The sequence below is a fragment of the Molossus molossus genome, unplaced genomic scaffold (assembly GCF_014108415.1).
Source record: "Molossus molossus isolate mMolMol1 unplaced genomic scaffold, mMolMol1.p scaffold_m16_p_11, whole genome shotgun sequence".
Lineage (NCBI taxonomy): Eukaryota > Metazoa > Chordata > Mammalia > Chiroptera > Molossidae > Molossus > Molossus molossus.
In genome coordinates this window covers 16118512-16189270 of record NW_023425346.1, presented here as the reverse complement: position 1 = coordinate 16189270, position 70759 = coordinate 16118512, and the positions used below count along the sequence as shown (strand labels likewise).

General features: G+C 38.6%; 1 pseudogene; it reads left to right on the top strand.

The window, feature by feature from the left end:
• The first annotated feature begins 29802 nt into the window (after positions 1 to 29802).
• Positions 29803 to 30064, top strand: LOC118624965 (annotated as a pseudogene).
• The last annotated feature ends 40695 nt before the right edge of the window (positions 30065 to 70759 follow it).

The following is a 70759-nucleotide window of genomic DNA, read 5'->3' as shown; positions in this document are numbered from 1 at the left end:
AGGACCTAAAGAGATACCTCTCCAAATAGAACATACAAATGGCCAAAAGACATATGAAAAAATGCTCAGTGTCACTAATCATCAGAGAGATACAAATTAAAACAACAATGAGGTATCACTTCACACCTGCCAGAATGGCTACTATCAACAAATCATCAAACAAGTGCTGGTGAGGGTGTGGAGAAAATGGGGATTGTAGTACACTGCTGGTGGGAATGCAGGCTGGTGCAGCCACTATGGAAAACACTATGGTGTTATCTCAAAAAATTAAAAATTGAACTGCCATTTGACCCAGTGATCTCACTTCTTGGAATATATTCTAAGAAACCTGAAACACCAATCAGAAAGAATATATGTACACCTATGTTCATAGCATCACTATTTACAATAGCTAAGATCTGGAAACAGCCCAAGTATCCATCAATAGATGAGTGGATAAAAAAGTTGTGATACATATACACAATGGAGTACTCTGCAGCTGCAAGAAAGAAAGATCTCTTATCCTTTGGGACAACATTGAGGGTCCTGGAAAGTATTATCCTAAGTGAAACAAGCCAAGCGGAGAAAGACAAATGTCACATGATCTCACTTATTTCTGGAATATAATGAACTAAAGAAACTGATGAACAAAATAGACCCAGAGTCATAGAAGTAGGGTACAGACTGACAATCCTCAGGAGAGGGGTTGGCAGGGAGGGAAGAGATAAACCACAGAATTTATATGCTGCATAACCAATGGACATAGACAACAAAGCTGGGGATGGTGTGGGTGGGGTTGGGGAGGAGGGTGTCAATGGGGAAAAAGGAGAAACATTTATAACAAAATAAATTAATGAAAATAATTCTCCTGAAATATAGAGAACATAATTTTCCCAGTAAAGTACATATGCCATTACATGAATATAAAAGCAATGTTGTATGTGTGTACAGAGCAGTCACAAGCTAACAAATCTGTACACCAATGTCAAAAAATACATTTCAAATTCAAGCCTTAGTAAAATTACAAATGACTATGTCATGAGTTTTTGGGGCCTCTAGTTAATAGCTGAAACTGTTATGGTCATAATTACCTAGTCAATATTAATAACAGGAAAAGAGCAAAGGCAAAGACATTATAAGCATGGTGATCTGGGCAGCTTCACCAGGAAGATACAGCTTCATGCTCCACAGGGAACCACCAGTCCATTCTCTACAGATTACTGGGGGAGGGAAACAAACAAAGGGGGAGATGGGCACTTGCACAATGAAGTCAGGGTAATGTAGGCAAAGTGTTTACCTGTCAGTCTAGCCTGGGGAACAATGGATTGGCTAGGGGTAGACCCCATCACAAACATGCAAAATCTTGGAAGATTAAAATCCCAAAAGAGTTCCTTCTCCCTCCCTCTTGCTCCATGACCCACACTGGCCCCTGTGCTCCTGGGCTTTCTCCCATGGCCACGTGGCCTGAAGCAGCTGCATGGCCCATGGCTCTACAGACCCCACATGCAATAGATTGCAGCATAGAACACAAGCTAAGCTCGCCAGATGCTGAACTGGATTGGATTTTAATATGGAACAGAAATTCTGGGAAGTGGCCTAAATTCTGACCCTGCTAAAGACAAGATTGGACTTTTTCCATGATGAGGTGGAGAGAGATGGGAACTTGGAGGGGAAACTTCTTAATTTTACATAATTTGTAATAGGGCTTTTCATGAAAGCCCATCCTCCCATGGGAGCCTCAGGAACTTATTTTCCTCATAGCACCCCAAGAATTCCACTTCAACCGATAAAAAAACCACCTATAAAAATCCTGTAAGTTTCAAGTGTAGAAATAATAGCCAAATGAGAACAAGCAACATATATTTATTCAGCCCAGCCGGTGTGGCTCAGTGAATTGAGCATCTTCCCTTGGACTGAGAGCTCCCAGTTCAATTCCTGGTCCGGGCACACACCCAGGTTGCGGGCTCCATCCCCAGTAGAGAGCATGCAGGAGGCAACCTATTGATGTTTCTCTCTCACATAAATGTTTCTATCTCTCCTTTCCTCTCTCTTTAAAAAACCGATAAAGCCCTGGCTGGTTTGGCTCAGCGGTTGGAGCATCGGCCCAGGAACCAGAGAGTCCCAGGTTTGGTTCCCGCTAAGGGCACGTAGCTCAGTTGTGGTTAGTCTGCAGCCCTGGTTGGGGTTGTGCAGGTGGCAGACAGTCAATGTGTCTTTCTCACATCAGTGTTTCTCTCTTTCTCTATTCCTCCTTCTCTCCCTCCCACTCTATCTGAAGGTAAATGCAAAAATGTCTTCGGGTGCGGATAAATAAAAAATTAAAATTAAAAATCAATAAATTATTTTTTCTTTATTGATTTTTAGAGAGAAAGGAAGGGAGAGGGAGAGAAAGATAGAAACACTGATGAGTGAGAACATTGGCCACGTCCTGCGTGCCCCACACTGGAAGTCTGGCCCACAACCTGGGCATGTGCCCCGACCAGGAATCAAACTAGTGACCTCTTGGTGCATGGGTCAATGATCAACCACTGAGCTACACTGGCTGGGCAAAAACATATTTTTTAAAAGAGATATTTATTTAGAGATTAATGTAGCAAGGCAATCAGCCACCATCACTTGCATTTGATGACTCATAGTCAGACAGAAGACTGGAAAAACTTCAGAGCAGAAAAAGGGGAAGTCCTCAGGTATGCCCTAATGGAGGTTGTTGGTATGGAGAATGCTAACCAGAGCAAGGCAGTCTGTGTAATTGGTTAGGGGTGCATATTTGCCTTTGTTTGGTTCTAAGTTGTATATAGAAGAAATACTAAGAAAGTTTGCAATTATTGTTAAGTCCTAGTCATTTTGGGTCAGTTGTCACACAAGTTGAGGTTGTCTTTCTGGAATGATTGCTGCAAAGGTTGTGGGTCAGAGTTTTATTTTTACATATGCTCTGGCCATTGTCCTTTTGTATATTCAGTTTTTCACAAGAGTCTACTGTGTATCTACTCCGTAGTACCTACTGGACACATAGTTCAATAAATATTTGATTTGATTTGCATTGTTTCGAAGACAGGATTTAATGAACTGAGAGTCTTTTTGTTTTCCAATTTTTATTAATTTATTTTTGTTACAAATGTTTCTCTTTTTTTTACCCTTAAAACTCCTCATCCCCTTCCTGCCCACCTACCCCCCTAGCATTGTTGTCTATGTCCAATGGTTATGTATACATGCATTTAAGTTCTTTGGTTCATCTCATTAATCCCCCCCCTCACCCCCCTCTAAGGTTTGTCAGTCTGAACCATGCTCCTTTCTATGTCTCTCAGTCTATTTTTTTCATCAGCCCACCTTGTTTATTATATTCCACAGACAAGTGAGATCACATGGTATTTGTCTTTCTCTGATTGGCTTATTTCACTTAGCATAATACTCTCAAGGTCTCTCCACGATGTTTCAAAGGATAAGAAATCTTTCTACCTTATAGCTGCATAGTATTCCATTGTATATATATATATATACCACAGCTTTTTTATCTACTCATCTACTGATGAACACTTGGGCTATTTCCAGATCTTGGTGACTGTAAATAGTGCTGCTATGAACATGGGGGTACATATATTCTTTTTGACTGGTGTTTCAGGCTTCTTAGGATATATTCCTAAAACTGGGATCACTGGGTCAAATGTCAGATCAATTTTTAATTTTTTGAGGAAACACCATACTATTTTCCATAGTGGCTGCACCAGGGGTGTACTAGAGTCTCCTTTTCCCCACATTCTCGCCAGCACTTATTGTTTGATGATTTATTGATGGCAGCCATTCTGGCTGGTGTGAGGTAAGACCTCATTGTTGTTTTAATTTGCATCTCTCTGGTGATTAGTGATGTTGAGCATTTCTTCATATGTCTTTTGGCCATTTGTATGTCCTGTTTAGAGAGGTGTTTATTTAGCTCCTTTGCCCATTTTTTATTTGGGTTCTTTGTTTTCCTTTTGTTGAGTTGTGTGAGCACTATATATTTTGGAAATTAACCACTTATCTGATATATCATTGGCATGCTCTCCCATACAGTGGGTTGCCTTTCTATTTTGATGGTTATTTCTTTTGCTGTGCAGAAGCTTTTGAGTTTGATGTAGTCCCATGTGTTCATTTTTTCCTTTGTTTCTGTTGTCTTAGGTGATGTATCAGGGAAAATTCTGCTGTGTATGATGTCCAAAATATTGTTGCCTACATTTTCTTCTAGGCTTTTTATGGATTCACAAGTCACATTTAAGTCTTTTATCCATTTTGAGTTTCTTTTTATGTATGGTGTAAGTTGATGGTCTAGTTTTATTTTTTTACATGTAGCTGTCCAATTTTTTCAACACCATTTATTAAAAATGCTATCTTTACTCCATTGTATGCTCTTACCTCCCTTGTCAAATATTAATTGAGCATAATATCTTGGGTCCATTTCTGGGTTCTCTGTTCTATTCCACTAGTCTATATGCCTGTTCTTGTGCCAGTACCAGGCTGTTTTGATTACAGTCACTTTATAGTATAACCTGATATCTGGTATTGTGATCCCACCTACTTTGTCCTTTTTTTTTTTTCAAGACTGCTGTAGCTATTCGGGGTCTTTTTTGATTCCATATGAACTTTTGAGGTATTTGTTCTAGTTCTGTGAAATATGTTGTTGGTATTTTGATGGGAATTGCATTGAATCTATAGATTGCTTTGGGCAATATGGACATTTTAATGATGTTATTCCAATCCATGAACAAGGTATGCACTTCCACGTTTTTATATCTTCCTCTATTTCTTTTTTTCAAAGTCCTGTAGTTTTCTGCAAATAGGTCCTTTACTTCTTTGGTTAAGTTTATTCCCAGGTATCTTAATTTTTTTGCCATGATGATAAATGGTATTGTTTTTTTGGTTTCTCTTTTTGTGAGTTCATCATTGGTGTATTAAAATGCCATCAATTTTTGACATTAATTTTGTATTCTGCTACTTTGCCAAATTTATTTATTAAGTCTAGTAGGTTTTTGATGGAGTTTTTCAGGTTTTCTATGTATAATATCATGGCATCTGCAAATAATGACAGTTTCACTTCCTCCTTTCCAATTTGGGTCCCTTTTATTTTTTCTTCATGTCTAATTACTGTGGCTAAGACTTCTAAAACTGTTAAATAAAAGTGGTGAAAGTGGGAGGACCCATGTTAAAAACCACTGTCAAGTCTTACTTTTCTGGGTAGAGTTGCAAGCCCAAGAAAAGTTCAGTTATCCTCTAGCTTTTTGCTTGGAAGCTATCGGTTTCAGGTACTTGAAGAGCCTTGGGTTCTCAGTTGAATGAAAAACTCCCTCAGGTGCTCAGCATAAGGGAATTTCCTGAGGGTGGGGCAGATACTGGTTGTTAATATGCCTCAATTTGCATTTCAATGGCCCACAGGTGGGGTTGAATCTCTGAGGGAGGGGCTGGCGCCTCTCTCTAGAGCCCTAGAAAGGAATAAGATGGCCACCGTCCTGTGTGGCTGCTACTCAGCAAAAGCTCTGAGTGCCCTCCAAATACCCAGTGTACCCACATAGTTCCAGTCCAGTCTGCCCTCCCTCTGCCAGAGCCCAAGGTGAGTGGCTGTGGCTATTTTAGCGTCTGTCTCAGCTCTGCACTGTGGAGCTGCTTGGGAGTGTAAACTCGATGGCACTGCTCACAACTAAGACCGCTGCTGTCTGTGGGCTCCCAGCCCCCCTTTTGTGCCTCCACAATCCTACCAGGATCAAGTCAGTATTTTTAGTTATATGGTCCTCGCAAGCTCCTTTTCTGTTGCTTTTTCCCAACAATTTGTCTTTATGCAAGTTATAATTTCAGTTTGGTCCTGGGAGATGGTCTGTGTAGCTTCCATTCACTCTGCTGCCATTTTGGAATCTTCTCAAGAATGCTGTTGATTTCTTGACATTAATTTTGTATCCTGCTACTTTGCCAAATTTATTAAGTCTAGTAGATTTTTGATGGAGTTTTTTTAGGGTTTTCTATGTGTAATATCATGTCATATGTGAATAATGACAATTTCACTTCTCCTTTCCAATTTGAACCTTTTATATTTTTTCTTCATATCTGATTGCTGTGGCTAAGACTTTCAGTACTATTTTATTTATTTAATATTTTTATCCTCACCCGAGGATATTTTGCATTTATCTTCAGATAGAGCAGGAGGGAGAGAGGGGGGAAAAGAGAGAAAGAAACATTGATGTGACAGAGACACATCAAGTGGCTGCCACCCACAAAACCCCAACCAGGGCTGGAGACAAACTGCAACTGAGATACGTGCCCTTAGCGGAAACCAAACTCAAGCCTCTCTGGTCTGGAGCTGACGCTTTAATTGCTGAGCCAAACTGGCCAGGGCTCCAGTACTATTTTAAATGAAAGGGGCAAAAGTGGGTATCCCTGTCTTGTTCATCTTTTAAGGGCAATGCTTTTAGTTTTTGCCCATTGAGTGTGATGTTGGCTGTAGGTCTTTCATATATGGCCTTTATTATGTCATGATATGATCCCTCTATTTCCACATTGCTGAGCATTTTTATCAGAAATGAGTGCTGGATTTTGTCAAATGCTTTTACAGCATCTATTGATATGATCATATGGTTTTTATCTATCATTTTGTTTTTGTGGTGTATCACATTTATTGATTTGCGAATATTGTACCAGCCTTGCATTCCATCCCTAGGATGAATTCCACTTGGTCATGGTGCATAATTTTTTAATGTATTGCTGGATCCAATTTGTTCAGGGTTTTGGCATCTATGTTCCTCAGGGATATTTTTGGTTTTGTTTTTATTTTGTTTTGTAGTGTCTTTTTCTGATTTTGGAATTTGAATTATGCTGGCCTCATACAACAAGTTTGGAAGTCATCCTTCTTGAATTTTTTGAAATAGTTTGAAGAGAATGGGTGTTAATTCTTCTGTGAATGTTCCGTAAAACTCCCCTGTGAAGCTGTCTGGGCTTAGGCTTTTCTTTCCTGGAAGAGTCTTGATTACATCTTCAATGTCCTTAGTTGTTATTGGTCTGTTCAAGTTTTCTATGTTTTTCTGGTTCAGTTTTGGGAGACTATGTGTTTCTAGAAAATTGTCCATTTTGCTTACATTGTCTAATTTGTTAATGATCATTTGTAATTCTGTGGTGGCAGTTGTTACTTCTTTTCTTTTATTTCTGATTTTGTGTATTTGGATTCTCTTTGTTTTTGGGTAAGTCTAGCTAAGGGTCCATCAACCTTGTTTATCTTTTTAAAGAACCAGCTCTTTGTTTCATCAATCCTATAAATTGTTTTTTTTTGGTCTCTATGTCATTTATTTCTGCTCTAAACTTCACTATTTTCTTCCTTCTACTTGCTCTGGAGTTTCATTTTTGTTTGCTTTTTAGTTCTTTAAGTCGTGAGGTCAGATAGTCAATTAGGAATTTTTCTTATTTCTTGAAGTAGGCCTGTAGTGCTATAAACTTCCCTCTCAAAACTGCTTTCACTGCATCCCATAGATTTTGTGTTATTGTGTGTTCATTCTTATTGGTTTCCAGGAAATTTTTAATTTCTTCCTTGATCTCCTTGGTAACCAATTGTTTAATAACATGTCATTTATCCTCTATGTGTTCAAATGTTTTTGCATATTCTTGTTACAATAAATTTCCAGTTTCATGAAATTATGATCTGAGAAGATGCCTGATATGATTTCATTCTTCTTGAACCTGTAGAGACTGAGTTTGTGCACTAATATATGGTCTATCTTTGAGAATGTCCCATGTGACTTCCAGTCAAGATGGTGGCATAGGTAAATGCGGTATTGCATCCTCCCACAACCACATTAAAGTTACAACTAAACTATAGAACAACCATTATTCAAAACCACCTGAAATCGAGCTGAATGGAAGTCCTACAACTACGGAATTAAAGCAGCAGCCACATCGAGACTGGTAGGAGGGGCGGAGGTGCAATAGGTTGGTCCACACCAACATGTGGCAGATAAAAAACAAGAGGATACCTCGGCTGGGAAGGTCCTCCCTGAAGACTGAGGGGTCCCTGTTCCACACCAGGCTCCCTGCTCAGGGTTCCAGTGCCAGGAAGAGAAGTATCCATAACTTCTGGCTGGAAAAACCAGCGGGAACTGAGGCTCAGGGAAGCTGACGGGCCTAGATCCCTAGCCAACTCCTCTTAAGGGCCTGCATACGTACTTATCAGACTCACTCCCTCAAAGCTTGGAGGGGAGCCTGCTCAAGGGGTGCCAGAGACATACAAGAAAAAACTGAGCTGTTTGGCATTGGAGCAAGGGCTGGAGAGGGACTTTCTCAGGGACAAACGTGCTGTCAGAGGCCTTTGTTCCTCTGGTGAGCTCTTCCCTGGGGCAGCAGACAGTCGCCATATCTGAGACTCCAGCAACCTGGCTCACACTGGTAGCTCCACCCTGGTGATTCCCTGAGGCCCTGCCCCACCCAACTTTCAGGCCCACCCAAGCTGTTGCCAGTTGCTTCACCATAGGATTGGCCTGTCTTGGATCCTGCTTCAGGTGTTCCTAAATTCTTTCAAACAAGCAGCATCTGGTCTCAGATAGCCCCATACATCTTATTAAGTAATACACAGAAACAAACACAGAGAAGCAGCCAAAATGAGGAGAGGAAGAAACAGGTCCCAAATGAAAGAACAGAACAAAACCCCAAGAAAAGAACTAAGCGAAATGGAGATAAGCAACCTAACAGATGCTGAGTTCAAAATATGCTTATAAGGATGCTCACTGAACTTAGTGAGGGCCGCAAGAGCATAAAAAAGGACCAGGCAGAAATGATGGATGCTTAGATAGAAACAAAGGAGGCTTTAACTGAAATAAAGAATAATTTACACAGATTCAATAGTAGAGTACGTAAATCCAAGGAACAAATCATTGATTTGGAATATAAGGAAGTAAAAAACGCCCAATCAGAACAGCAAAAAGAAAAATGAACCCAAATATATGAGGATAGTGTAAAGAGCCTCTGGGACAACTTCAAGCATGCCAACATTCACATCTTGGGGGTGCCGGAAGGATAAAAGAGAGAACAAGAAATTGAAAACCTGTTTGAAACAATAATGGCAGAAAACTTCCCTAACTTGGTGAAGGAAACAGACATACAAGTCCAGGAAACACAGAGAGTCCCAAACAAGATGAATCCAGAGACCCACACCAAGACACCTCATCATCAAAATGCAAAAGGTTCAAGACAACGAGAGAATCTTAAAAGCAGCAAGAGAAAGGCAGCTAGTTACCTACAAGGGCGTTCCCATAAGGCTGTCAGCTGATTTCTCAAAAGAAACTTTGCAGGCCAGAAGGGAGTGGCAAGAAATATTCAGAGTAATGAAAAGCAAGGACCTACAACCAAGATTACTCTATACTGCAAAGCTGTCATTTAGAATCGATGGCCATATAAAGAGTTTCCCAGACAAGAAAAAGTTAAAGGAGTTCATCACCACCAAACCGTTATTAGATAAAATGTTGAAGGGTCTTTTTGAAGAAAAAGATAAAATATATGAACAAACAAAATGGCAATGAATACATATCTATCGACAATGGAATCTACAAACAAAATGAACAGGCAGAACAGAAACATTCTCATAGATACAGAGAGCATTTTGTTGGTTGCCAGATGGGAGGGGGGTTAGGGGAATGGATGAAAAAGGTGAAAGGAATTAGAAGTACAAATTTGCCCAGGCCGGTTTGGGTCAGCGGTTGGAGCGTCGGCCTGCGGTACAGAGAGACCCGGGTTCGGTTCCCGCTAAGGGCATGTACCTCGGTTGCAGTTTGTCCCGGGTGCTGGTTGGTCATGAAGGTGGCAGCCACTCGATGTGTCCCTTCACATCGATGTTTCTCTCTTCCTCTCTCTCCCTCCCGCTCTATCTGAACAAAAAATGGAAAAATGTCCTCGGGTGAGGATAAAAAAAAAAAAAAGAAGTACAAATTCATTGCTAGACTGACAAACCTCAAAGGGAAAGGGGCTGGCGGGGGGGTGGTTGGAAAGAAATAAACCAAAGAACTTATATGCATAACCAGTGGACACAGATAATAGTATGGGAAAAGGTAGGAGGGGGGCAGAACAGGGGAGAAGGGGGTTAATGGGGGAATAGTGAGGAACATCTGTAATACGTACAACAATAAAGATTTAATATTAAAAAAGGGGGGGGGGATTCCAAAATGGCGGCAGAGTGAACGGAAGCTACACAGCCCGTCTCCCAGAACCAAACTGGAATTACAACTATAACACAGACAAATCGACGGGAAAAACCAACAGAAAAGCAGCTTGCGAGGACATATAACGAGGGACACTGACTCGATCCTGGTAGGATTTCGAAGGGGCGAGACGGGGGCTGGGAGCCCACCGTCGGCACCTCGGCAGCGGCCTTAGCTGGGAGCAGCGCCCTCGGGTCACACTCCCAGGCGGCTCCACAGCGCAGAGCCGGGACAGAGGCTGAAACAGCCACAGCCACTCACCTTGGGCTTCGGCAGAGGGAGGGCAGACTGGACTGGAACTGTGTGGGGACACTCGGGATTTGGAGGGCACTCAGAGCTTTGGCTGAGTTGCTACCATGCAGGACGGTGGCCATATTGCTTCTTCCCAGGGCTCAGGAAGGCAGCAACCCCTCCGTTGGAGATACAACCCCACCCTGTGGGCCATTACGGTGCTAATTGAAGCTCATTAACAACCAGCATCTGCCCCACCCTCTTGAAATTGCCTTACGCTGAGCACCTGAAGCAGTTTTTCAATCAACTGACAACCCAAAACCCATCAAGTAAACTCAACTGCTAGCCTCCAGGAAAAAAACTAGAGGATAACAGTACCTTTCCTGGGCTAGTAACTTTAACCAGGAAAGTAAGACTTGACAGTGATGTTTAACGTGGGTCCTCCCTCGCTCATCTAAACCCAGGAGAGGGAGCCACAAACAGCAGAACACCAACACCCACAGGGAAAACTTGACAGGCTCCAAAGCCCACTGTGATAGCCAAAATGGTGAAACACAGAAACAGAAGCTAAATGAAAGAGCAAGAGACCTCCACTGAAGATGAGATCAATGTGGAGCAGTTAGGCATGTTAACAGAGCTAGAATTCAGAGCCATGATCTTGAGGAAGCTGAACAGCATGAGTAAGGACACAGAGACACTGAAAATAAGCCAATTGGAAATTAAAAACTATCAAGAAGAGATAAAAAATGACATATCAGAAATGAAAAACACATTGGAAGGTGTAAAAAGCAGAGTAGAGGAAACTGAGGACCGGATCAGTGAATTAAAAGATAGGGTAGAAAAAAATCAACGAATCAGAAAACCAAAAGGAGAAAACGATTAAAAAACAGGAAGACAGCTTACGAGAACAGTGGGGCAACTGGAAACATAATAATATTCGCATCATAGGAGTCCCTGAAAAAGAAGAAAACGAGCAAGGGATAGAGAATATATTCAAAAAAATAGTGACAGAAAACTTCCCTAATTTGGTGAAGGAAGAAGGCATTCAAGTTCAAGAAGCACAGAGAGTCCCAAGTAAGAAGAACCAAACAGGCCCACACCAAGACACATAGTAATTAAAATGCCAAAAATTAAAGACAAAGAGAGAATCCTAAAAGCAGCAAGAGATAACCAACAGGTTACCTACAAAGGAAACCCCATAAGGCTCTCAGCTGACTTCTCACAAGAAACACTACAGGCCAGAAGGGAATGGCATGAACTAATCAAGGTCATGAAAAACAACAATCTGAATCCAAGACTACTCTACCTAGTAACGCTATCATTCAAAATAGAAGGTCAAATAAAGAGCTTCCCAGACAAAAACGGCTAAGGGAATACATTAGCACTAAAGCAGTACTACAAGAAATGTTAAAAGGACTGCTGTAATTAGCAGGAGAAATGGGAAGAAAAACAGAAACACACTAAACAAAAATGGCAATAAATAAGTACATATCAATAATCACTTTAAATGTAAATGGATTGAATGCTCCCATAAAGACACAATACCTGATTGGATAAGAAAGCATGACTCATCTATATATTGTTTACAAGAGATCCACCTCACAACAAAAGACTCACATATGTTGAAAGTGAAGGGATGAAAAAAAATTTTCCAAGCAAATGGATAGCAAAGAAAAGCTGCGGTAGCAATACTCATATCTGATAAAATAGATTTCAAAATCAAGGCCATAACTAGAAGCAAAGAAGTCCACTACATAATATTGAAAGGATCTATCCAATAGGAAGCTACAACCTTGATAAACATATATGCACCCAATATAGGAGCACCAAAATATATTTAAAATTTTCTGGAGGACTTCCAAGGAGAAATCGACAACAATACAATCATAGCAGGGGACTTCAACACCCCGTTGACAGCACTGGATAGATCCTCTAGACAAAAAATTAGCAAGGAAACAGAGACTCTAAATGAAGCACTAGACCAAATGGATTTAATAGATATCTACAGAGAATTACACCCCAAATATAGAGAATTCACATTCTTCTCAAGTGCACATGGGACATTCTCAAAGATAGACCACATGATAGGACACAAACTAATTCTCTACAAGTTCAAGAAGATTGAAATCATATCAAGCATCTTCTCAGATCACAATGACATGAAACTAGAAATCAATGGCAACAAGAACATGCAAAAACATTTCAACACATGGAGGATAAATAGCATGTTATTAAACAATGAGTGGGTTACTGAGGAGATCAAGGAAGACATTAAAAACTTCCTGAAAACCAATGAAAATGAAGACACAACAACACAAAATCTATGGGATGCAGCGAAAGCAGTTCTAAGAGGGAAGTTCATAGCACTACAGGCCTACCTCAGGATACAAGCAAAATTTCTAATTGACTGTCTAACCTCACAACTTAAAGAATTAGAAACCAAACAAAAAGAAAACCCCAGAGCAAGTAGAAGAAAGGAAATAGTAAAGATCAGAGCAGAAATAAATGACATAGAGACCAAAAAAAAACAATTCAAAGGATCAATGAAACAAAGAGCTGGTTTTCAAAAAGATAAACAAGATTGATGGACCCTTAGCTAGACTCACCAAGAAACAAAGAGAGAGAACCCAAATACATAAAATCAGAAATGAAAGAGGAGAAGTAACAACCGTCACCAGAGAAACACAAAAGATTGTTAAGTGCTAATATGAACAACTATATGGCAACAAATTCGACAATCTAAGCGAAATGGACAAATTTCTAGAAACACACAGTCTCCCGAAACTGGACCAGGAAGAGATAGAAAACTTGAACAGACCAATAACAACTAAGGAAATTGAAGAGGTAATCAAGACTCTCCCAGCAAACAAAAGCCCAGGCTCAGATGGTTTCACGGAGGAGTTTTACCAAACATTCAAAAAAGAACTATAACCCATTCTCCACAAACTATTTCAAAAAATTCAAGAAGAAGGAAGACTTCCAAACACGGTCTATGAGGCCAGCATAATTCTAATTCCAAAACCAGAAAAAGACACTACAAAGAAAGAAAACTATAGGCCAATATCCCTGATGAACATAGACGCCAAAATCCTGAACAAAATACTAGCAAATCGGATCCAGCAATACATCAAAAATATTATTCACCATGACCAAGTGGGATTCATCCCAGGGATGCAAGGCTGGTACAATATTCGTAAATCAATAAATGTGATACACCACATAAACAAAATGAAGAATAAAAACCACATGATCACATCAATAGATGCTGAAAAATCATTCAACAAAATCCAGCATCCATTTCTGATAAAAACGCTCAGCAATGTGGGAATAGAGGGATCATGTCTAGACATAATAAAGGCCATATATGAAAGACCTACAGCCAATATCATACTCAATGGGTAGAAACTAAAAACATTTCCATTAAGAACAGGAACAAGACAGGGATGTCCACTTTTGCCACTCCTATTTAACATAGTACTGGTAGTCTTAGCCACAGCAATCAGACATGAGGAAAAAATAAAAGGGATCCAAATTGGAAAGGAGGAAGTGAAACTGTCATTATTTGCAATGACATGATATTATACATAGAAAACCCTAAAGACTCCATCAAATATCTACTAGACTTAATAAATTAATTTGGAAAAGTAGCAGGATACAAAATTAACATGAAGAAATCGATAGCATTCTTATATACCAATGATGAACTCACAAAAAGAGAAACCAAAAAAACAATCTCATTTACCATCGAGGCAAAAAAATTAAGATACCTAGGAATAAACTTAACCAAAGAAGTAAAGGACCTATTTGCAGAAACCTACAAGACTTTGAAAAAAGAAATAAAGAAAGATATAAAAAAGTGGAAGCATATACCTTGTTCATGGATGGAAGAATTAACATTATTAAAATATCCATACTACCCAAAGCAATCTATAGATTCAATGCAATCCCCATCAAAATACCAATGACATATTTCACAGAACTAGAACAAATACTTCAAAAGTTCATATGGAACCAAAAAAGTCCCCGAATAGCCACAGCAATTTTGAAAAAGAAGGACAAAGTAGGTGGGATCACAATACCAGATATCAGGTTATACTACAAAGCGACTGTAATCAAAACAACCTGGTACTGGCACAAGAACAGACATATAGACCAGTGGAACAGAACTGAAAACCCAGAAATGGACCCAAGGCAATATGCTCAATTAATATTTGACAAAGGTGGCAAGAGCATACAGTGGAGTAAAGACAGCCTCTTTAATAATTGGTGTTGGAAAAATTGGACAGCTACATGCAAAAAATGAAACTAGACCATCAACTTACACCATACACAAAAATAAACTCCAAATGGATAAAAGACTTAAATGTGACCCGTGAATCCATAAAAATTCTAGAAGAAAATTTAGGCAACAAAATTTCGGACATCATACACAGCAGAATTTTCACTGATACATCACCTAAGGCAACAGAAACAATGGAAAAAATGAACACATGGGACTACATCAAACTAAAAAGCTTCTGCACAGCAAAAGAAACAACTATCAAAATGGAAAGGCAACCCACTGTATGGGAGAACATCATTGCCAATGATATATCAGATAAGGGGTTAATTTCCAATATATATAGAGTGCTCATACAACTCAACAAAAGGAAGACAAAGAACCCAATTAAAAAATGGGCAGAAGAGCTGAATAGACACCTCTCCAAACAGGACATACAAATGGCCAAGAAACATATGAAGAAATGCTCAACATCACTAATCATCAGAGAGATGCAAATTAAAACTACAATGAGGCTTCACCTCACACCTGTCAGAATGGCCACCATCAACAAATCATCAAACAAGTGTTAGTGAGGGTGTGGAGAAAAGCGGACTCTAATACACTGCTGGTGGGAATGCAGACTGGTGCAGCCACTATGGAAAACAATATGGTGTTACCTCAAAAAATTAATAATTGAACTTCAATTTGACCCAATGATCCCGCTTCTAGGAATATATCCTAAGAAACATGAAACACCAATCAGAAAGAATATATGTAGCCCCATGTTTGTAGTAGCACTATTTACAATAGCTAAAATCTGGAAACAGCCCAAATGTCCATCTGTAGAAGAATGGATAAAAAAGCAGTGGTACATATACATAATGGAGTCCTATGCAGCTGTAAGAAAGAAAGATCTCTTATCCTTTGGGACGACATGGAGGGACCTGCAAAGTATTATCCTAAGTGAAAGAAGCCAAGCAGAAAAAGACAAATACCACATGATCTCACTTATATACAAAATATAGTAAACATAACAGTCTGAGGAATACGGTAGACCCAGAAACATGCAAGCAGGGCACAGACTGACATCCGTCAGAAGAGGGGGTGGGGGAGGTGGGAAGAGATAAACCACAAAACTTATATGCATGTATACATAACCAACAGGCATGGACAACAACGCCGGGGACGGGGCGGGTGCGGGGTGGGGAGGGGTGTGCCGGGGTGTGCCAATGTGGTAAAAAAGGAGAAACATCTGTAACAAAATAAAAAATAAAAAATAAAAATAAAATAAAAAAAGAGAGAGAATGTCCCATGTGCACTTGAGAAGAATTTGAATTCTCTAGTTTTGTGGTGTAATTCTCTGTACATATCTCTGAAATCCATTTGATCTAGTGCTTCATTTAGAGTCTCTGTTTCCTTGTCAATTTTTTGTCTGGAGGATCTATCCAGTTATTTCTGTGGGGTGTTGAAGTCCCCTGCTATGATTGTATTGTTGTCATTTTCTCCTTTGAAGTCCTCCAGAAGATTTTTAGATATTTTGGTGCTCCTATATTGGTGCATACATGTTTACCAAGGTTATAGCTTCGTGTTGGATAGATCCTATTAATATTACATAGTGGCCTTCCTTGTCTCTAGTTATGGTCTTTATTTTGAAATCTATTTTATCAGATATGAGTATTACTACTCCACTTTTTTTTTTTTTCTGGTTGCTTGTAAGATATTTTTTATCCCTTCACTTTCAACCTATGTGAGTGTTTTGTTGTGAAGTGGGTCTCTTTTTTTTTGTTGTTCCGATAGTGTGGGAGGGAGAGAGAGAAAGAGAGAGAGAGAGAGAGAGAGAGAGAGAGAGAGAGAGAGAGAGAGAAACATCAATGTGAAAGGGACACATCGCACAACCAACCATGGCCGGGGACAAACTGCAATGTGCCCTTAGCGGGAACCGAACCCGGGTCTCTCCGGACCGCAGGCCAATGTTCTAACCACTGAGCCAAACCGGCCAGGGCTGTAGTGGGTCTCTTGTAAACAAAATATATATGAGTCATACATTCTTATCCAATCAGCTCCTCTTTGTCATTTTATCAGAGCATTTAATCTATTTACATTTAATGTGATTATTGATATGTACTTATTTATTGACATTTTTGTTTATTGTGGTTATATTTTTCTTCCTGTTTCTTCTACTAATTACAGCAGTCTTTTTAACTTTTTTGCAGTGCTAGTTTGGTGGTAATATATTCCCTTAGCCTTTTTTTTTTTTTTTTTTTTTTTTAAGTCTGGGAAGCTCAAATAATATCTTCTATTTTGAATGATAACCTTGCTGGATAGAGTAGTCTTGGATTCAGATCCCTGTTTTTCATGACCTTGATTACTTTATGCTATACCCTTCTGGTCTGTAGTGTTTCTGTTGAGAAATCAGCTGATAGCCTTATGGGGGTCCCTTTGTGGGTAACCTATTGCTTATTTCTTGCTGCCTTTAGGATTCTTTCTTTGTCTTTAATTTTTAGCATTTTAATTACTATGTTTCTTGGTGTGGGCCTTTTGGGTTCTTCTTACTTTTGATTCTCTGTGCTTCTTGAACCGGAATGCCTTCTTCCTTCACCAAGTTAGGGAAGTTTTCTGTCACTATTTCTTCAAATATATTCTCTAGCCCTTGCTCATTTTCTTCTTTTTTGGGAAGTTTTATTTTACAAATATTTTTATGTTTGCAGTTGTCTCACAGTTCTCTTACACTGTCTTCCTGTTTTTTAAATTGTTTTTTCCTTTTGATTTTCTGATTGGTTGATTTTTTTTACTCTGTCTTCTAATTCAACTGAACCCATCTTCAGCTTCATCTACTCTGCTGGTTATTCCTTCCAATGTGTTCTTTATTTCTGCTATGTCCTTATTCCTTTCCATTAGGTTAGTTTATAATGTTTCTATATCTTAACTCATGATGTTGAGGTCCTTACCCATGCTGTTGAGATTACTCAAGATCATTGTTCTGAACTCTACTGCTGATAACTTGCTCAACTGCATTTCATTAATTTCATCTTCAGTAGAGTTCTCTTGTTCTTTCCTTTGAGATTTGTTTCTTGGTTTCACCATTTTGGCTATCTCAGCGTGTTTTGAAGCCTGCCAAATTGTCCCTGTGGCTGTTCGTGCTTTGCTGTTTGTGGCTCCCTCTGTTGGGTTTGGATAAGCGTGGGAGGACCCACGTTAAACACCACTGTCAAGTCTTATTTTCCTGGGTAGATTTGCAAGCCCAGGAAAAGTTCAGTTATCCTATAGCTCTTTGCCTGGTGGTTATTAGTCTTAGTTACTTGATAAGCCTTGGGTTGTAGCCCTTCGCTAAATGAAAAACTTCCTCAGGTGTTCAACATAAGAGGATTTCTCAAGAGTAGGGCAGATGCTGCTTGTTAATGAGCCTCAATTTGCATTTCTTTGGCCCAGCCCATTGGGTTAAATCTATGAGAAAGGGGCTGCTGCTTCTCCCCAGAGCTCCAGGAAGGAGCATGATGGCCACCATCCTATGTGGCCACAACTCAGCCAAAACTCTGAGTGCCCTCCAAATCCCAAGTTTTCCCACTCAGTTCCAGTTCAGTCTGCCCTCCCTCTGCAGAGCCCAAGGTGAGTGGCTGTAGCTAATTTAGTGCTCTGTCCCAACCCTCTGGGCTGTGGAGCTGGCTTGGGATTTTAACCCCAAGGTAGCTTCTCACAGCTAAAGCTGCTGCTGTCCATGGGCTCCAAGCCTGCCCTCTAGTGCGTCTGCAGACCTACCAGGCTTTATTCAGTATCCCTCATTATATGGTCCTCTCCAGCTGCTTTTCCGTTGTTTTTTCCCAATGATTTGTCTTTATTTTAGTTGTAATTCCAGTTTGGTCCTGGGAGAACATTTTTGTAGCTTCCATTTACTCCACCATCATTTTGGAATCTTTTCATGGGTCACAATTTAAAAAAATTATTGTGTATAAAAGAATGCTTTGAGTTTGACCTTCACTGAATTTTATGTGGTAAATGATATGTTATAATAGAAGTCATAAACTTTGAAGATCCTTATATACCAAGGCACTAAGAGTTTATTGTATACAATTAAGTCCTAGATTTTAAAAGATTTTACAGACAGGTTGGAGGAGCAAAATACCAACAGAGATTTAAATAAAAGTTCCAAACAGGTATTTTCTAAGCTAGAAGATACGGAATCTAAATTTACTTCTCTAGTATTGTCTTAGCATTCTGTACCATGCTGGACACCAAACTGATACTCTCACTTGAGTATTACTTCGTTTTATATCTTATTGTTGAAGACATAATTGACAAAAAACTAGATGAGAAAGTATAAGGCCCATCCAGTTGATCCTGCATAATTTCAAATGGCACCATCCATGCCAATCCTGTGGCTTTACAAGCTGACCAGTTCCCTGTAAGCTATATGGCCATTGCAGCAGCCTTGAGCATGGTAGTGAGGCGTTCACTGACAACCTCATCTTGTTCTCAACACCATCTTACCCACCCCCCTGGAGCTTCTAACTTGCTCTCTTTATCTTCCATCTTTGGCTTTTGCTCTGCTCATGCTACTTAATACCTGATACCTGTCACCCAGTACAACCTTGGATCTTTCCTCTGCTATCATTTGCACCAACACCTGAGCTCCCATCTGCTGCTAGGCACTAAGTGTACAACCTAGCCTCAGGTTCACAGTCTCTGGAACCCTTCTTTAACCCATGGGGCCTATTGTTGGCCCAGGTTGCCTAACTCCCAAGTGAGAAAATTTGAGGGAAAAAAATACCACTGAGGCTTAATATGTGTAACAGATTATTGGATGTGATTCTTCCTGTTGTCTCCTGCTTGAGCAGAGGCCCCTAAACACAGAACAAACAATCAGTAGCAAGACTGTGACCCTGTAAGAAAATCTTGGGTCTCCGAAAAGAGGAGCAGTTCTAAGTAAAACATTGTATTAGTCTCTTTCTAGTCATCTCAGCCTCACTGAAGACTAGAGGCGAGAAGGTAACAAAGGGCTGCTTCCTTTGAAAATTCTGTAAGAAATTGAGAACAAGTAACATTCTATAAGAACACAACCCAAAACATAAAATAAAAGCCAAACATCCTTGGTACCATCAAGGACATCAGTGGAGGTGCCCAGCAGTTCAACAACAATGCTGAGGGATGAAAGTCTTTTATTGTGACCCAGAATGTAGTGGCTTTACCCAGTGAGAAAAGGCTTACGTGCATACACACATGTTAATAGCAGCATAATTTACAATGGCCCAAAGGGAAACAACCTGTCTTATTCCATTCAGGCTGCTATAACAAAATACCACAAGCAGGGTGGCTTATAAACAACAGACATTTATTTCTGTCAGTTCTGAAAGCTGGGAAGTCCGGAGTCAGGACACTAGCATGGTGATGTTTTGGTGAGGAACCTTCTCCTGGCTCATAGCCAGCACCTTTTTGCTATGTCCTCAGGTGGTGGAAGAAGCAAGGGATCTCTCTGGACCCTTTTTTATAAAACACTAATCCATTCATGATGTTTCACCCTCATGACTTAAGCACCTTCCAAAGGCCCCACCTAGTAATACCACCACACTGGGCATTCCATTTTTAACATAAAAATTTGGCATGGGGGGAAACAAACATTCAGACCATTGTGCATCCCAAATGTCCATCAACAAATGAATGGATAAACAAATTGTGGCACATAGATACAATGTAATGGTATTCAGTCATACAAAGGAGTTAAGTTCTAATTCATGCTATAACATGCTATACCTCAAAAACATCATACTAAGTGAAAGTCACCAGACACTAAAGGCCACGTATTATGTTATTCCATTTACATGAAATATCCAGAATAGGTAAATCTGCCCTGACCGGGTAGCTCAGTTGGTTAGAGCATCATCCCAATACGCCAAGGTTGGAGATTCGAGTTCCTATCAGAGCACATAAAAGAATCAACCAATGAATGCATATGTAAGTGGAACAAGAAATTGTATGTGTATGTCTTCCTCCCTCCCTCCCTTCCTCTCTCTCTTAAAAAAAAAAAAAAAAAAAAAAAGTAAGTAAATCCCTAGAGACAGAACATAAATTGGTAGATTCCAGGGGCTGGAAGGAGGGAGAATGGGGAACGACTGCTTAATGGATAGAGAGCTTTTTAGGAGGTAATGTGGATGTGCTAAGTGCCACTGAATTGTGTACTTTAAAAATGTTTAAGCCCTGGCCGGTTTGGCTCAGCGGTTAGAGCGTCGGCCTGCGGTCCGGAGAGACCCGGGTTCAGTTCCCGCTAAGGGCACATACCTTGGTTGCAGTTTGTCCCCAGCCCTGGTTGGGTGGTGTGGGTGGCGACCACTCGATGTGTTGCTTTCACGTCGATGCTTCTCTCTCTCTCTCTCCCTCTCACTCTATCTGAACAAAGTATCGAAAAATGTCCTCGGGTGAGGATAAAAAAAAAAAAAAATGTTTAAAAAGTCCGGCCAGTATGGCTCAGTGGTTGAGCATCGACCCATGCACCAAGAGGTCACCAGTTCAATTCCTGGTCAGGACACATGCCCAGGTTGTGGGCTAACTCCCCAGTGGGGTCATGCTGGAGGCAGCCAATCGATGTTCTCTCATCGATGTTTCTATCTCTCTCTCACTCTCCCTTCCTCTCTCTCTAAAAATCAATAAAGAAAATTTTTTTTTAATGTTTGAAAATAATTTTGAGAGTGAGAGAGAAAGAAAGAGAAGGCTTATATGTGAGCACATGTGAGGAACTAGAAATTCCAGAAATCACTGGAGGGAGAACACATCTTTTGAGGCATAAAATCTAGCATTACACACATGTGCAGGTGGGAGTACAAGTCAGTGAAACTAGAGGTACAGCTTCTTTATGAACTTGTAGACATTCCAAAGCCTGGGAAAATGCAGGTTATAAGCAGAAAGTACCTAGATACAAGTTTTCTATGCTTAGTAGTTCATGTCACAGATGCTGAATTTGCCCATTCCCCATTTGACTTTTTTTAAAATGTGTTTTTATTGATTTTTAGACAGACAGAGGAAGGGAAAGGGAGCGAGAGAGAAACGTCTTCGAGAAACAACAATCGACTGCCTCTTGCTCACCCTCTACTGGGGATTGAGCCACAACTTGGGCATGTGTCCTGTCCAAGAATCAAATCTGTGACCTCTCAGTGTGTGGGACAACACCCAACCAACTGAGCCATACTTTATAAAAAGATTCAACCTACTAACACTAAGAACCCTAAGAAAAAGAAGATTTTTATACTTGAAAACTGTTCCTCAATGGCTAGCAGTTCTCCATTAGCCACTCATCACTTTAATTTGCTTGGGTTATTCCCAAGAGTATTTGATGGGTATAGGAAACAACTCTCTCACCTCTCTACTTCCTCCTAACCGAGTAAGGGATGGCTTCCTAGGAAGGTGGCTTGCCTCTGTGGCTAAGGTTATATTTCTAAGAAATCTTAAGACGACTCTGGGATCTTTGCTTCAGGCAAGACTTCAAGGGCCTTGTTTTGCTCCTGGAGCTCATAAAAAAGACATGTTAACAGGTGAAGTTTATTCATGATATGATATTTTTAAAATATTTAACAGTGTTGTTTTTGCACACAGAACACATCCTTTAGAAAGTGTTGCAATACATGTTTGTACAAATGTCTGTATATATATTATTTACTGTTCTAAATATTTTACACCATAAGTTCATAACACTGTAATTCCTAATAACTCTGAAGTCCAAAATGTTATAGAACTATCACTCAAAACATGTAAGTCTGCAAAGGTATTGATTCCAAGCATAGGCCCTTCTGTGGCAATTGATCAAAAAGTATATACTGATGCTCTCTTGTATAAGCAGAGCTAGACACTGTGGGGGACATATTCATTGACTCTGCCCATATTTATTGAGTGTCTACTACATTCCATCTTTCATTCAAGACACTGGACCATCTTAGAATGACCTTAACTTCTAGGTACTGGAGATATTGCAATAAACAAAGCAAATAAGGCCCTTATATTTTGGAGCTTATTTTCTAGAGAGGGGAGGTAGACATTAAATACACAAACAACTACATAAATAAGTAAATACAGATTGTGATAAATACTCTGAAAGAAAGAAACATGGAGCTGTGATAGTAACTGGGAGAGGCCAGTTTTCAATTGTTCTGTTTAGAGAAGGCCTCTAAGGAGGTGACTTTTGTTCTAAAGTCTGAGATCGAGCCAGTAATGTAAACAGCTGTGGGGAGAGCAGCCCAACAGAGGGAAGAACAGGTGGGTTCAAAATAGAAGACCAGAGATGGTTAAAGCCTTAGTAGGCAAGAAGTATTCTATGGAGAGGTGGGCAGCAGCCAACATGCAGAGTCCTGAGCGTCTTGGTAAAATGTTTAAATTTACTTCTTAGTGCAAAGGGAAGCTATTGATCAATTTTAACCAAGGAACTGACAATATTCTGGGTGATTAAAAAAAAAATTACTCAGGCTGCCACATGAAGAATGAATAGAAGGGAAAATAATGAGGAAAAGGAGAAATCAGAAGGTTATTGTGGGAGCCCTAAGTGAGATGACAGTGTCTTGGATTTGATAAGGAGTCATGAAAATATAGAGAAATGGACAGATTTGAGATAGATTTTGAAAATAGAACTTGCTGACAAATTGAATGTGATACTGAGATGAAGAGTATTAAATATCATCCCTAAAGCAGAGACAATCTGCATAGCTTTCATGCCCAAGTACTCGGAACATGCACATATTTGTTGAATGAATAAAACTGGTTGAGCATGTAGAAATGTAGGAACCAAACAAGAAATACAGTGTATTATCACAATTTATGATGTATTCTGTACTGTATTAATATAGAATTCTGTATGTTATCTATAAGATCCAGTAAAGAATATCAAAGATAAAACTAGGGGTTAGTTATTTCAGGTTGGGGGCAGGTGAGCCAGAGAATATGATTAATATGGGGCAGATGCTGCTCGATGTTGAGAAATGGATTGAGTTAAGAACCAACTACTGATAGGGCTTAGCAACCAAAAACTCCCTTGCAGGAAGTAGAGCAATATAAATCCTGTTGATAGTATTCTTCATTTGCCTCTTCAAGTGAGCGATTGCGTATGTGGATGTTGTTAGGATAGATTTTAAAAGCACTGCCTTGCAAAATTGAAAATACCTAAAATGCTGCTTCACCTTCCAAAGTCCTCTATATTGTGCTTTCAAAGTTCAATTAAGATACAAATTGGGGACTTTCAAAGTTAGAAATTTGTGGGTGGTTGAGCAGACCAAGAAGTCAAAGCTCTCAGGAAGTCCTCATTTTAGAATGATCTTAACTCCAGCTTCTCCCCCTGCAGGAGTTTGCCGCATTAATGTTCCCTTGGAGAAGCTGTTATCACTGGACCAGTATGATTTTTGAGATCATTAAGTATGAGAAGAACACAGGAAATATTGAAAAATGTGTTTAGAGTCAGTAGCATTAATGTTTTAGCAAATGTTAAGATAGTATTTTTTAAAAAATATGTTTGTATTGATTTTAGAGAGATGGGAGAAGGAGAGAGAGAGAAATAGAAACATGGATGTGAGAGACAGAAAGATCGGCTGCCTCCTGCACACCCCCTCCTGGGGATTGAGCCTGTAACCCAGGCATGTGCCCTGACTGTGAATGGAATTGGTGAACTTTTGGTGCATGGGTGACGCTCAAACAACTGAGCCACACTGGCCAGGGCTAAGATAGTATTTTTTTTTTTTTTAAATAGACTATTTTTAAAGAGCAATTTTAGGTTCACAGCAAAATTGAGTGAAAAGTACAGACTTCTCATATATTCCCTGCCCTCCACCCACAGCCTCCCCCTCTACCAACACCCCGTGCCAAAAGACAGTATTTTAACTGTGATGGTTTTACATACACACAATTTTCCCAAGCCTCTCTTGTCTGACAAAAATAAACCAGTTAAAAGGTTGTCTTTCACAGTATGTATTCATTGCAGTGAAGATGGAGTCTCTCACAGTTTAGCTTGACTGACCCTTCAATTTTCTTCACTTAACCAGTTGATCACTCCCCCAGGGAAATGAACACCAGTCCCTCCGCATATTCCAGAAAGGCTGTTTCTATTTTCAGTGAGATGCGGCAGTTGTCTTCATCCCTCTCCCTTCCCTGCCGGACTTAAACTGCCAATGATTCTTTTCCTTAAATAAATGAAAAATAATTTTTAAAAAACAAATTGCATGCTGTGCTGGATTTATCTGTCTGCATTTTTTGCTGGGTAGGGCTTTGACCTTTGATTGAAATGTTGTTTCATTATGAAGATTACGTGGCGCTAACCCAACCCTTTTTTGTTCCATTCCGGGGAATGTCTGTGAGACATTATTGTGAGAACTGGTGGAGGTACAGAGCACAGTTGAAGGAATCTAGCACCTTGGTTCATTAGCTTGCTTTTCATCACATACCTGCTCTGTGCCAGGTGTGCTGCTTGCCGCACAATAATAGATACATTGGAAATGATCCCTATCTCTGAGGAGCTCAGTCTTACCTGCTGGTTATCAATGAGCTGATTTTAACCGCTCCCCACCAAAGGACATTTGGAGACATTTTTTTGGTTGTAACAAGTGGGGAGGTGCCACTGGTATCTAGTGAAAAGAAGCAAGGGATGCTGCTAAATACTCTTAGTACATAGGACAGCCTCCTAGCAAAGAATGCCAAAAGTGTCAAAAATAGCCCCAGACCAAAATGTCGGTAATCCTGAGGTGGTGATACCTTAGTCTACTGAATGGAAATATGTTGCTCCCAGATTTGCTGAACAAAAAACTAAATCTTCTTTAGAATGAAGTGTTTTAGGTCAATTTAGACATCTCAAAGCTGCAAACAGAAATAGGTCCATCCACCTGGTTTTGCTTACTGTGATGTTTTCAGAATCTAACACAATGATTATCAACCTAGGGACCAATGTAGAATCACAAGGGGAGGTTTTTTTCTTCTTTATAATCTTCACCTGAGAATATGTTTTTATTGATTTTACTTATTTTTATTTTAGTTTGATAACCCACCTCTCACTCCTACTTCCAGTTTTTTAAGGTAGATGGATAGGCTTTTTATTTGAGATCTTTTTTCTTCTTTAATGTAAGCATTTATCATTATAAACTACCCTCTGAACATTGTTTTCCTACATCTTATACATTTGTGTATGTTGTGTTTTCATTGTTATTCATGTCGATGTATTTTCTAAATTCTCTTGTAACTTGTTCTTTGACTCACTGGTTATTTGAGTGTGTTTTAAAATATTCACATATTTGTGAATTTTACATATTTTCTTATATTATTAATTTCTAATTTTATTACACTGTGCTAAAGTTCTAAACCTCTTGAATTGATGGAGGCTTATTCAATGGGCTATATATGGCTTCTCCTGGAGAATGTTCCTTGTGCACTTAAGAAGAATGTGTATTCTGCTGCTGTCGTGTGAAATATTCTGTAGATGTCTGTAAGTCCAGCTGCTTTGCAGTGTTTTTCAAGTCTTCTATCTCCTGTAGCTCTTCTGTCTCATTATGGATAGTGGGATATTAAAGTCTCTATTATTTTTGAATTGTCCTTTTAGTTCTGTCCCTTTGGCTTCATATATGTTGGAGCTGTGTTTCTTGGTACATATAAGGTCATAGTTGTTACATCTTTTTCTTGATTGACCCTTTTATCATTATAAAATGTCCTCTTTTTCTCTATCATAATTTTTATCTTAAAGTCTATTGTGTTTGCTTTTAAGGAGGAGAGAGTCCTGGCTGGCTAGGCTCAGAAGTTAAACTGTTGGACCATGGACCACAGAGTTGTGGGTCAGTTCCCATCAAGGCCATGTACCTTGGCTGCAGTTCCATCCCAGGCACGAGGCGACCGGTCGATGTGTCTCTCTCTCTCTTCTTCCCTTCCTCCCACTCTTTCTGAAAATCAGTGGGAAAATATCCCCAGGTGACGATTAAAAAAAAAGGAGAGCCCTGGCCAGTTTGGCTAAGCAGCTAGAGCATCGGCCTGCGGACCAGAGAGTCCCAGGTTTGGTTCCCGCTAAGGGCACACACCTTGGTTGCAGTTTGTCCCCGGCCCCGGTTGGGGTCGTGTGGGTGGCAACCACTTGATGTGTCTCTCTTACATTAAAGTTTCTCTCTCTCTTCCTCCCTCTCTCCTTTCCGCTCTATCTGAAGATAAATGCAAAAATGTCCTCAGATAAGGATTAAAAAAAAAAAGGAGATAATTTTCAGAAACCAATATGCCACCATTTTTATTAATGTCATCTCATATTGTTTCTTTATTATTGTTTTAAATTTTTATTTATTGATTTGAGAGGTAGGGAGGGAGAGAGAGAGAAACATCAATTTGTTGTTCCATTTATGCATTCATTGGTTGCCTCTTGTATATGCTCTGACCAGAGATCAAACCCACAACCTTGGGGTATTGGGATGATGCTCTAAGTAAGTGGGCTACTCATCCAGGGCTGTTTCTTTATTATCTGTGTAATACATCCTGAGAATTTCTTTAGTTTTTGTGATAGTACAAATTATTCTTTTTTTTACTGTTACTAGGTTGTATCTTGGGAACATAATTTCTTACAAGTATCTTTTTCACACATTTTTTTTTTTTTTTTTTGATAAGTGCCCCTAGCAGAAATCAAACCTGGGAATCTCTGGTCCGCAGGCTGATGTTCCAACCACTGAGCCAAACTGGCCAGGGCCACACATGTTTTTTCTACGTAGGTTTTCTGTAAAAATTTTCTTCAGAATAAAATAAAGAACCTAAGATTATACTATTAAATGCTTCACTTTCTAATTTTTATAGTATTAACTGATACTTATGTGTTAATATAACTTGAACACCTTATATATGCTGTTCAATATTATTTTGAAAGTGTGTGTTTCAAATTAAAAGCTATATTTATCATAGTTTCTGATAAGAGGAGCAAATAAAATTTTGGGTGGGAATAACAATCATTATCATGTAATAATCTTGGTATCTGTACCATTTCTTGAGGTTCAAAATGTGTTCAGAGATCTTTAAAACAAGGCAGATTACTAAGTGGGTGTAGGTAGCACCTGCCTACAGCATTAGAGTCATGGTGACTGTTCTCATTAACATCCCTGCCATCAGGACTTGTTGGTCAGGTTACTGTCCCCAAGACAGCATTTTATGGGCTCAAAGATGATTCCTGAGCCATATTCTGTTCTTTCTGATCTTGCCCCAGCCCTTCCAGCACCATTCTTTCTATACTATAGTACTTTGTTCAAATCCCACGAAGAAGGAAAAAAGAACACTGGTTTCAGTTATCCACTTACTAGCAACAATAAAAAATAACAACACAGGATCTAACATTGTCAAGTGTTTGCGCTGTGTACACCTCCCTACATGCCTTCTCTCATGCAGTCCTCACAACTCACGAGGTAGGTGCTACTCTAATTCTCACATTTCAGAAAACTGAGGCATTGATCCCATGGCCTTGGGTGAAATTTTTACCGCTTATTTTCATTCCATAAAATGAGAATGTAAAGAAGAGACAAAGTAAGAAAAAAATCCCTAGGACCAGATATCCTCTTTCTTGGGGTCCTTGTCTGGGCACTAGGCTACTTTTTAGCTCAGGAAACAGGGGCTCAGGAAGTAGGACCTTGAGTGAATTTCAAGAGCAGTCTCATATGATAATTCATTACCACAGAATGTGCAGATGTCCAAGTAGAAGAGTACCCTGGTTCAATTCCTTCACTGAATGAGGGAGACAAAGTCCCAAGAGATGCAGGGACTTTTTCAAGACCACATGTCCAGTTTGAAAGAAGCTAGGGTTAAAAGAGTTTAAATCTTAAATGAGTGAAGACAACACTGGATTTTTTGGTTAATATTATTATAAAATAAAGGAAAACAGAAATTAAAAGGATACTGAAGCAGGGAATAGGAGACATAAGAAACACATGCCATGGTCTCTTGGACACAGACATGGATTTTGCAGTGTTGTGAAATGGGGCTTAGAATGGGAATAACACATGTGAATATTAGGCTAGAATAACTGCATAAATACCATGGGGATGGGTAAAGTTTTTTAAATTGTCATGCATCCCGGCTGGTGTGGCTCAGTGGTTGAGCATTGACCTATTCACCAAGAGGTCGCTGGTTCAATTCCCAGTCAGGGCACATGCCCAGGTTGTGGGCCTGATCCCCAGTGGGGTGCATGCTGGAGGTGGCCAATTGATGTTCTCTCTCGTTGACGTTTCTATCTCTCCCTCTCCCTTTCTCTCTCTCTCAAATCAATAAAGAAAAAATATTTTAAACGTGGTTCAACAACAAAAATAGCTATATTAATAATATATGTCTGTGCATTGTTACATATATATAGCTATGAAGAGATGATGGTAAAGCAAATATGACAGAATAATAATAATTATAGAATCCAGAGGAAGAGTGTATTGTACTATTCTTGGCAATTGTTTTATAACTTTAAATTTTTTAAAGTAAAGAATTTTAAAATTATATACATAAAATATTTTTCAGAAAATTAGCTTTGTCTTGGCAGGTGCTTGAATGTATAGAGCAAACAAAAGTGAAAGATAATTTCCTAGAATGGAAAGTACACATTTGCCACTGCTATCAATATGATTTTCTTTCTTTCTTTTTTTTTTATTCTCACCTGAGGACATTTTTCCATTTTTTGTTCAGATAGAGTGTGAAGGAGAGAGAGGAAGAGAGAGAGAAACATCGATGTGAAAGGGACACATCGAGTGGCTGCCACCCACACAACCCAACCAGGGCCAGGAACAATCTGCAACCGAGGTACATGCCCTTAGCAGGAACCGAATCCGGGTCTCTCTGGACCGCAGGCCAATGCTCTAACTGCTGTGCCAAACTGGCCAGGGCATAAATATGATTTTCTTATGTAGCTACAGCAAGATTCATGTATGAGATGGATTAAGCCAAGTAAGAAAGGGTTGTGCTTTCTTATTAGGCAACATATGCTGAAGCTACATTTGGCAAAAAACCTATAACACTTGGGTGGAGAGATCTTCTAACTTCCTGCTTCAGCTGAAGAGACAGTGTCCATTGGCTTATTCCTACACTATCCAAGAAAATGGACACTCCCACAGGAAGAGTGCTGGGGAGCCGCAGTGGCCACTGCAGCGGTAGAAGCAGCAATTTATCTGCGTGTAGATCCAATACTGGAAGAAGATGCTAATTAAAGTGAAGATGCTGACTGGAAAGGAGGCTGACATTGACAGTGAATCCACAGACAAGGTGGAACAAATCAAGGAACAGGTGGAACAGAAAGAGTGAGTCCCCCCAGCAGCAGCAGCAGCAGCAGCAGCAGCAGCTCATCTACAGTGGTAGACAGACGAATGATAAGAAGACAGCAGCTGATTACAAAATCCTAGGAGGTTCAGTCCTCTACCTGGTATTGGCTCTAAGAGGAGGAGGTGGTCTTAGGCGGTGATGAACCCTCTCTCCATTTTACCTCCTTACCCTGTCTCTTGTAATGAGGCATCATATGTCCGGTCACTCTCTGGGACACTAGAGTTACTGCTCCCGCCCCCCCCCCCACCTCCGGCCTGGATGTCCAGTCTTGTGTGTCTACTGATAAGACAGTGTGCAGTGTTCCTGGCCCAAAGGGCCCTTGCTGGCTACTGGGTTTTAGTTTGCAGTCCTGTGTGCTTCCCTCTCTTATGGTTATATTCCTGGTTGTCAATAAAATATTTAAAATAGAAAAATTTTACTTTTCCATTTTCCCTTGAACCTGTAAAGTGGTAGGTCAGTGGAGGAACATGGTCAAGGTGAAAGTCAGGGGTCTTTGTGGGGGGGGAGTGCCTAATTCTTTTTTTTTCCCATCCCTCATCCCAAGCCCTGAAAATATTCTGACCTTTAATCCAGTGCTAATTCTCTTTTTTTTTTTCTTTATTGATTTTTAGAGAGAGAGAGAGACGAAGGGAGAGATAGAAACATTGAGAGAAGATAGGTTTGCTGCCTCCTGCATGCCTCTCTCCAGAAATTTGGCCCACAACCTGGACATGTGTCCTGACCGGTAATTGAACTGGTGACCTCTTGGTGCATGGGTCCAATGCTCAACCACTGAGCCGCACCAGCTGGCCCAGTGCTAATTCTTTTAGATGATGAGTTTATTTTTATTTATTTCTTTAAATATGTTTTTATTGATTTTTTAGAGAGAGAGAGAGAGAGAGAGAGAGACATCGATATGAGAGAGAAACATCCATCAACTGCCTCCTGCACGCCCCCTACTGGGGTCCAAGACTGCAACCTGGACATGTGGCCTGACCGGGAATTGACCCGGAAACTCTCAGTCCATGGGACAGCACTCAATCCACTGAGCCACACCAGCCAGGCTAGATTATTTTTTTTCTGCCATAGCACTCCAAAATATTCTGTATTTCTTCGAAGGTTTCTATACTATCAATACCTGGAATTCTAAAAACTCTATCATTCTCTAGACTGGTTTCAAACCATTATATATTCTTTTCATCTCATAATAGCAAAGAAACTAACTACTCATCATCCCCATCACCCCAAATTTGGAGCAGCATTAATTCATTGGATCATTTAATGAATACTTAACGAGTGCCAAACCTCCCCCTCTCCCATCCTTTCATCATCGCAGGAAATGGACCTACCATTCACCCTGGGGTGTGGAGGAGTATTACTCTTTATTCACCTCTTTTCCTTACACCCAAGTACATCAACGAGTTCTGCCATCTCCTGCTTCAAAGTACGTCTTGAGTCTAGACACTTCTCTCAACCTCCATCCCCATACCCTCTCACCTTGACCACCAACACTGCCTTCTTATGAATCTGCTTCTATTCTTGCCCTATACAGTATATACTCCAAATTTCATTTAGAATGATCTTCTAAAAATATAAATCAAATTCTATCACTCCCATTCTCAAAACCATCACAATTCCCATCACAATAATCCAGAATTCTTCCTGAGCCCTACAAAGCCCTAAATATACTGGCTCATAGCTATCTCTTCTACCATTTACCACCCAGCACACAATAGTCCAGCCACACCACCTTCTGCTGTGCCTCCATAACCCCCAGCCCCTCCTGCCTTAAAGCCTTTGCATTCCCTTCTTCCCCTGGAACCCTAACCCTGAAGTGTTCCAAGTCATCTCCTCAGAGAGATTTTCTACAATTCTTCCAAACTAAAATTAATGAATGCCAGTCTCTTCCTTTCCCAGCCTTTGACCATCTCAATAAATGGGCCTACCATTCACCTCCCTCAGCCCCCTCACACACACAGTCTTACCACTTTTTATTCTCCTACCTGGCTATAAACTTTTTTCCTTAGCACTTAACACTAACTAAAAATAGAGTATTTATTTATTCATTTGTTTTTCACCAGAATATCAACCCCAAAAACTTTTTCACTGCTGCACCCCCAGCATCTACATCAGCTATTTTCATTTGGTGCACCCCAAGAATTTTTAAAACATGCAACACCTAACTAGTCAGGGACACTGACCTCTTCGTCCCTTAGATTGGCAAATTAAAAAAATGACAACAGCCAACACAACAATAGCCATCCAGTGTGAATGAATCAAAATTATACCTTTTTTGTCAGATCAGCAAAAAATATATTTTGTAGTGTTCCGCAGAATTTTAGTCATTAGTTTTTGTGTGCCATGAGATGAAAAAGGTTGAAAATCACTGATCTAGATCAGTATTTAAAGCGTAGAAGGAACTAAATTGATACTTTTTGATGGAATAAATGTACGGCAGATTCTCCCTGATACATTTCCTTAAAGAAGCCCCGTGTTCCAGAGTAGCTGGCCCGCAGTGAATGCTGTTGGAGCCCCTTTCCCCAGCTCTTCAGAAGACTCGCTTTTACTGCTCCCCTGTCCTCCTGGGATCTCATATAGGCCAGGAATATGAGAGAGTGGAGGAAGAGATAAATAATTTGAAGGAGATCCATTCACTTTTCAGTTTTGGCATTGCACATCGGTAGTGGAGTAGATCCCCGAACACATGAGATCATCGGAGATGGTAGGAAAGGCATCTGTGACAAAAAATACCTTCTCCACTAAACTTATATAGCCTGAAATTCTGTTCTTAATGATTACGTTATTAAGTCATCTACATCAAGGTATTGATTCTTCTTTAATTATTCAGGCTATTAGTAAAGTTCTTAGTGAATAATGTTTTTCTCTGTCCTCAGTGCCCGGTATACGACGTGCACATGTGTATTCAATAAACATTTGTTAAATAAATGAGTGGACTCCCCCTCTTTGAGTTTGCTACTTTATTTTCTTGCCATTCACTTAAGTCTCTGCATATTTTATTTTTACCACTTCGATTTCTGATAGTTCTTTCCCTAATTGTATTATATGCCTGGGTTTTTTTCCAGAAACAAGTATGCTAGCAATTGGTTAACGGCAAATACCTCGACAGTCTAAAATGAAGGGCACAGTTGCATTTCTGAAATCTACTCTCTTCAGTCTAACATTCAGACTTGCGAGGGGCTGATTCTGGCCCATGTGTTCCAAACGTACTTGTCCAGTGTCCTGGCCTGAGCCTTCCGTTGCAAGGTGACTGGCCTCCCCACTGTCTTATGTATCATTTTTACTCTCACCTTTGTAACTGCTCCACCCCTTCCTTCTCAGCCCATGGAAATAACACTCATTCTTCTGGGTTTGGATCCAGGAATAGCTCCTCCATAAATCCATCTCAGATCATGCTAAACTAATCTCTCTCTCCTCTGAAATTCTATAGCAATAAGTATTAGTACCCGTTGTTTAAATAGATAATTCCATATCCCAGATCATAATCTAATTTTTCCTGCATTAATCTTGTCTCTCCAGATTGACTGTATAATCAGGGAACATATTTTATTTTTCTCATGTATTTCTTCTACGTTTCACACAGAGCCCATCTGATTGCTTTTACAGAATGCTAGAGCTCAATTAGTATTTGTTGAATCAAATTGAGCGATGAATTAAATATATTTGGCTGCATGAGAGATGTAGCAGTGTCTTTAAGGTTTGGATAAAGCCAAAGGTGAATTCCAATTCTTGGCATCGATAGAAGATGTCATGTTGCTTTAGTTTCTGGATTGCAGAGGGGATGGAGCTGGCATGACACTTGGTGGTGATTTTCCTCCCTATTCCCTCTGAAGTCAGCCCTCTCTAAATATGGCTTGGCTTTTCTTCAGAAATACAGTGAAAAAAAATCACACCACTATATTAAGCAATTTGAATTTTTAACACATATTCCATATATAAATTTTCTGTGTAACAAAATTACTTAATCTTTCAACAACTAAAAATAAACTCTTCAGATACATTAAAAATTAAGTTGACTCTCCATCACTAGATGTTTCTATATATCATAAAAGTAAGTGTTGAATGCCTAACTTCAGGTCTGGAGCATCCTGTCATACCAGAAGAAAGGAAGCTATCAGAGGTTACTTGGTCATATAAAAAGATCCAGAAGCAACTTCACAAAGTTCCTACCAACAAAAGATGGGACAATTTGGGCAAAATCAGAATAGTAATTGCAATACATTTTGAAATACCCAATATGTTTGAAATTCATGTCAATTTTTAAAAATGTTTAAAAACTCATTTAAAACTTCTAAATGCTAAGAATCTATTTTGAAAGACTAGCATGTTGCCCATCTGGTGTGGTTCAGTGGATTGAGCATTGCAATGCCCTCCTGTTGAGCCATTAGGTGTCAAGACAGTCAAATTGAAAGAACAATGAAGCCTTATTCACTTACTGCAACAATGCAGGCAAAGGCAAAAGAGAATGCTACCCCAGTGTTCCATTTCCCCGTGGAACAGCACTGGACTCAGCTGTAACAGATATGTTGTGGGTGGGCATGATCATGTCTCTTCAGAGGACCTCTGAGCAAAGGGTTCCTGGACCCAGGAGCTGGGAGGAAGGAGAAAAGAGAAAGGCTCAGAGTGCAAAAGTACTGAGTTAAAGGGGAGTAAAATGACTCAGATAAGGCCACGACAAAGAGAGCTTGGAGGATGTGCCTTGGAAGTGCCCTAGCTGAGGTCCCCAATAAAGAGAACTCTTAGTAGAGGCACCTGGGCTAGGAATGAGGACATGCTTAAATGCATGGCTGGTCACAGCAGGGAAGGTATGAGTCCTTAACTGCACCTCCAGAGACTATGCTGTATCTGGTACTAAGTCCGGCATGGGAAGGACAGCTTCTGCCCATGAGGCCTACCAGGCAAAGCCTTGTGATTGCCCATGATCAGTCCTGAAAGGTCACATAAAGGTTTTGGCCTAGAGCCTAACTCCTCACCTGCCACTGGAGGTAGAACTACTTTGCCTCCTCTTAACTTTGGATTTGGCCATACAACTTGCTTTGGCAACAAAATGAAGTGCAAGTGATGGTAAATAAGCTAAATAAATAGTTACTGTATGCCACTGAGATTATGTGATCCTTATATAGTATAGCTAACTGATACAATTTCCATTTAGCAACTCAAAATTAATTAATGGATCCAGGCAATGATTGTCAATGGCTGCTAACATCACAAAACAAGAAACAAACTGATGTAACGTATCTCCTGAGAGAAGTATACACCACCACCTATGAAAGAGCTTTGCCACAAATCAAACCTGAAACTGAACAAGCCTCTAGTAATTGGCAGGAAACACAGGTGATAGCAGAACAAATTAAATAATACTAAAATCCAGATTGTAGGAAACTCTGAAAGCAAATAATCCAGTTTTCTACACAAATAATTTGAAAAGAAAACAAAGGGAAAATCATAGATTGAAAGACTTTTAGAGATATTAAAATCAATTGCCTAAGTATGGGCCTTACTTAGATACAGGATGAAGCAAAATGTTAAAAAAATTATGAGACAATAAAGATTACTTGTGATTTGAACACTGGCTCTTTGATATTTTAGGGAATCATTGCTAATTATCTTAGAAGTGATCATGATTTTGTGATTGTTCCACTTTTTTCTATTGCAGCATAATAAATAACCCCAAGGTTAGCTAGTGGCTTAAACAGCAAATTTAAAACCTGTGGATCAGGAATGTGAGCAAGGCTCAGTTGTATGATTCTTCTGTTTCACGTGGCACCACTTGAAACCACTCGGTGGTATTCAGTTGGCAGATGGGCAAATCTAGAGTGTACAAGATAATTTTATTCTTATGTTTCATGGAGAGAAGAAAGAAAAGCTGGGATCAGTTGAGACTTTTGACCAAAGCACTTATGCGAGTCCTCTTCAATGTGGCTGTTTCAGTATGGTCAGACTTTACTTGGCAGCTCAGGGCTCTCAGAGAATGTGTCTCAAGAGATCCAGATGGATGCTTCAAGGCTTCTTAAGACCTAACCTTGGAAATGCCAGAATGATACTTTGCCACCTTCTATTGGTCAAGCAATCACTATGGCTGAGATTCAAGGTGAAGAGAATTGGGCTCCACCTCTCAATGCAAGGAGTGGTAGAAATGTAGGGTTGATTATACGTAATCTACAACAGTGGTTATGTTTTTTAAAGGCTATGCCTTATCTTTTAGACGTGCTTACAAAAGTATTTACAGATGAATGGTATAATGTCTGGGATTTACTTCAAAATAATTGGAGTCAGGAGGGGATAATGGATCAGATGAAACATGATAAACCATGAATGTATCATGGCTAGATCTAGATGATAGGTACCTGGGAGTTCATAGATGTTTGAAATTATCCAAAAAATAAATTTAAAAATTAAGCCTACCCCCAACACCTCTGTAATATGAAAGAAAAGACCACCAGAAATACCTCTGGTACTATGTACTTGGTGTATCTTTACTGATATTAGACTAATAAATTACTACTGTGGAAGAAACTCGGGTATTTAATAGTTGAAGGAGAAATTTTAATTTTCTTACATTACTGATGTGCAATTTTATGTACAGTATGAATTTACAGATATCTTATATTTGAAATATTGTCAGTAATTTTAGTGGCCTGAAAGTGCTTTTGATACCTAGTACAACACAACCTCAACTGGGTACTTGACTATATGATTATAAAAGTTTACTTTTAAATCATTATAATATCATTATTTCAGAAAAACAGTCAACTATATTTTTCAGTTTAAAATTAACTTCTTTTAATAACCACACTTTTCTTAAGGCATGATACTATGACTAGCTTTCCCTTTCCTTTAGACCTCTCACTCAAAAGTCTTTAATCCACATACAATTCAAATAAATAACTAAATGAAAGCAGGAATTGCATGACATTAGGATGTGTAAAATGCACATAGTATTTTCAATTTCACTAAAATAAAGTCTGTAACTACTTATTTTTATATTCACTATTTCTATTATTGATTGAACAATCTGCAGCCTAAGTAATCTGATCTTGTTGATCTCTCTATGTATAAAAACAGAGACCAGGTCACTCTCCTTTACGTTACTAACTTTATGGCCAAGTGTGCATAACTTCCACATTAATATCGTGCCTTATGGAAATGCACACGGTGCCTGTACAACAGGATTTGATGCCAAGATTGATTACTACACTACAGTGAATGGGAGTCCCAACGATTCCGAGAAAGAACAGCTTGAGGAGAAGCCAAATGACTTTGACACTGGTGCCATGTTAGCATGCACCAACTTCCAACACTACCAAGATTCTCCTTCCCACAATGTTCTCATATGTTGCCGAAGTAAGAAAACTAGGGAATAAATCAGAAGTCATAGCCACATGACCTTGGGAAAGAACTTATTCTTTCTGTGTCTTGATTTCATCATCTACGTAATAACGATTGCAGTCTCTGTTCAAACTCATGAGACTCTCAGGGCTATCAATGTGTATAATGTTCTCTAACACCACTGTGAAAACTTTATAGCTCTCTTTAAGTATGTTCACTAGATGTAGTATTCTACATACATAAAAAAAAAAAGTCTTTCTTAACAAAAATATAGAGCTATTTTTATGACAAAGGCATCTTCTCCGTTCCCAATCTCTTTAGTATTGTCCACTACTTTTTTTTTAGGAAATCAGGTGCTATCATTTTTTTAAATAGAAAGAAATATTTTAAATGACATGGACATGGAAGTGACTATTGGCTGCTTACTCAATATACATTCTGTCCTTTCATTCCAGTAGAACCAATGGTTTATTCACAGCGACAGTGTACCCAGCTAAAAGGCTGTATTTTCTGTCCCCCTCCCTTTATAGGAAGCTATGAGCTTGTAACCATGTCCAAGATTATAATAAATTACTTAGAGATTTGTAGGTAAACACCAAGGCATCAGATAAAAGACTAGAAGTCACCAAATTTTCCTCCCATGTCTTTCTTCACTGTGTGTCTCTCTGCCAAGGTTATTTTTCTGTGTACCTACCAAACTTTATCCAAAATTTTCTGTTAGCTGTCAAACATGGAAAAATTTTAAAGGTTTAGTCATATTAAAGTGTTAATGTCTAATAGTAACTTAATATTCAAAACTCTTTAAGGATGGTTGAATTTAATATAATTCCCCAATCAAAAGAAGAGCTAAGAGAACTCATTCCCCATATACCACATTAAAAATCAGGTACTGTCTAAAATTGATAAATGAAGAAACAGTGGTATGATCTGTAACAAACAAAATAAACAGCTAAGAGGTCACAAGCACAGCATGAACAGTGGTGAGTATGAATAGAGTACTATTGTTTTTCTTAGGGCATAGATCATTTCTCTGCTATTCTAAACCTTTAAGCCTTTTGCTACTTCTGCTACCTTTCAAAAAGAGTCATATGTGTATATTCAGTTGCTTTTTAAATTATTTTTTGTGTATTCTTCATGATGATTTTTCCAGTGCTTCCATTTTGTCTTTTTTAAATGTTTACTTACTTATTTTTGTTACAGATGTGTCTCCTTTTTCCCCCATTGACACCCTCCTCCCAATCCTGCTCCTCCCCTACCCCAGCATTATTGTCTATGTCCTTGTTTATGCATACATGCATATAAGTTCTATGGTTTATCTCTTCTCTCCCCCACGCCCACCTCTTCTGAGGTTTGTGTCTGCACCCCACTTCCATGTCTTCGAGTCTATTTGTCCCTCAGCTTGTTTTGTTCATTATAGTCTACAAATAAGTGAGATCATGTGATATTTGTCTTTCTCTGATTGGCTTGTTTCAATTAGGCTAATACTCTCCAGGTTCCTCCATATCTTCTGGAAGGATAAGAGATCTTTCTTTCCTACAGCTGCATAGTACTCCATTGTGTATATGTACCACAGCATTTTTATCCACTCATCTATTGATGGACACTTGGGCTGTTTCCAGATCTTAGCAATTATAAATAGTGCTGCTATGAACATGGGGGTACATATATTCTTTCTGATTGGTGTTTCAGGCTTCTTAGGGTGTATTCCTAGAAGTGGGATCACTCGGCCAAATGGCAGTTCAATTTTTATTTTTTTGAGGAAACACCATACTGTTTTCCACAGTGGTAGCAACAGTCTGCATTCCCACCAGCAGTGTGTACTAGAGTCTCCTTTTCTCCACACCGTCGCCAGCACTTGTTTGATGATTTGTTGATGGCAGCTATTCTGACAGGAGTGAGGTGATACCTCATAGTCATTTTAATTTGCATCTCTCTGATTATTAGTGATGTTGAGCATTTTTTCATATGTCTCCTGGCCATTTGTATGTCCTGTTTGGAGAGGTGTCTATTTAGTTCCTCTGCCCATTTGTTAATTGGGTTCTTTGTCTTCCTTTTGTTTAGTTGTATGAGTACTCTATATATTTTGGAAATTAGCCCCTTACCTGATGTATTATTGGCAATTATGTTCTCCCATATAGTGGGTTCCCTTTTCATTTTGATGGTTGTTTCTTTTGCTTTGTAGAAGCTTTTTAGTTTGATGTAGTTCCATGTGTTTATTTTTTCCATTGTTTCTCTTGCCTTGGGCATTATATCAGTGAAAATTCTGTTGTGTGTGATGCCTGAAATTTTGTTGCCTGGATTTTCTTCTAGAATTTTAATGGATTCATGAGTCACATTTAAATCTTTTACCCATTTTGAGTTTATTCTTGTATATGTTGTAAGTTGGTGGTTTACCTTCATTATTTTGCATGTAGCTGTCCAATTTTCCCAAGACCATTTATTGAAGAGGCTGTGTTTACTCCACTGAATGCTCTTGCCACCTTTTTCAAATATTAATTGAGCATAATGACTTGGGTCAATTTCTGGGTTCTCTGTCCTCTTCCATTGATCTATGTACCTGTTCTTGTGCCAGTACCAGGCTGTTTTGATTACTATGGCTCTGTAGTATAACCTGATATCCAGTATTGTGATCCCTCCTACTTTGTTCTTTTTCAAGATTGCTGTAGTTATTTGGGGTCCTTTTTGGTTCCATATAAACTTTTGGAGTATTTGTCTAGTTCTGTGAAATATGTCATTGGTCCATTTTATCTCAACCATATCCAGGCCCTGCTCTGTATTAATAAGCTTTAAAAATATCATAAAAAATGCATTTATTAACTAAACACCTTAATTTTGTGCAAGGATGTACCTATTTCTATTTTGCTATCTTAAATTTGCCCTCAGGGAGAGAAGTTGGAAACCCTTGTGTCACAAGAGTCTAAGCACTCAAAACTCAGGCTCCTGGTTCCTTCTGAGCAGAACAACTCTAGGTTGGTCCTTGAATATATCTTGACTTACTTTGCCATTTGGCCACAGCTGAAATAAAGCAAAAATTGGTTCATTGATCAAAGCAACCCATTTATAGGTTGAAATAGCCCTGCCCCTAAATTAATCCAACTGGGATGATCAATTTTAGAGGGCAACTCATGGACCCAAATAGATTCTCTCTTAGGAAGATATGAATGCAAAAGGAAGAGCAGTTGGAGGATGTGAAAAGAGCAAACAGTTGAAATGGAGGCTTACTAGAAAGAGATCTGTACAGAGAGGAAACCTAAATTGCAATTATGTTGGAGTCACAAAAGTGGGAGCAATGTGTCTGCTTCTGAGGTGGCCACAAGCTTATTAGACAACACAATAATTGCTGAATCCAGAATAATATTAGATTTCACATGTGGACAGTACATCAACTGCCTAGAGGTCTCCATTGTCTCTTGGGTTGCCTAATTTTGTAAACTTAAAATAAACACCTCCTATCTGTTCTTTCTAACATGAAAAACACTGTGGTGGATGTGGTTGTGTGCTGCAGGATCCGTCTCACCCTTCCCCCAGCACTGTCTTCTCAGGAATATAGCCCTCCTTTCTCTAGCTACTGGGAATAGTGAAAGCTCTCAGCTGAATCACCAGAGAGCTGCCCCATCCAAGGTCCCTCCCTGCTTTGGAGGCAACCCTCATCTAAACATGGGCTGGGAGGATGATGGGAATGAAGATGCCCTTGTTTCCACCAGGATAATCTATAGGTCCAGTGCCCATTAAGAGAACAGTTGGCTTCTTGGTTGTGACTGGATAGCAATTTATTTTTTCCCTGTGCTTATCCCTGTTTTCCTCACTCACCCATAGCTATTATACTAACAGCAGCCCCCTCCCTCCTAGCATAAAATTTCTACATGAAAAGTTCAGATTCCCAGTGTTTTCTCTGGGAACACAACAAAGAACTCACTGGCTCTTGTGTCAAATAAGACAATCCAGCCACCTGTTCCTATCACCCTTCCTTCAACATCTCTGAAAGTTCTTGCCAGACTTAAGTTAACAGTCATCAAACTTCCTCTTCCAAAATGTAAGTCAGTCATCAGCACTAGTGAATTCAGGCAGCTCAATTTCAATAGCCTTCACTAGTACAAACATGGATAATATTTGCTAGAACAGACAATGACCTATGAAAGCAGCAACCACCTTCTCAGCTGCATTTACCAGTGTATATTTGAACTTCTGCTATCACTGGCCAGATAGATACAGTAAAGGTATAATTGCAGCAGAGTACAAGGTCCATCCATGGACCAAAGAATGTCCTTCTAGAGTGGGTATGGCTATCAAACAAGACATCTCGACATGGGGGGGCTTTATGTAAGCCAGAGTTCTGCATTTTTAAATTATTTATTTATTGACTTGAGAGAGAGAGAGAAACATCAATTTTTTGTTCCATTCATTTATGCATTTATTGGTTTATTCTTGTATGTGCTCTGACTGGGAATCAATCCCTCAACCTTGGCATATCAAGATGACACTCTTACCAGCTGAACTATGCAGCCAGGGTTCAGAGTTCTGCATTTTGTTTTAAGTTGTCACTTTTAAGTAGATGTCTGTGTAACTGCACAGAAACCTTATTTTCTTTCATCTGCCCTTCATTTTTCCTTTGACTCAAACTGGCCTTACCCAGCACTCCAACTTACCCACCACCCTCTCCCTTGCTTAATCATTAAGCCCTTGGGACAATGACTTAGGAACAAGTTCTTTGGTCTATTGACTATAGAGACAGAATTTTCAATCAAACTAATGACACTATGTGGGCCTCAGTTTTGTTTTAGCTCCAGACCCAGGAAAGCAGAACAATCCCACAAAACATAAACTTGTGAATTTAGACAGAACCACTCCATGGCTGATGTCAGGACCAGATACAATTATCAATTACCCCTTATCCTAGCACCAACCAATCAGTAGAGACCACAGTCCTAACTCCTTTAATCATGATGATTAATGATGTTTCCTTTTTATAATCCATCCCTTAGAAACCATTGAGAAGCCAGATCTTTGTGCATGAGCTACCTGTGACTCTGGGCATAGAACTATCTCCTTAACAAATTCTTACTTTCTTGGCTGCAAACTTCTGTTCCTGTCTTATTAGACTTTGATGCACACAGGCAAACAGACCCCTTCAACCTGGTTATAATGAGAAATGAATACCCTATACAGTTTATATTAGTCTAACTAACTATAAAATAGAACTAAAATAAGAATGTACTAACAAAGCAACCCATAGTAATCTTGGTGGATGTTATACCCAACTTGTTACTTTAACCTGATATTGTTCTGTTGAAACTAGAGCTTACATGTTAAAAGTTTCTTTTCTCAGTATGCTTTACTAGAATTAGCAGTTTCAGTTCCTATGTGAACCGAAGGAATAGCCTGACTTCAGAAGCTCTGGTTAACACCAATTGCCCAGACACAGGAATTCACTGACAAAAGACTAGATGGCCGACTCAAGGACGCTAATCATGAGAACCCATATTGGGGCGACAGGACACTGCTATCCCTCTCTCTCCCTATAAAAACCTCAGTCTGCACTATGTTAAGATGAGCTTTGGGATGAGAATTTCTGATCTTCTCAGGTAGCTCCTATGTTTAGTGCATATATGTTTACCAAGGTTATATCTTCCTGTTGGATAAGTCTTTTCAATATTATGTAGTGGCCTTCTTTGACTCTAGTTATGGCCTTCATTTTAAAGTCTATTTTATTGGATATGAATACTGCTACTCCAACTCTTTTTTCTTTCCATTTGCTTGGAAGATTTTTTTCCATCCCTTCACTTTCAACCTATGTGAGTCTTTTGTTGTGAAGTGGGTCTCTTGTAAACAACATATGTATAAGTCATGCTTTCTTATCCAGTCAGCTACTCTGTGTATTTTGATCAGAGCATTTAATTTATTTACATTTAAGGTTATTATTGATATGTACTTATTTATTGCCATTTTTGTTTATTGTGATTATATTTTTCTTTCTGTTTCTTCTACTAGTTACAGCAGTCCTTTAACATTTCATGCTGTGCTGATTTGGTGCTAATATATTCCCTTAGCCTTTTGGTGCTAATATATTCCCTGAGCCTTTTTTTTTCTTTGGTCTGGGAAGCTCTGTATTTCACCTTCTATTTTGAATGATAGCCTTGCTGGATAGAGTAGTCCTGGATTCAGATCCTTGTTTTCCATGACCTTGATTACTTCATGCCATTCCCTTCTGGCCTTTAGTGTTTCTGTTGAGAAGTCAGGTGATAGCCTTATGGGGATTCCTTTGTAGTTAACCCGTTGCGAATCTCTGGCTGCTGTTAGGATTCTCTCTTTGCCTTTAATTTTTGACATTTTGTCTGTTTGGGTTCTTCTTATTTGGTGCTCTCTGCTTCTTGTACTTGTATGCCTTTATCCTTCACCAAGTTAAGGAAATTTTCTGTCACTGTTTCTTTAAATATATTCTCTAATCTTGCTCATCTTCTTCTTCCTCTAGAACTCCTATGACGCAGATATTGTTATGTTTCATAATGTCACACAGTTCTCTTAGGCTGTCTTCCTGTTTTTTAATTGCTTTTTCTTCTTTGGTTCTCTGGGCAATTTTTTCTACTCTGTCTTTTTTTTTTTTTTTTTTTTTTTTTTAAGAGTTTGTGACTTTATTTGAGCCAAACTGTTGAGAAATATCAGAAGGCAAAACCTCAATGGATTGAGATAGTGCTCCAGAGAATGGCAGTTTTGCACCTTAACTTATACATTACAATCAAAAGAAAAGGTGTAAGTGGGTTACATGAAATCCAATGGTGATAGATTATGGAGGTGGGATAAAGCAAAGTGGGGAAACCTCAGGGATTGAATAAATAGTAAAATAAGTCTGCGTGGTGTGGCTCAGTGGATTAAGGGTCATCCCATGGACTGAGAGGTCCCAGTTTGATTCCCAGTCAGGGCACATGCCTGGGTTGTGTGCTCAATCCCCAGTGGAGGACATGTTAGAGATGGCGAATTGATGTTTCTCTCTTACATTGATGTTTTTTTCTCTCTCCCCCTTCCTCCTCTCTCTCTAAAAAATATATATATAAACATTTTTAATGTAAAATGATAGACACATCCTTCTTTTTTAGCTCTCCAGAAATTATTTATTATTTTTTAAACTTATCTTTGTTAAATGTATTACATATGTTCCTCTTTTTGCACCCTTGACCCACTCCTCCCCAAATCCACCCCCTCCTACTTTTCCCACAGTATTGTCTGTGTCTATTAGTTATGCATATACACACAGAAGTTATTTGGTTTCTCTCTTCCTGCCCTCTCTCTCTGCTTCCCTTTGAAGTTCATCATTCTAACAACAAATTTCTACTTATTAATCCCTTTATCTTTTTCACCCAACTCCCCTTCCATCTAGCAATGAACAAAAAGTTCTCTGTATCTATGAGTCTGTTTCTGTTCTAGTTGCTCGTTCTGTTTGTAGATTCAATTGTTGATAGGTATGTATTTATTGCCATTTTATTTTTCATATTTCTATATCTTCTTTTTCAAGAAGACCCATCAACATTTTATAATACACTGGTTTGGTGGTGAGGAACTCCTTTAGCCTATTCTTGTCTGGGAAAATCTTTATATGGCCATCAATTCTAAATGACAGCTTTGCAGGATAGAGTAATCTTGGTTGTAGGTCCTTGTTTTTCAATATTTTGGATATTTCTTGCCACTCCCTCCTGGCCTGCAAAGTTTCTTTGGAGAAATTGGCTGAAAGCCTTAAAGGAGCTCTGCTGTAGGTAACTAACTGCATTTCTCTTGCTGCTTTTAAGATTTTCTCTTTGTCTTAACCCTTTTGCATTTTGATGATGAATGTGTCTTGGGTGAACCTCTTTGGGTTTATCTTGTTTGGGACTCTTTATGCGACCTGGACTTGTATGTCTGTTTCCTTCACCAAGTTAGGGAATTTTTCTGTCATTATTTTTTCAAATAGGTTTTCAATTTCTTGCCTTCTCTCTTCTCCTTCTGGCGCTCTCATTATGCAAATGTTGATATGCTTGAAGTTGTCCCACAGGCTCCTTATACTATCCTCATTTTCTTGGATTCTTTTTTTCTTTTTGCTGTTCTGATTGGGTATTTTTTGCTTCCTTATATTCCAAATTGATGATTTGCTTGTTGGCCTTCACATACTCTACTATTGATTCCCTGTAAATTATTCTTTAAAAAAAAAAAATTTTCACCTTTCTTGATTTTTAGAGAGAGAGGAAGTGAGAGGGAGGGGAGGTAGAAACATTGATGAGAGAGAACATTCATTGGCTTCTTCCTGCCTGTCCCCTACTGAGGATCAGGCCTATAACCTGGGTATGTGTCCTGACCAGGAATTGAACTGGCAACCTCATGGTGCATAGGTCGTCGCTCAACCAGTGAGCCACACCGACCAGGCTTAATAAATGTCTTATACTTTATTAGAAATATATCTCTTAAAAATGTGAAGGTGTTTATCAATGGAGGAGCCTATGTTACTAGAAGTTATAAAATGTACTTTCCAATCTAAAGTTATTTTACTTTTTAGTGGTCACTAAAAACGAAATTAATTAATAATTCTAAAAATTAAGAATTCTAATTAGTTGGAAAGAAATTGTATGTTTTTTTGTGATAGAAGGTATAAGGTATGAAAATATTTTTTAAAATAAAGGAGAGTTGATCTAAAGCTTGTTATTTCTGAATGGGTAAAAAGGGTTTGTGAAAGTTGTAAAGTTTGTGAAAATTATAAAAAAGTTTGTGAAAGAAAATTATAATTAAGCTAAATAATAAATTTAATTAAGTAAATGAATCGAAAGATTAAAAGTATGCTAATACAGAGTGTGGTTCTTTTCCACTTTGTTAAAAGGACAAGGACTTTCCTCTTGCTTTCAGATATAAGGAGATATTTTTAAAAGCTATTTGGTATGTTATATTTTTCTCCCTACCTAATTCCTCCAGAATTTGTAAACTTGAGTATTATTATATTCATGGCAATACGTTTATTTGCATGAATCCAATAAAAATCTAATTCCTTTCTAATAAGACAAATAAAACCAGTTTCCAATTATCGTTTTTATTAACCACGACTTTGACTGGAATATCATGTCTGAGAGAGACATGACTGAACTCTGGAAGTCACCAGAAAGACTTAAGAAATAAAAATTGTCTTTGATGCTACTAAGAACCCCTTGGAGATATGACCTGGTACCTCGCTTGGTCACGTGGTTTGTGGCAGTCCTTCCAGATAAGAAATGAAGGTTGATTTCCTGAGAGATGGCAAGGAATAAACCTCAAGACATTTTGAGAATCTTGAGAACTTGAGGAATTTACCCAAACCTATTGCAGGCAAACCTGATGGCAATTATGTGGCCCAACTTCTTTGCCCTGAGGTGCTAATTAAAGCTCAATCAAAGATTCCAGCAAAGCAAATTTTTAAAAAGCCTATATAATCAATTGCTATTCTTGTTGTATTCATATAAATAATCAGGCCAAATTGAAACTAGACTTAATGCAGTAAATAAATTGGTCTTAATTTGACTAATAAAAATAAGGGTGATTTTAGAGGGAAAAATGTGTTTCAATAGATGATAATATACAGTCATGAATATTAGACTCAAATTCAATTGTCTTCAAAGTTTTATTTTTCACCTATGAATTGAACTGGATCCTGAATTTATCTAGGTTTCTTAAATATTTGACTAGAACTGTCCAAACTAATGTTTTATTTTTCTCCCATCCTTTGACTTGGAATTAACGAGAACTAAAATGTTTTTTCCTTCCACCGGATCATTTGTCATAATTTTTGCCATTCTAGCTTTTGCCCCAATAATACTAAGATTTTTAACACAGTTTGTCTCCACCAGGTTATAAGTCCTACTCATACTCAGGGAATATCACCTCTAGACACTATCGCCACCTCCTTCCATGCCCAGGCCTCATGGTTCTTCTGACAGAGAGCAAGGATCACTGGGCTCTGAAAGAAAACTTTGCCCCTCTTCAGCAGGAAGCAGCTGCAGAGAGACCCTGTGCCTCTTTTCTCTGAAAGAATTCAGAGCCAAGATCTTTGAGGAAGGGATATGGTAGGCAGTTAGACAGATACGAGCAGAGCAAGGACAATGGGCCAGGTACAGAGTGAAAAGCCCTGGGTGCCCAGCAAAGGACAATTGTCGAGTGGGACCTCATCCCCATGGTGACATTTCCTCCCCTAGTATATTGCTAGTTGTGTGATTTGGACCCCCTGACTTTTCCTCTCTAGGGATAACATCTAGGACTCAGTTGTATTTCCACTCCAGGCCTAGAAAAGCAGCAAAACCAAACAAGTGACCCCATGGCTGACCTCAGGTCCACCTGCATTGGATAATAACCCCCTTCCCTGGTGCCAACAAATCAATCAATGGAGATCCAACTCTGAAAGGACACACTTGGAAAGCTGCTGTATATTCTATTGAGATCTTCCCCTGGGACCTCTGTTAAAATCTCCACCTTAGGAACACTCCTGTTCCTCCTCAGACTCTGTCTCTTTCTTTGCATCTCCTTGTAATTCCACTGTAATCACACTGTACTTCTTCATGTTCCTTGAACTTATCAACCTTTCTCCTTATCAGAGCCTGTGGGAGGATCCCACAGCCTCCAGGAGGATCCCCAATGAGCCCCATCTCATGGTATTTTTGTCCTTATATAGTCCCCTCCTACACTAAATAGAATTGATCTCTGTCAATTTAAAAAATATCCAAACCTATGGAAAATTTTTATAAGAGTTTATTTGAGCCAAACTGAGGACATATGCTGTGGAGCAAGATCTCAAATGCTCCAGAGAATAACAGTTTTGTGTCTTCTTCTATTCATTGAAATTAGGGAGAGAACTTAAGGAAGGATGCGTAGAGGTTCGAGAAAGCAAGGAAGAGATTAGATTACAGGACAGTGAAGATTATGTGCTCTCCTAGGGGTGCTTATTTCAAAGGTGTGTTCACCTAGATGCACAGCAACACTGTAAAGGACTTGCTTAAGGCAAAGATAAATCTTTTACATAAATCTTTATGTGCCTAGGATGTGACTACTCACCATGACCTTCCCAGTAAAGAATTTATGATCACATCACCCCATGAGGTTACTTTCCATAGAACCCCCTTTTTTTTCTGTCCACATGTGAAACAATTAGATTTTGCACAAATAATGATGTGTGACTTCTGAGCTGGGTCATATAAGACATATGGCTTCTACCTTGTCCCATCTTAGACTGATTGCTCTGGGAGAAGCCAACCAGCCACTGTGTCATGAGGACACTCAAGAAGCCTATGGAAAGATCCACGTGAAAAGACTCTGAGGCCTCATGCCAACAACCAGCATCATGCTAGCAAACCTTTTTAGAATTGGATCCTCCAGCCCATGCCAAGCCTTCAGAGCCCTATCTGACATCTTCACTACAGTCTCATAAGAAATCCTGAACCAAAACCAACCAGTTAAGTCACTTTCAAATTCTTGGCCCACAGAAACAGAGATAATAAATATTTACTGCACTTTTAAGCCACTTAGTTTTGGAATAGCTTGTTTTTCAACAACAGATAGAGAATGCAGGCCTTGACATGCCTTCTGCTGGAATACTTTATCTTGAAATTCCTGTCTCTCAGACTTCTTGAACACTGCTCTAATGTCTCCTCGTAATAAGGCCTTCTCTGACCACCTGTGCGTAAAATAACACCCTCTCCCCACTATGACATCATGTTTAGTTCCCCTTCCCCTGCTTTATTTTCCTTCACTGGCATTTCTTTTCTTTCTTTTTTTTTTTTTTTTGGTACGTGCCCCTAGCCACTAGGACGTAGCAGGAACTGAATGCAGGACTCTCTGGTCCGCAGGCCGACGCTCCAACCGTTGAGCCATACCGGCCAGGACTAGCATTTCCAGCTACCTGACATATTATATATTTATTTGTTTGTTTGTTTTACTGTCTGTGTCCTGTGCTCAAATATAGTCTCTTTGAGAACAGGGATTTGTTTTGTTCTCTGCTATATGTCTAAGGCTGATAATAGTGTCTGTTTCACAGTAGGCATTCAATAAATACTTGTTGAACAAAGGAAGAAATGAAATTATAAGTCAGCAAAAGATCATCAGTGAATCATGGGGTCAGGTTAAGGATATTAGACACAATTTGTGCCTTGAAGATGATAACAACAGATAGTTTTGGGGGTGCTGTATTCTGGCTCTGGTCTAGGCAATTAAACTAAAGAGAGGAATGTATAATTACAGCTTGTAGGAGAACAAGGAGGGACCACACCGACAGGGAAGATTGAATTATTATGGGACAGCCATGAATGCCAAGCCAAGGAGCTTCAGGGCATTTTTAACAAAGCATGAAATATTCTAAACAACTCATAAAACTAATTGAGTTCAATATTAAGTCAAAAGATTTCATCATGTAAACCAAAGAACTTATATGCATATATGCATAACCAATGAACATAGACAACAATGCTGGGGAAGTGGAAGAGGGGATGGGAAGGAGGGTGTCTAGGGGGGAAAAAGAAAAAACATCTGTAAGAAAAATAAATTTTAAAAAATTGAAAAAACAAAGATTTCATCTTGTTAATGTGTTCTTGTTTGTACATTTCTCCTGAGTATAACTACTTATTAATAATCAATGAAAGTCTTTAAATATTTAAAATACATACATTTATTCTATTCCATGTAACACTCAAGACAAGTCCAGGTGAAAATTTGTGCTTTTAGGAATTCTGCTAGGCAGTTAAGACACAAGTGTTATAAAAGAATTCAGTCTGGCCCGGCTGGTGTGGTTCAGTGGTTGAGAGTCAACCCGTGCACCAAGAGGTCAGTTGGATTCCTGGTGGAGGCACATGCTCAGGTTGTGGGCCAAGTATACAGTGAGGGGCACGCAGGAAGTGGCTAATTGATGTTCTCTCTCATTAATGTTTCTCTCTCTCTCCTTCCTCTCTCTCTCAAATCAATAAAGAAAAAACAATTTAAAAAAAAGATTCCATAAAAAACAAAATTCAGTCAGATACAGAGAGTAACCCCAAATTAACAACAGCAGCAACAAACAAGTACTTGAGTAGAGGTAGGTATTCTCTGGGGAAAATGTGGGGTGGGCTGCTTATGTATATTAAGAGCCCCTTTTGTTTGAAGTGCCAGAAAAAAAAGTATTTTTTAAGAGATACAATCAAAGAATGAAACCTAGGGCAAGATGATAAAAAAGATGTTTTTTTGCTTGTTTTTAAATATCTTGGCACATACTTTTTAGTGGGGCTTTAAAAAAACAAAACTTATTTATACCTTAAAATATATTAAAAATATTTTAGTATATTCTACCTTACCTCATTTTCATTTATCTTTCTTATTCTGACTACCATCTATTTATATTTACCAAGATTGTTGGAAAGCCATCACCAAATAGGAACCCTTTATTGAGCAAAACATAAATTTCTATGTTAAGTCATTGTTCAACCACTGAGCCACGCCAGCTGGGTTGCATTACAATTTTTTAAAATTTTACCTATCCCCATGGTATTCATGCAGTTATTCTAACCTAATATTCACATGTGCTATTCCCATTCTACGCCCTATTTTACAACACTGCAGAATCCATGTCTGTGTTCAAGAGACCATGGCAAAGGCATATATTGTGTTTCTTATGTCTCTTATTCCCTGCTTCAGTGTCCTTTTATTTTCTGTTATTTTATAATAATATTAACCACCAAAATCCAGTGTTATCTTCACTCATTTAAGATTTGAACTCTTGCCCTGGCCAGTTAGGCTCAGCGGTTGAGCATCGGCCTGCGGACCAGAGAGTCCAGCATTCGGTTCCTGTTAAGGGCACGTACCACAAAAAAAAAAAAAAAAAAAAAAAGATTTGAACTCTTTTAACCCTAGCTTCTTTCAAACTGGACATGTGGTCTTCAAAAAGTCCCTGCACCTCTTGGGACTTGGTCTCCCTCATTTAGTGAAGGAATTGAACAAGGGTACTCTTCTACTTGGACATCTGCACATTCTGTGGTAATGAATTATCATATGAGACTGCTCTTGAAATTCACTCAAGGTCCTACTTCCTGAGCCCCTGTTTCCTGAGCTAAAAAGTAGCCCAGACAAGGACCCCAAGAAAGAGGATATCTGGTCCTAGGGATTTTTTTCTTACTTTGTCTCTTCTTTTCATTCTCATTTTATGGAATGAAAACAAGCAGTAAAAATTTCACCCAAGGCCATGGGATCAATGCCTCAGTTTTCTGAAATGTGAGAATTAGAGTAGCACCGATCTTGTGAGTTGTGAGGACTACATGAGAGAAGGCATGTAGGGAGGTTCACACAGGGCAAGCACTTGACAATGTTAGCTCCTGTGTTGTTATTTTTGTTGTTGCTAGTAAGTGGATAACTGAAACCAGTGTTCTTTTTTCCTTCTTCGTGGGATTTGAACAAAGTACTACAGTATAGAAAGAACGGTGCTGGCAGGGCTGGGGCGACATCAGAAAGAACAGAATATGGCTCAGGAATCATCTTTGAGCCCATAAAATGCTGTCTTGGGGACAGTAACCTGACCAACAGGTCCTGATGGCAGGGATGTTAATGAGAACAGTCACCATGACTCTAATGCTGTAGGCAGATGCTACCTACGCCCACTTAGTAATCTGCCTTGTTTTAAAGATCTCTGAACACATTTTGAACCTCAAGAAATGGTACAGATACCAAGATTATTACATGAGAATGATTGTTATTCCCACCCAAAATTTTATTTGTTCCTCTTATCAGAAGCTATGATAAATATAGGTTTTAATTTGAAACACATGCTTGCAAAATAATTTTGAACAGCATATATAAGGTGTTCAAGTTATATTAACACATAAGTATCAGTTAATACTATAAAAATTAGAAAGTGAAGCATTTAATAGTATAATCTTAGGTTCTTTATTTTATTCTGAGGAAAATCTTTGCAGAAAATTTATGTAGAAAAAAATGTGTGAAAAAGATTTCTGTAAGGAATTAAATTCCCAAGGTACAACCTAGTAACAGTAAAAAAAAAAAAAAAAAAAAAAAAAGAATTGTACTATCACAAAAACTAAAGAAATTCTCAGGATGTATTATACCAATAATAAAGAAACAGCCTTGGCTAAGTAGCTCAGTTGCTTACAGCATAATCCCAATACCCCAAGGTTGTGGGTTCTATTTCTGGTCAGGGCATATACAAGAGGCAACCAATGAGTGCATAAATAAGTTGAACAACAAATTGATGTTTCTCTCTCTCTCTCCCTTCCTACCTCTCAAACCAATAAATAAAAATTTTAAAAAATAATAAAGAAACAATGTGAGATGACATTAATAAGAATAATGGTGTATTTGTTTCTAAAAATTCTCTCCCATTTTTTTTATCCTCACCTGAGGATATAGTTGCATTTATCTTCAGATAGAGCAGGAGAGAGAGAGGGAGAAAGAGAGAGAAGCATCGATGTGAGAGAGACACATCAAGTGGTTGCCCCCCACATGACCCCAACCGGGGCCAGGGACAAGCTGCAACTGAGGTATGTGCCCTTACCAAGAACCAAACCCGGGACTCTCAGGTCCGCGGGCCTACGCTCTAACCGCTGAGCCAAACTGGCCAGGGCTCTCCTTTTTTTTTGTAATCCTCACCTGGGGATATTTTTTCACTGATTTTCAGATAGAGTGGGAGGAAGGGAGGTAGAGAGAGAGACACACATCGACTGGTTGCCTTGTGCCTGGGATGGAAGTGCAACCAAGGTACGTGACCTTGACAGGAACTGACCCATGACTCTGTGCTCCACAGTCCAACGCTCTAACTGCTGAGCCGAGCCAGCCAGGGCTCTCTCCTTTTTAAAAGCAAACACAACAGATTTTAAGATAAAATTATAATAGAGATAAAGAGGGCATTTTATAATGATAAAAGAGTCAATCAAGAAAAGATATAACAGGAACTGAAAAATGGCGGCGGAGTGAACGGAGCTACACAGACCGTCTCCCAGAACCAAACTGGAATTACAACTATAACACAGACAAATCGACGGGAAAAACCAACAGAAAAGCAGCTTGCGAGGACCAGACAACGAGGGACACTGACTCTATCCCGGTAGGCTTGCGAGGGCACGAGACGGGGCTGGGAGCCCACGGTCGGCAGCTCGGCAGCGGCCTTAGCTATAAGCGGCGCCCGCGGGTTACACTCCCAGGCGGCCCCACAGCGCAGAGCCGAGACGGAGGCTGAAACAGCCACAGCCACTCACCTTGGGCTCGGGCAGAGGGAGGGCGGACTGGACTGGAACTGTGTCGGGACACTCGGGGTTTGGAGGGCGCTCAGAGCTTTGGCTGAGTGCAGCTACTCAGGACGGTGGCCACATTGCTCCTTCCCAGGGCTCTGAGAGAGGCAGCAGCCCCTCCCTCGGAGATCCAACCCCACCCTGTGGGCCATTGAAGTGCTAATTGAGGCTCACTAACAACCAGCATCTGCCCCACCCTCATGAAAGCCCCTTGGCTGAGCACCAGAGGGAGTTTTTCAATCAACTGACAACCCAAAACTCATCAACTAACCTAGACTGCTAGCCTCCAGGCAAAAAACTAGAGGATAACAGTACCTTTCCTGGGCTGGCAACTTTAACCAGGAAAGTAAGACTTGACAGTGGTGTTCAACATGGGTCCTCCCTCGCTCATCTAAACACAGGAGAGGGAGCCACAAACAGCAGAACACCAACACCCACAGGGAGAACTTGACAGGCTCCAAAGCCCTCAGTGATAGCCAAAATGGTGAAACACAGAAACAGAAGCCAAATGAAAGAGCAAGACACCTCCACCGAAGATGAGATCAATGTGGAGCAATTAGGCATGTTAACAGAGCTAGAATTCAGAGCCATGATCTTGAGGAAGCTGAACAGCATGAGTAAGGACATAGAGACACTGAAAATAAGCCAAATGGAAATTATGAACCAACAAGAAGAGATAAAAAATGACATATCCGAAATGAAAAACACATTGGAAGGTTTAAAAAGCAGAGTAGGGGAAGCTGAGGACCGGATCAGTGAATTAGAAGACAGGGTAGAAAAAATCAACCAATCAGAAAAACAAAAGGAAAAAACTATTAAAAAACAGGAAGACAGCTTAAGAGAACTGTGGGACAACTGGAAACGTAATAATATTCGCATCATAGGAGTCCCCGAAGAAGAAGAAAATGAGCAAGGGATAGAGAATATATTCAAAAAAATAGTGAGAGAAAACTTCCCTAATTTGGTGAAGGAAGAAGGCATTCAAGTTCAAGAAGCACAGAGAGTCCCAAGTAAGAAGAACCCAAACAGGCCCACACCAAGACACATAGTAATTAAAATGCCACAAATTAAAGACAAAGAGAGAATCCTAAAAGCAGCAAGAGATAAGCAACAGGTTACCTACAAAGGGAACCCCATAAGGCTCTCAGCTGACTTCTCACAAGAAACACTACAGGCCAGAAGAGAATGGCATGTAGTAATCAAAGTCATGAAAAACAAGAATATGAATCCAAGACTACTCTACCCAGCAAGGCTATCATTCAAAATAGAAGATCAAATAAAGAGCTTCCCAGACAAAAAAAGGCTAAGGGAATACATTAGCACCAAACCAGCACTGCAAGAAATGTTAAAAGGACTGCTGTAATTAGCAGTAGAAATGGGAAGAAAAATAGAACCACACTAAACAAAAATGGCAATAAATAAGTACATATCAATAATCACCTTAAACGTAAATGGATTGAATGCTCCCATAAAGAGACACAGAGTAGCTGATTGGATAAGAAAGCATGACTCATCTATATGTTGTTTACAAGAGACCCACCTCTCAACAAAAGACTCACATAGGTTGAAAGTGAAGGGATGGAAAAAAATTTTCCAAGCAAATGGAAAGCAAAAAAAAGCTGGGGTAGCAATTCTCATATCTGATAAAATAGATTTCAAAATGAAGACCATAACTAGAGACAAAGATGGTCACTACATAATATTGAAAGGATCTATCCAACAGGAAGATATAACCTTAATAAACATATATGCACCCAATATAGGAGCACCAAAATATATTAAAAATCTTCTGGTGGACTTCCAAGGAGAAATCGACAACAATACAATCATAGCAGGGGACTTCAACACCCCATTGACAGCACTGGATAGATCCTCTAGGCAAAAAATTAGCAAGGAAACAGAGACTCTAAATGAAGCACTAGACCAAATGGATTTAATAGATATCTACAGAGAATTACACCCCAAAACTACAGAATACACATTCTTCTCAAGTGCACATGGGACATTCTCAAAGATAGACCACATGATAGGACACAAACTAAATCTCTACAAGTTCAAGAAGATTGAAATCATATCAAGCATCTTCTCAGATCACAATGGCATGAAACTAGAAATCAATTGCAACAAGAACATGCAAAGACATTTCAACACATGGAGGCTAAATAGCATGTTATTAAACAATGAATGGGTCACCGAGGAGATCAAGGAAGAAATTAAAAACTTCCTGGAAACCAATGAAAATGAACACACAACAACACAAAATCTATGGGATGCAGCGAAAGCAGTTCTGAGAGGGAAGTTCATAGCACTGCAGGCCTACCTCAAAAAACAAGAAAAATTTCTAATTGACTGTCTAACCTCACAACTTAAAGAATTAGAAAGCAAACAAAAAGAAAACCCCAGAGCAAGTAGAAGGAAGGAAATAGTAAAGATCAGAGCAGAAATAAATGACATAGAGACCAAAAAAACAATTCAAAGGATCAATGAAACAAAGAGCTGGTTTTTCGAAAAGATAAACAAGATTGATGGACCCTTAGCTAGACTCACCAAGAAACAAAGAGAGAGAACCCAAAAACACAAAATCAAAAATGAAAGAGGAGAAGTAACAACCAACACCACAGAAATACAAAAGATCGTTAACAACTACTATGAACAACTATATGGCAACAAATTCGACAATCTAAGCGAAATGGACAAATTTCTAGAAACACACAGTCTCCCAAAACTATTCCCAGAAGAGATAGAAAACTTGAACAGACCAATAACAACTAAGGAAATTGAAGAGGTAATCAAGACTCTCGCAGCAAACAAAAGCCCAGGCCCAGATGGCTTCACGGGGGAGTTTTACCGAACATTCAAAAAAGAACTAACACCCATTCTCCTCAAACTATTTCAAAAAATTCAAGAAGAAGGAAGACTTCCAAACACGTTCTATGAGGCCAGCATAATTCTAATTCCAAAACCAGAAAAAGACACTACGAAGAAAGAAAACTACAGGCCAATATCCCTGATGAACATAGACGCCAAAATCCTGAACAAAATATTAGCAAATCGGATCCAGAAATACATCAAAAAAATTATTCACCATGACCAAGTGGGATTCATTCCAGGGATGCAAGGCTGGTACAATATTCGCAAATCAATAAACGTGATACACCACATAAACAAAATGAAGAATAAAAACCACATGATCATATCAATAGATGCTGAAAAAGCATTCGACAAAATCCAGCATCCATTTCTGATAAAAACGCTCAGCAATGTAGGAATAGAGGGATCATATCTCGACATAATAAAGGCCATATATGAAAGACCTACAGCCAACATCATACTCAATGGACAGAAACTAAAAACATTTCCACTAAGAACAGGAACAAGACAGGGATGTCCACTTTCACCACTCTTATTTAACATTGTACTGGAAGTCTTAGCCACAGCAATCAGACATGAAGAAAAAATAAAAGGGATCCAAATTGGAAAGGAGGAAGTGAAACTGTCATTATTTGCAGATGACATGATATTGTACATAGAAAACCCTAAAGACTCCATCAAAAATCTATTAGACTTAATACATGAATTTGGCAAAGTAGCAGGATACAAAATTAATGTCAAGAAATCGACGGCATTCGTGTGCACCAATGATGAACTCACAGAAAGAGAAACCTAAAAAACAATCCCATTTACCATCGCACCAAAAAAATTACGATACCTAGGAATAAACTTAACCAAGGAAGTAAAGGACCTATTTGCAGAAAACTACAGGTCATTGAAAAAAGAAATAGAGGAAGATATAAAAAAGTGGAAGCACATACCCTGTTCATGGATTGGAAGAATTAACATAATTAAAATGTCCATACTACCCAAAGCAATCTATAGATTCAATGCAATCCCCATCAAAATACCAACGACATATTTCATAGAACTAGAACAAATACTTCAAAAGTTCATATGGAACCAAAAAAGACCCCGAATAGCCACAGCAATCTTGAAAAAGAAGAACAAAGTAGGTGGGATCACAATACCAGATATCAGGTTATACTACAAAGCGACTGTAACCAAAACAGCCTGGTACTGGCACAAGAACAGGCATATAGACCAGTGGAACAGAACTGAAAACCCAGAAATGGACCCAAGGCAATACGCTCAATTAATATTTGACAAAGGTGGCAAGAGCATACAGTGGAGTAAAGACAGCCTCTTTAATAAATGGTGTTGGGAAAATTGGACAGCTACATGCAAAAAAATGAAACTAGACCATCAACTTACACCATACACAAAAATAAACTCAAAATGGATAAAAGACTTAAATGTGACCCGTGATTCCATAAAAATTCTAGAAGAAAATGTAGGCAACAAAATTTCGGACATCATACGGAGCAGAATTTTCACTGATACATCACCTAAGGCAACAGAAATAAAGGAGAAAATGAACACATGGGACTACATCAAACTAAAAAGCTTCTGCACAGCAAAAGAAACAATCATCAAAATGGAAAGGCAACCCACTGTATGGGAGAACATCATTGCCAATGATGTATCAGATAAGGGGTTAATTTCCAATATATATAGAGTGCTCATACAACTCTACAAAAGGAAGACAAAGAACCCAATTAAAAAATGGGCAGAGGAGCTGAATAGACACCTCTCCAAACAGGACATACAAATGGCCAAGAGACATATGAAGAAATGCTCAACATCACTAATCATCAGAGAGATGCAAATTAAAACAACAATGAGGTATCACCTCACACCTGTCAGAATGGCCGCCATCAACAAATCATCAAACAACAAGTGTTGGCGAGGGTGTGGAGAAAAGGGGACTCTAGTACACTGCTGGTGGGAATGCAGACTGGTGCAGCCGCTATGGAAAACAATATGGTGCTACCTCAAAAAATTAAAAATTGAACTTCCATTTGACCCAGTGATCCCACTGCTGGGAATATACCCTAAGAAGCCTGAAACACCAATCAGGAAGAATATATGTACCCCCATGTTCATAGCAGCACTATTTACAATAGCTAAGATCTGGAAACAGCCCAAGTGTCCACCAGTAGACGAATGGATAAAAAAGCTGTGGTACATATACACAATGGAGTACTATGCAGCGGTAAGAAAGAAAGATCTCTTATCCTTTGAGACGACATGGAGGGACCTGGAAAGTATTATCCTAAGTGAAAGAAGCCAAGCAGAAAAAGGACAAATACCACATGATCTCACTTATATACGGAATATAATGAACATAACAGTCTGAGGAATACAGTAGACCCAGACACATGGAAGTAGGGCACAGACTGACATCCCTCAGAGGAGGGGATGGGGGGTGGGGGGGTGGGAAGAGATAAACCACAGAACTTATATGCATGTATGCATGACCAATGGACATGGACAACTAAGCCGGGGACAGGGTGGAGGTGGGGTGGGGTGGGGGGTGCCAATGGGGTAAAAAGGTAAAATGTCTGTAACAAAAAAATAAATAAAAATTCATTAAAAAAAAGAAAGAAAAGATATAACAACTATGACCTTACATGTACCAAGAAACACAGCTCCAACATATATGAAGCCAAAGAAACAGAACTAAAAGGACAAATATACAATTCAAAAATAATAGTTGGAGACTTTAATACCCCACTATCCATAATGAATAAAACAATGAGACAGAATTTCTATAGGAAACAGAAGACTTGAAAAACACTGCAAAGCAGCTGCACTTACAGACATCTACAGAATATTCCACACGACAGCAGCAGAATACACATTCTTCTTAAGTGCACAAGGAACATTCTCCAGGAGAGGCCATGTATAGCCCATTGAATAAGCCTCCATCAATTCAAGAGGTTTAGAACTTTAGCACAGTGTAATAAAATTAGAAATTAATAATGTAAGAAAATATGTAAAATTCACAAATATGTGAATATTTTAAAACACACTCAAATAACCAGTGAGTCAAAGAACAAGTTACAAGAGAATTTAGAAAATATGTTGACATGATTAACAATGAAAACTCAACATACACAAATGTAAGAGATACAGGATAACTATGTTCATAGGAAAATTTATAATGATAAATGCTTACATTAAAAAAGAAAAAAGACCTCAAATAAAAAGACTGTTCATTTTCCTTAAAAAACTGAAAGTAGGAGATGAGAGAGGGGTAATCAAACTAAAACCAAAGCAAGCAGAAGTTAAGCAATAATAAAGATTACAGAAGAATAAATAAAATAGATATAAAAAATAGAGAAAATCAACAAATTAAAATATTGGTTATTTGAAAAATTAAAAAAAAAAAATGGACAAACCTTTAGCTAGAGAGAATAAGAAGGAAAGAAGATTCAAATTACTCCAATCCAGAATGAGAAAGTGTATATTACCACTGACATTACAGAAATAAATAAAATACTGTGAACAACTGTATGCCAATAACAGATTAAACCTAGATAAAATGATTAAATTCCTAGGAAAACACATACGACTGAAACTAATTTAAGAAGAAATAGAAAATGAAAACATACCTATTACACATATGTGGTTGAATTGGTAATTAAAAAAACAATAACAACCTACCAAAGAAATAATTCTTACATGTGTGGATATCTAGTGGTCCTAGCACCCAGGACATTATTATGTTTGCCTTTCTGTTGGTTATTTGGGGAACTGAACTGTATGCCTCTCTGTCATTCAAGGGCCATAATTTCTCTTTAAATCTCCGGAAAGCAAGTAGAGCAGTGTTTGTTTTGTTGTTGTTGTTTTAAATCTAAAAGGTCATGATACTAACATATGACTCATAACCAGTACATTTTATTTTTCATTGATTTGAGAGATAGAGAGGAAGTGAGAGTTAAAGAGATAGAAACATTAATGTGTGTGAGAAACATTGATTGGCTGCCTCCTGTAGGCACCTCAACTGGGGACTGAACCCACAATCTGGGTATGTGTCCTAACCAGGAATCTAACCCATGAACTTCAGGCATAGAGGACCATGCTACAACTAACTGAGCCACACAAGCCAGGGCAACCAGTACTTGTTAAAAAATGAAATCACATAGAAAAATATTAGCTGGTTCAACTATAGTTAAGAGAGACATTATTTTTAGGATACAGTTTTGTATGTGTGTGCGCGCGTGTGCACGCTTAGGTGCACAGCCTGCATATGCATATGTATGTATGTTTAGATAGAAAGTATATTTCTTGTATTTTGCAATTTGTATACTTACAAAAGGCTTGGAAAACACTGATCTGGAATACAGTGTCTTCAAAATAGATGATAAATAAAAACTATCAAAGATCGCTTTCTCTTTGCCTTTAAAGGGTTGCCTTTCTTAGGAATGCACTTGTTGACAGCAGTAGCTGGAGTTCCAGATACCAAGAGTTCCAGTGACCTCATCCTAGAAGTTTAGAGCAAGTCAACAATTGTGTGCGTCTCTAACAGCAGGACTCAACCTGCCTTTTTGCCTTCTGTGTTTTCAGGTGTCAGGAAGATAAGAAAATGCCGACTCCCAATAGAGACATTGTCTCCCCTCTTACTGCTTGAAAAATTTAATTTCAATTCCAGATACACTCCCTGAAACACATATTTGGCCTCTTGGATTTTCAAGGTGAATCTACTCAAGTCTCTCCCTGTGGGCATAGCCTTCCAACAACAATGAACCTGCCCTAAAATGAGCATCCTTTAAATTAGTCAAGGAACAACGTGAAATCATTTAAAGTTAAAACCTAGGTAGAAACATAAGTATAGAATGCCTTAGGGGAATATTTTTAAAAGATATTGAGTTTAACAAGTAGCATTTGATACTGCATAAAGTACAATAGTTACAAGTCTATAGTATAAGTCACAAGCCTTAATCTTTTAGTTAAGAAATATGCTAATGTATAATCTATGGCATCAGATATAGACTGTTTAAGTGCACCATATCTCAGTATTTCATCACCTAAATCTGTAATCAACTTGAATCAGAATCTTCTGAAAGTAAAGCAAAGCATAAGTCACTATCCAAAGAGTTTAATTAAAGTGGGAAAAACTTAAACGGTTTAGGGACTTGCGCAATGTTACACTATTCACCAGTTGAGAGCAAAGCTGAAAATAGAACCCAGACTCCTCCCCTAGTGCTCCTTCTACATTGTTATTTTCTACCTCTTTCTGTAAACTCATCTGAAGCTACTTTAAGGAGATCTGTTATTGAAACATAACCATGCTTTGAAAATACATCTAATTTCTACTATGTGTTAGGCAGTATTTTATGTACAAATCCCTGCTTTTGTGAAGCTCACTTTTAGTTGAATAACAGAAAATGAATTAATAATGAAGGTTCTGCAAAGATTATTATAGTAATGAAGCTGGACTTCAGATTTTTAGTTAACAGGCATTTATGAAAATGGTTACACCTGGTGTTTCAGGCTTCTTAGGGTATATTCCTAGCAGTGGGATCACTGGGTCAAATGGAAGTTCAATTTCTAGTCTTTTGAGGTAACACCATATTGTTTTCCATACTGGCTGCACCAGTCTGCATTCCCACCAGCAGTGTACTAGAGTCCCCTTTTCTCCACAACCTCGCCAACAAAAATAGCACATTTTTAGAGGATGTAAAAATGGAGGTGGAGTGAATAGAAGCTACACAGACGATCTCCAAGGACCAAACAGGAATTACCATTAAATAAAAACAAATCCTCAGAAAAAAGCGACAGAAAAGCAGCAGGACAGGACCATATAACCAGGGACACTGGTAGAATCTGTGAAGGCATGAGAGGGTGGCGGGCCAGGAGCACACGGACAGCAGCAGTCTTAGCTGTGAGCAGCGCCTTTGGGGAATAAAGACCAAACCCACTACACAGTGCAGAGAGCCTAGACAGAGCGCTAAAATAGCCACAGCCACTCACCTAGGGGATACAGCAGAGGGAGGGAAGACTGGGCTGAAACTCTGTGGGGACACCAGGGATTATGAGGGCACTTAGAGTTTTTGCTGAGTTGTGGCCCCGAAGGATGGTGGCCAGTGTGCTCCTTCCCAGAGATGTGGAGAAAAGCAGCAGCCAACCCCCCTCAGAGATTCAGCCTTTCCCAGGAGAGGCAAAGAAATGCAAATTGAGGCTCATTAATAACCAGTATCTATCCCACCCTCTGGAAATCCTCTTATGCAGAACACCAGGGCAATATTCCAAGGCACTGAGTAACTGAGACTACTAGCCACCAGGAAAATGCTAGAGGACAACTGAACCATTCCTGGTCTTGCATATATACCCAGGAAAGTAAGACTTGACAGTGGTGTTTAACCACTCATCCAAACCCAGTAGAGGGACCTACAAACAGCAGAACACCAACACCACAGGGAAAATTTGGCAGGCTCCAAAATCCACTGAGATAACCAAAATAGTGAAACAAAGAAAAAATCCCAAAAGAAAGAACAAGACTCACCAAAGATGAGATCAATGAAATGCAGCTAAGCAAATTATCAGAGGTAGAGTTCAGAGCCATGATCTAGAGGAAGCTCAACAGCATGAATAAGGACATCAGGACCATGAGTAAAGATATAGAAACATTGAAAACCAACAAACTGGAAATGAAGAATGACATATCAGAAATTAAAAACACATTGGAAGGAATAACTAGCACAGTAGAGGAAGCTAAGGACCGGATCAGTGAATTAGAAGACAGGGTAGAAAAAAATCAACCAATCAGAAAACCAAAAGGAAAAAACACTTAAACAACAGGAAGACAGCTAGAGAGAACTGTGGGACAACTGGAAACGTAATAACATTCGCATCATAGGAGTCCCAGAAGAGGAAGAAAATGGGCAAGGCTTAGAGAATATATTTGAAGAAATGGTGGCAGAAAACTTTCCTAACTTGAAGGAAGAAGGCATTCAAGTTCAAAGCACAGAGAGCCCCAAGTAAGAAGAACCCAAACAGGCCCAGACCAAGACACATAGTAATTAAAATGCCAAAAATTAAACACAAAGAGAGAATCCTAAAGGCAGCAAGAGATAAGCAACAGGTTACCTACAAAAGAAACCCCATAAGGCTCTCAGCTGACTTCTCAACAGAAACACTACAGGCTAGAAGGGAGTGGCATGAAGTAATAATCAAGGTCATGAAAAACAAAGATCTGAATCCAAGAGTACTCTACCCAGCAAGGCTATCATTCAAAATAGAAGGTTAAATAAAAAGCTTTCCAGACAAAAAAAAAGGCTAAGGGAATATATTAACACCAAACCAGCACTGCAAGATATGCAAAAAGATTGTGATAATTAGTAGAAGAAAGAGGAAAAAAAAATAGAACCACACTAAATAAATATGGCAATAAATAAGTACATATCAATTATCACCTTAAATGTGAATAATTTGAATGCTCCAAAAAAAAAATACACAGAGAAGCTGACTAGATAAGAAAGCATGACTCACATATATGTTGTTTACAAGAGACCCACCTCACAACAAAAGACTCACATAGGTTGAAAGTGAAGGGATGGAATAAAATCTTTCAAGCAAATGTAAAGCAAAAAAAAGCTGGGGTAACAATACTCATATCTGATAAAGTAGATTTGAAAATGAAGGCCATAACTAGAGACAAAGAAGGCCACTACATAATATTGAAAGGATCTATCCAACAGGAAGATATAACCTTGGTAAACATATGCACCCAATATAGGGGCACCAACATATATTAAAAATCTTTTGAAGGACTTCAAAAGAGAAATCAACAGCAATACAATCATAGCAGGGGACTTCAACACCCCGCTGACATCACTGGATAGATCTTCTAGACAAAAAATTAACAAGGAAACACAGACTCTAAATGAAGTGCTAGATCAAAAGAATTTCATAGATATCTACAGAGAATTACACCCCAAAACTGCAGAATACACATTCTTCTCAAGTGCACATTGGACATTCTCAAAGATAGACCACATGTTAGGGCACAAACTAAATCTCTACAATTTCAAGAAGATTGAAATCATACCAAGCATCTTCTCAGATCACAATGGCATGAAACTAGAAATCAATTGCAACAAGAACATGCAAAGACATTTGAACACATGGAGGCTAAATAGCATGTTATTGAACGATGAATGGGTTACCGTGGAGATCAGGGAATAAATTTAAATTCCTGGAAACCAATGAAAATAAACACATGACAACACAAAATCTATGGGATGCAGCAAAAGCAGTTCTGAGAGGGAAGTTCGTAAAACTACAGGCCTACCTCAAGTAGCAAAAAAAATTTCTAATAGAGTTTCTAACCTCACAATTTAAAGAACTAGGAAGCAAACAAAACAAACAAACAAACAAAAAACACCAGAGCAAGTATAAGGAAGGAAATAGTAAAGATCAAAGCAGTAGGAAATGGCATGGAGACCAAAAAAACAATTCAAAGTATCAATAAAACCAAGAGCTGGTTCTTTGAAAAGATAAACAAGATTGATGGACCATTAGCTAGACTCACCAAGAAACAAAGAGAGAGAACCCAAATACACAAAATCAGAAATGAAAGAGAAGAAATAATAACTAACACCACAGAAATACAAAGGATAGTTAACAAATATTATTAACAATTATACAACAACAAATTTGACAGTCTAAGTGAAATGGACAAATTTCTAGAAACACATAGTCCCCCAAAACTGGACTGGGAAGAGATAGAAAACTTGAACAAACCAATAACAACAAACAAAATTTAAGGTGTAATCAATACTCCCCCAGCAAACAAAAGCCCAGGCCTGGACGGCTTCACAGGGAAATTTTACTAAACATTCAAAGAAGAACTATAATACCCATTCTCCTCAAACTCTTTAAAAAAATTCAGGAAGAACGAAGACTTCCAAATTTGTTTTATGAAGCCAGCATAATTCTAATTCTCAAACCAGAAAAAGACACTACAAAGAAAGAAAACTACAGGCCAATATCCCTGATGAACATAGATGCCAAAATCCTGAACAAAATACTAGAAAATTGGATCCAGCAATACATCAAAAAAAGTATTCAACATGACCAACTGGGATTCATCCAGGGATGCAAGGCTTATACAATATTTGCATATCAATAAATGTGATACACCACATAAACAAAATAAAAGATAAAAATCATATGATCATATCAATAGATGCTGAAAAAGCATTTGACAAAATCCAGCACCCATTTCTAATAAAAACGCTCAGCAATGTGGGAATAGAGTGATCATATCTCGACATTATAAAGGCCATATATGAAAGACCTACAGCCAACATCATACTCAATGGGCAAAAACTAACAGCATTTCCCTTAAGAACAGGAACAAGACAGGGATGTCCACTTTCGCCACTCTTATTTAACATAGTACTGGAAGTCTTAGCCACAGCAATCAGACATGAAGAAAAAATAAAAGGGATCTAAATTGGAAAGGAGGAAGTGAAACGGTCATTATTCACAGATGACATGATACTATATGTAGAAAACCCCAAAGACTCCATCAAAAATTTACTAGACTTCATAATAAATTTGGCAAACTAGCAGGATACAAAATTAATGTCAAGAAATTGATGGTATTCTTATACACCAATGATGAACTCACAGAAGGAGAAACTAAAATAACAATCCCATTTATCATCTGGCATAAAAATTAAGATACCTAGGAATAAATTTAACCAAAGAAATAAAGGACCCATTTGCAGAAAATTGCAGGTCATTGAAAAAAGAAATAGAGGAAGATATAAAAAAGTGGAAGCACGTACCTTGTTCATGGATCAGAAGAATTAACATTATTAAAATGTCCATACTACGCAAAGCAACTATAGATTCAATGCACTCTCCATCAAAATACCAATAACATACTTCACAGAACTAGAACAAATACTTCAAAAGTTCATATGAAACCAAAAAAGACCTTGAATAGCCACAGAAATCTTGAAAAAACAGAACAAAGTTGGAGGGATCACATTACCAGATTTCAGGTTATACTACAAAGCCACTTAATCAAAACAGCCTGGTACTGGCACAAGAACAGGCATATAGACCAGTGGAACAGAACAGAGAACCCAGAAATGGACCCAAGGCAATATGCTCAATTAATATTTGACAAAGGTGTCAAGAGCATACAGTGGAGTAAAGACAGCCTCTTTAATAAATGGTGTTGAGAAAATTGGACAGCTACATGCAGAAAAATGAAACTAGACCATAAACTTACACCATACACAAGAATAAACTCAAAATGGATAAAAGTCTTAAATGTGACTCATGAATCCATAAAAATCCTAGAAGAATACGTAGGCAACAAAATTCCAGACATCATATGCAGCAGAATTTTTCCTGATACATCACCTAAAGCAACAGAAACAAAGGAAAAAATGAACACATGGGACTACATCAAACTAAAAAGCTTCTGCACAGCAAAAGAAACAGTCATCAAAATGGAAAGGCAACCCTCTGTATGGGAGAACATCATTGCCAATGATATATCAGATAAGGGGTTAATTTCCAATATATATAGAGTACTCAACAAAAGGAAGACAAAGACCCCAATTTAAAAATCTGCAGAGGAACTAAATCGACACCTCTCCAAACAGGACATACAAATGGCTAAGAGACATATGAGGAAATGCTCAAAATCACTAATCATCAGAGATGCAAATTAAAACAACAATGAGGCATCATCTCACACCTGTCAGAATGGCCGTCATCGACAATTCATCAAACAAGTGTTGATGAGGGTGTAGAGAAAAGGGGACTCTAGTACACTGCTGGTAGGAATGCAGACTGGTGCAGCCACTATGGAAAATAATATGGTGTTACCTCAAAAAATTAAAAATTAAACTGCCATTTGACCCAGTGATCCCACTTCTAGGAATATACCCTAAGAAGCCTGAAACACCAATCAGAAAGAATATATGTACCCCCATGTCTGTAGAAGCACTATTTACAATAGCTAAGATCTGGAAACAGCCCAAATGTCCATTAGTAGACAAATGGATAAAAAAGTGATGGTACATATACACAATGGAGTACTATGCAGCTGTAAGAAAGAAAGTTCTCTTATCCTTTGAGACAACATGGAGGGACCTGGAAAGTATTATCCTAAGAGAAACAAGCCAAACAGAGAAAGACAAGTATCATATGATCTCACTTATTGGTGGAATATAATGAACATAACAGTCTGAGTCATGGGGTAGTCCCAGAGAATTGGAAGTGGGGTACAGACTGACAATCCCCAGAAGAGGGTGTGGTGGGGGAGAGATAAACCACAGAACTTATATGCATGTATGCATGAACAATGGACATGGACAACAAAGCTGGGGACAGGGCGGGGAGGGAAGAGGAGGGGTGAATCAATGGGGGGAAAAGGAGAAACATCCGTAACAAAAATAAATTAATTAATTAAAAAAAATAAAATTAAAAAGTAGCACATTTTTAAAAAAAGACTGAGCAATTTAAATTCATGTGGAAAAGTTCAAACATTAAAAGAATCAAGGAAAAACAAGCAAACAAACAAAAAGATTCTTCAGTATTTAACAAGTATGGAGGTAAAGTGGTTTACTCCAAGAGCCAAGAAGCAGATCGAAACTTAAAGTTGGAAGACCATGATACAGAAGCAAAGACCTGCCTATCTTTTTTCCTTAAATCTTCACCTGAGGATATTTTTACATTGCTCTTTAGATAGAGTGGAAGAGAGAGAGAGAAATATCCATGTGAGAGACACATCAACTGGTTGCCTCCTATATGACCCCCACTGGGGAATGAGTTTGCAACCCGGGAACATGCTCTTACCTGGAATCAAACTGGACCTCTCAGTCCTTGGGACCATTTTTAATCCACTGCCCCACATCAGCCAGGCAAGACCTGCCTATCTTTTACAAGGTAAAAACAACCAGGAGAAATATGGTAAATATTTTATACTAAATTGATTAGCAAAAATCTTGGAACTGACAGCGAAAGCAATCTTTGTTCCTTCCTTAAATCCAAAGATATTCCCTTGGACATGAGTTACTTAAATGTGCCAAGTATGATATTTTTTATTTACAAAATGAAAATGATAGTAAGATAATATCTGCCTCATAGATAATGAAATACACATTGTTGAAATACACAGGTACTCAACACAGTACCCGATACAGGATTAACCAGTCAATCACTTTTATCATTAGCAATCACATCAGCAACAATAATAGAACAGGTTCACAGTAGGGGAGTTGGATCATCCAAGCCACTGTAAAGCCATGCTAGGAATAGCTCCTGAAAACCTCACATGCATTCATAATACACCAGACAGATTTTTCTGCTAAGAATAAATGTAATGCAAAAAATAACAGTCTCAGGACACATAAACCTAGGCCATTGTAATGTATTCCTTATATCAAACTTACTTTTTAATGCACAATAAACACTTTAATGTGGGAACTCACATTGTTTCAACATGCATGCATAAAGTGAAACTTTAATAATATTTTTCATCGCTACTGTTTCAAATTTTCTAATTCAAATTAGTGTGAACTATAACTGCACTGTTTATACAAAGGCCACTCAATATCAGAGAGAAGCCATTTTAAGAAATGAGACACACGGGAGTATATCGCAGGATTTCAAGAGGGGTAAGCAATAGTAGGTTTACAGTTGTTCATATGGAAAAAGACATGCAGGTTATGATTAGTGGCACAGTGCTCTTACTTGTGCCCCTCTCTGCATACTCTAAATAGGAAGGGAAACAATAGAAAGTGTACATCTTGGAACATCTAGAATTTAAATTATTAGAATTTCTTTTATAATTGCAAAACCTATAAAATGATAAATTTTATCTGCAAAAAACCCTACACAGAAATGTGAAATGATGACAAAGTAAAACTCCTCACTCCAAAGACACTTGTGATGGAAGAAAACAAAAGGGTGGGGTGGGTGGGAAGTTCTACCAACTACATGGGTAAAAGCTCAATTTCTAACAAAAATTTATGATTGTGCAAGATTGGGATTCAAGTACTTACATTCTTGCCTCATGGAGTCAGACAAAACCCTACCTGGAGACCTCTTTTCCAGATTCCACACTTACAGCCAGTCTTTAATCATATATTGTCCAAAGATCACATAGAGTGATAAGGTTTCACTGCCACAATGCTGATGTCCGCAACTGAAAGAGAGAGATTTTAGTTTTGTTTTTTATTTTGATTGGGAGGAAGGATTTCTTTTAGCTTATGATTCAGGTTTAAATCTTTGTTTTTTTCTATTCCAGACTTTAAAATGGGATGCACATATATAATTTACTTGGCAATGAATTGTATTAATGGGATAAGATCCTAAAAACCTAAAAACCTCACTTAATTCAAGACTTGCATAATCTTTGACAGATTATTTCTCCAGAGGAATCAATATTGTGTAAGTGGACTACCATTCTCAGAATACATAAATTTAAACAGTATAATGGACAACTAAGCTGGGGATGGGGTAGGGGGATGGGGAGGAGGGTGTCACTGGGGAAATAAAAGAGAAACATCTGTAACAAAAATAAAATAATAAAAAATAAATAAATAAATAAAATGTGAAAAAACAAAAATAAATAAACAGTATAGACCATTTCATAGAGGAGATATTTTTAATTATTTTTTAAAAAATAAATTTTATTTGGAAATTTTAGATTTACAGAAAATTTTTCAAAGATAATATAGAGTTTCCCTATATACCCTCACCCAGTTCCCCTATTGTTAACATCTAACATTTCCATAGCACAATTGTTAATGCTAAGAAACCAGTATGGGTACTATTAACTGAACTCAAGACTTTATTCAAATTTCACTAGTTTTTCTATTAATGCTTCTTTTTTGGTTCCAGAATCCAATCCAATTTAATTACTTTTTAGTTTTGGAAGGATTCACATTATTTGAAATTTGTGAAAACTAGTAACATTTATGTATCTTGCTATTTGAAATTTGAAAATTTTAAATTGGTATGAAATATAACGGTACTGTTTATCTAAAGACTTTCCAAACACATAAATGGCTGAAGAATTAACTTACTACAATGGCCTAATCCAGTGTTGTTCAAATCGAAATGGTGAGGGGATTGGAGGGAGTGTATTTTGTACTGGGTTTCAGCTGAAGATTTTATTTGAAGAAAATTACTAGTAAGAAAATCAGAAAAAATATTAGAGTAATTTAAGGAATACTAAAAATAAAAAAGCCCAAAACTGGATATGATCATGGTATAAGAAACACTCAGAAAATTGCCTAGTCAGGCATCATTTTTATACAAGCAGTTTAAACTTTTTACTGCAAAGAGCATACAAGCAAAATATGTAGTCACATATATTGGAAAATATTCCCCATTTGCAG